The 72,089-nt window shown below is 48.2% G+C and overlaps 1 protein-coding gene across 1 annotated transcript; it reads right to left on the reverse strand.

Annotated features, from left to right (window-relative positions):
* Positions 1-39,921: 39,921 nt before the first annotated feature.
* On the reverse strand, positions 39,922-43,738 carry LOC144775030 (zinc finger BED domain-containing protein 4-like). Its single transcript, XM_078659208.1, has 2 exons — positions 42,376-43,738; positions 39,922-40,113 (listed from the first exon to the last, which is right to left on the reverse strand). The coding sequence occupies exon 1, from the start codon at positions 43,674-43,676 to the stop codon at positions 42,381-42,383; it is 1,296 nt and encodes a 431-aa protein (XP_078515334.1). The 5' UTR covers positions 43,677-43,738; the 3' UTR covers positions 39,922-40,113; positions 42,376-42,380.
* Between the last annotated feature and the right edge of the window lie 28,351 nt (positions 43,739-72,089).

The following is a 72,089-nucleotide window of genomic DNA, read 5'->3' on the forward strand; positions in this document are numbered from 1 at the left end:
GAACCCTCCGGGTGGTAGAGTGGCCACTCAACCAGAAACAAGGAGAGGGGAGTCCCCGGATGCCTGGTTTCGATTGACCTCCGGCCTCCCTGAGCGCTGGCCCCACCCCCTGCTGGTTGTCTGGACACCATCATCCCGGCCCCTCTGACCCCCAGGCGAGAAGGTCCGGACATCAAAGGACTCCAGACCTATATCTGGGCCAGCCCCGGAGTAGGACGGCAGTTGTATCCCGGAGTCGAGAAGCCCTGCTGACGCTGTCGCGGCTGACCCTGAGACGAACTCCCCTTGCTGCTCTACCTGGAACCTGCTGGCGCTGCCGCGGTCCATCTTCGCTGTAACCACCTTGGAGCCTGCTGGCGCTGCCGCGGTCCATCTTTGCTGTAACCATCTTGGAGCCTGCTGGCGCTGCCGCGGTCCACACTCGCTGAACCATCTCGGAACCTGCTGGCGCTGCCGCGGTCCACACTCGCTGAACCATCTTGGAACCTGCTGGCGCTGCCGCGGTCCACACTCGCTGAACCATCTCGGAACCTGCTGGCGCTGCCCCGGTCCACACTCGCTGAATCATCTTGGAACCTGCTGGCGCTGCCGCGGTCCCCACTCGCTGAACCATCTTGGAGCCTGCTGGCGCTGCCGCGGTCCACACTCGCTGAACCATCTTGGAACCTGCTGGCGCTGCCGCGGTCCACACTCGCTGAATCATCTTGGAACCTGCTGGCGCTGCCGCGGTCCACACTCGCTGAACCATCTTGGAGCCTGCTGGCGCTGCCGCGGCCCAACCTTCCGGAACCCCCCAGCTCGAGGATTGAGAGCTGTGCGTAGAGTCTCCTTGCAACCGACCATCTATAAGACTGTCCCGCTACCTTGCCCCTTGCCACGAGACTTTCCAGATCTCGGGATCTGCTGTATATATTGAAACGATACTTATTGCCCGATAAAGGTTGAAAACTCTATCTACGTGTGGTGTATATTTGTGGTGGTGTGGTTACTCTGCTGTATGATTCTAGGAGAGGGCCCTCCCGTCGGAGGCCTCTCGACATCGCTCGGTCCCTTCTCTGAAGGAGGGGTAGACCTAGGGGTGGTCAGTCAGACACCTTCTGCCTTCGCCTTTCTAACATTGGTGGCAGGCGCTGCGATCCGAGCCAACGCAAAATCGTTCAGAGAGTGATCTACCCGCTACGACGGAAAAACACACAGAGACCATGACGACCCAAGGAACCAACCTACCTGCCGAATTCCAGAAAGAGAAGATAGAAGAATACAGCCACAAAGAACTAAAACAATTCTGTAAAGACATGGGTATCGCTACCACTGGCCTGAGCACAAAAGAGGACTTCAAATCGGCCCTACAAGCCTGGGTGGAAACCCGAGACAGACCACCCCAAGAGGAGAATGGCCCGAACGGGCAACAGGAAACAAGCGCACCCCCGACTGGGGAAAGAACCGCAACACTAAACGCGGACCTCATCTATGAAGACGCTCGAGAACGAGAGCGCAACCGGCTACACGAAGTGGAGCTTGCACGACTCCGGCAAGACGGAGAACTCCAGCTAGCGGAGAAAAAGATAGCCCTCGAGCAACTACGGCTGGAGCGGGATCTAGAAGAGAAACGGAGACAACGTGACCTCGAAGAAAAACGACTAGCATATGAACACGAACGAGGCCTGAGAGAACTAGAAATCAAGGCCAAGATCAACGAAGATAGCGCGGCCGGGGCCAAGACCTCGGCCCCTCCCGTGGACACCAAGGTTCACCTACCGAAAGATGTAGTCAAAGAATACTACAAGAACGATGATATCCAACAATGGTTCAAAGCCTACGAGGTGGCCATGACCGCCCATCGGGTGCCCCTGAAGGATTGGGGTGCCGGCCTGTGGGGAAAGTTCGTCAACGAAGGGAGGGACGCCCTGCTGGAACTCCCTGACACCAAAATGACCTCCTATGAACACATGAAAACGGCCCTACTCACGCGCTACGGACTCACCCCCGAAATGTACCGGCAGAGGTTCCGAGACTGTAAAAAAAATCCCCGGTACCACTTGGGTAGAATATGTGAACTTTTTTAGCAGAGCCTTCGAGGGGTGGGTCAAAGGCAGTCAGGTCACTACCTACCAGCAGTTGGTCGACCTTATGTTATGGGAGCACCTCTCCAACAACTGCTTCATTGAACTACGACAGCACCTCCTCGACAGCAAGTTGACCGAGCCGCGAAAGCTAGCGGTCGAAGCAGATCGGTGGGCGAGCAACCACGTCCACCGGAACACCACAGGAGAATACGGACGAGGGTCCCCGGGGAACCACCGGCCGCGAGGCGGCGGGTCTGGCATCAGCCGAGGCCGAGACCTCCCGCGGGGGTCTTCGCCCGCCTCCTCTACACCAGCCTCCAGCCCGAGGGGGGCCCATCCAGCCCGACCGGGGCCACGCCCCAACGTTACGTGCCACAGATGCCAGCGGCTGGGTCACTATGCCAATGATCCTCTCTGCCCCATGAACCAGCGGCCCGGCACCACCGGGCCCCCCGGTCGACAAATCACTGCAGCTGCTCTGAGCGAAGAAAAGGATGAAGAAGAAGAGGTCCCTATGGAACCAGAAGAATGGGAGTCCGCGGCCATGTGCCTCGCCTCCCTGGGCGACAAAGACATGATCCCCCGAGACCAGATTCCGATCAACACCCAGAAGTCCCGCCAGTGGGTCACCATCAACGGACGCCGGGCCGAGGCTCTCCGTGACACGGGGCCAGCATAACCGCCGTCCGCTGCCATCTGGTGACCCAGAACAAATCTTGCCCCACGTTCTGTGCCCTGTCCGGTCAGCGGACAATTCCGAGAGCCTGTGCCAGATGGCTCGCATCCCCTTCGAGTGGGGAGGAGTGTCCGGCATGCTGAAAGTCACCGTCCGAGACGATGCCCCGGCGGACTGCCTCTTAGGGAACGACCTGGAAAGTTCCCCCTGGGCACAGATCGAGTGAAGAGAGCATCTGGGGATGCTAGGCCTTCCTGAATGGGTTTGCGTAACGACCCGATCCATGTCCACCCGGGACGCCGTCCCAACCGAAGACAATCTGCCCGAAGAACCTGAATGGCCGGCACCTCCGCCACCCGCCACTGCCACGGCCGAACCCGAACTGGGGCCGCAGGGCCCCAGCCATGAAGAACTTCCCGAGCTCGGGCCCCTTCCCGAACTAGCCCAGTGGCGCCAAGAAGAGGGCCCCACCCGCGAGCAGTTCCGTCGGGAACAAAAGACATGTCCTTCCCTTGAGGGACTCCGACAACAAGCCGCCACGCAAGCCACAGGAGACTCCTCGGGGTCCCACTGGATCTATTGGGACCAGGACCTCCTGTACAGTGAACAAAAGATTGCCGAGCTGGGGGCCGGCCGAGTGCTAGTCGTCCCCCTCCACTTCAGAGACTTTCTCTTAAACCTGGCACATGATGTGCCCCTCGCCGGGCACCTGGGGCAGGACAAAACCTACAGCCGCCTGGTGACCCACTTTTATTGGCCGAAGATGCGCCGCGATGTGTACAACCACTGCCGAACCTGTCCGACCTGCCAAGCCAGCGGAAAGAGTTGGGGGAAAATCAAGGCCCCACTCCAACCGTTTCCCGTGGTGACCACTCCCTTCGAGCGAGTAGGGATCGACATCGTGGGGCCCCTGGATCCTCCAACCTCTCAGGGGTACCGCTTCATCCTCGTCCTGGTGGACCATACCACCCGCTACCCAGAAGCTATCCCCCTCCGGACTATCACAGCCCCCGTAGTGGGTCGGGCGCTAATGGGGATCTTCTCCAGAGTCGGCTTCCTCCGAGAGGTCATCAGTGATCGGGGCACAAACTTTATATCGAAATATATGCGGTCCCTGTGGCAACAGTGCGGGGTCGCGTATAAGTTCACCACCCCGTATCACCCTCAAGGGAATGGACTAGTGGAGCGATTTAATAGGACCCTGAAAGGAATGATCAAGGGCCTAGAAGAGCCCCTCCTGCGCAAATGGGACGTTCTGCTGCCATGCCTCCTGTTCGCCTACCGGGAGGTACCCCAGAAGTCCCTGGGGTTCAGCCCCTTTGAACTAATATATGGACACCCGGTGCGAGGCCCCCTCAGCCTGGTCAAGGAAGGCTGGGAGCTGGCCGCCTCCGATACTCCGCCCGATGTTTTCCGTTACCTCTTGACTCTCCGCAACCAGACTCGGAAGTTCCGGGAACTGGCCGAGACCAACCTGAAGGCCAGTCAAGAGGAGATGAAGCGCTGGTATGATGAAAATGCCTCGTCCATTGAATTTGAGCCGGGCCAGCAGGTCTGGGTCATGTCCCCGGTCGACCCCGGCGCCCTCCAGGACAAATGGACGGGGCCCTTCAACGTGGTGGAGCGCAAGAGCCCCGCCAACTACCTAGTGGACATGGAGTCCCCCCAGAACCCCCTCTGGGTCCTACACGCCAATCGGCTCAAGCCCCACTTTGTCCGCACCGAACTGAGCCTGTTGTTGGCTACCGATGACGGAGCAGAGGACGACTCCGAGTCTCTACCAGACCTCCTGAGCACCTCTGAGAAAGATGGCTCCGTCGAGGGAGTCTCCCTCTCTCCCGCGCTGACACCCAAACAGCACCAGGACTGCCAGAAACTGCTGGGTCAATTTGCGAACTTATTTTCCCTCACCCCCGGAGCCACCCAGTGGTGTGTTCACGACGTCGACACCGGGGACAGTCCGCCCGTGCGGCACCGAGCCTACCGAGTCCCCGACCGAGTCCGGGCCTGCATCCAAGCCGAAGTTTCCAAGATGCTAGCCCTAGGGGTAGTCGAGCCCTCAGACAGTCCATGGGGCAGTCCCGTCGTCCTGGTCCCTAAGGCCGCCGCCCCCGGGGTGCCCCCGGAGCTGCGGTTCTGTGTCGACTACCGGGGACTGAATGCCGTCACCAGGACCGACGCCCATCCCATTCCCCGAGCGGATGAACTGATCGATCGCCTGGGAGCCGCCAGGTACCTCAGCACCTTCGACCTCACGGCCGGATACTGGCAAATCGGCCTCACGCCAGGGGCACAAGAACGATCCGCTTTCTCGACCCCCGATGGCCACTTCCACTTCAACGTGATGCCCTTCGGCATGAAGAATGCTCCGGCCACCTTTCAGAGACTAGTGAATCGGGTGCTGGCAGGGCTGGAAGAGTTCAGTGCCGCCTATCTGGACGATATTGCGGTGTACAGCCTCTGTTGGGACGAGCACCTGACCCACCTCTGGAAGGTCCTGACGGCCCTCCAACGGGCCGGACTAACAATAAAAGCCAGCAAGTGCCAGATCGGTCAAGGGTCTGTGACCTATCTGGGACACCAAGTGGGGAGCGGCCAAGTGGCTCCCCTTCAACCCAAGATCAACGCCATCCAGGCCTGGGAGCCCCCCGTCACCCAGACCGCCGTCCGAGCCTTCCTGGGGCTCACTGGATACTATCGGCGGTTCATAAAGGACTATGGGAGCATTGTGGGGCCCCTCACAGAACTAACCTCCAAGAGACTACCCCCGAAGGTGCACTGGACCCCCGAGTGCCAAGTAGCCTTTGAGACACTAAAGACTGCCATGTGCACCGCCCCGGTGCTCAGGCCCCCGACTACAGCCGAGAGTTCATCGTCCAAACTGACGCCTCGGAACACGGCATTGGGGCCGTACTGTCCCAAATGAACTCTGACGGAGTTGACCTTCCTGTGGCCTTCATCAGCCGGCGCCTGCTGGCCCAAGAACAATGATGGAGCACCATCGAGAGGGAAGCATTCGCCGTCGTATGGGCCCTAAAGAAGCTCCGGCCCTACCTCTTTGGCACCCTCTTCCGAGTACAGACCGACCACCGGCCCCTGCGGTGGTTGATGCAGATGCGGGGCGAGAACCCGAAGTTGCTACGTTGGTCCATCTCCCTCCAAGGGATGAACTTCACCGTGGAGCATCACCCTGGCAACGACCATGCCAACGCTGACGGCCTCTCCAGATTCTTCCGCCTTGGCGAGGAGAATCCCCAAGAAGATGGGTGACTCTCCCCTGCCTTCAGCTGGAGGGGACGTGTGTTGGACCCGGCCTCGTGGCGTGGTCCTACCTCTCCCGCATGGCAGGCCCCGGACGACATCGGCCCTCCATCCAGCCCGGGTCGGCCTTGGGCACACCTCTGCACGCCCTCCAAACCACCAGATCCGCCACCCGGCGTCCCACAACCACTGACACGGCACACTCGGGCCGCCCCAGCATTACCGGTCCGGTGCCCACCCCGGACCCTCATTCCAGGCCCGACGCCATCTTGGGCCCATCACGTCACAGACACGTGGTCCCGGACCAGCCGCGGCCACGGCCCCAGCGAGCCCGCCATCGAGGCACCAAGAACCCTCCGGGTGGTAGAGTGGCCACTCAACCAGAGACAAGGAGAGGGGAGTTTCGATGGCTCTCCAACCGTCCCCGGATGCCTGGTTTCGATCGACCTCCGGCCTCCCTGAGCGCTGGCCCCACCCCCTGCTGGGTGTCTGGACACCATCATCCCGGCCCCTCTGACCCCCAGGCGAGAGGGTCCGGACATCAAAGGACTCCAGACCTATATCTGGGCCAGCCCCGGAGTAGGACGGCAGTTGTATCCCGGAGACGAGAAGCCCTGCTGACGCTGTCGCGGCTGACCCTGAGACGAACTCCCCTTGCTGCTCTACCTGGAACCTGCTGGCGCTGCCGCGGTCCATCTTCGCTGTAACCACCTTGGAGCCTGCTGGCGCTGCCGCGGTCCATCTTTGCTGTAACCATCTTGGAGCCTGCTGGCGCTGCCGCGGTTCACACTCGCTGAACCATCTCGGAACCTGCTGGCGCTGCCGCGGTCCACACTCGCTGAACCATCTCGGAACCTGCTGGCGCTGCCGCGGTCCACACTCGCTGAACCATCTCGGAACCTGCTGGCGCTGCCGCGGTCCACACTCGCTGAATCATCTTGGAACCTGCTGGCGCTGCCGCGGTCCCCACTCGCTGAACCATCTTGGAGCCTGCTGGCGCTGCCGCGGTCCACACTCGCTGAACCATCCTGGAACCTGCTGGCGCTGCCGCGGTCCACACTCGCTGAATCATCTTGGAACCTGCTGGCGCTGCCGCGGTCCACACTCGCTGAACCATCTTGGGACCTGCCGGCGCTGCCGCGGTCCACACTCGCTGAACCATCTTGGAGCCTGCTGGCGATGCCGCGGCCCAACCTTCCGGAACCCCCCAGATCGAGGATTGAGAGCTGTGCATAGAGTCTCCTTGCAACCGACCATCTATAAGACTGTCCCGCTACCTTGCCCCTTGCCACGAGACTTTCCAGATCTCGGGATCTGCTGTATATATTGAAACGATACTTATTGCCCGATAAAGATTGAAAACTCTATCTACGTGTGGTGTATATTTGTAGTGGTGTGGTTACTCTGCTGTATGATTCTAGGAGAGGACCCTCCCGTCGGAGGCCTCTCGACATCGCTCGGTCCCTTCTCTGAAGGAGGGGTAGACCTAGGGGTGGTCAGTCAGACACCTTCTACCTCCCCCGGGTTCACCTTTCTAACATCCACCTTCAACACAAAAGCAATAACAAGAGAGGCAGACAGTTACTGTAGACTGAGAGCTTGATTTATAATTTGCTGGCACTCCACATCGGCTGCTGTTACACCTACCTCCAAGATAATGATCCAACTGCCAAATGTAAAAGCGGGTGGACCTTTTATTTAACACCGGCAGAGACTACTCCTTCTCTGCTGTGACTAAACCACTCCGACGGCCCTGGGAAGCAAATCCTTTTGAAGGCTGGCCTCTAATTTCGCACACCTAGGGGTCCATTAGGATGGCGGGCTGATTGCCCCCGCCAGGCTGGCGGTAGCCACCGCCAGCCATCCTTCCCTGTATTTCCCCACACCACATTAGAATGGCGGGGGGGCCACGGCGGAGCAAAACACCGCCTGCCACTTTTCCGCCCCGGTCGCATTGCGGCCGGGGCAGAAAATTATTAATATGGTGGCGGTGTCAAGCAGACACCGCCAGCCATATTATGATGGGCTGAGGGTGATGTCTTTCCGCGGCGACAATGCCATCACGGAAAGTCATGCGGGCTTCACACTGGGGGCCCCCTACGGGCCCCCAGAGTGAAGGCGGGGTATTGCAAATGGGGGGGTACCTGTGGTACCCCCCTTCATTTGCATTCACAAAGCGGCAGGCACCGCCCGCCACAATGCTAGAAATGCAGGATGTGCCTGCCACTGTGGCGGGCACATCCTAATGCTGGCGTCGGGACCCCCGCCCTTAAGGGGGGCAGTCCCGTTTACCGATAGGGTGGCGGGCGGGCTTCTAATGGACCCCCTAATGTCTGGTAGAATTAGAGGCCAGTTTTCACTGCCCATCACTACCAGGAAAACCCTGGTAGTAAATGGCAGTGAAACCTGTTAAATGCTCCCACCCCATCGGAAAAAACTGCCACGGTGAGTGGGAAATATTATTTTTCATTTTCAAAAAGAAAATCCGGCTACTCGATTATCTTTTCGAAAATAAAAAAAGAAAACAGCTTGGTGCAGGGCTCAGTCTTCTTGACAGAGCCCTGCACTAAACTGAATAAGGCATTGACAGGAACTGCCTTGATGGTGGTTCCTGCAAATGCTTTAGAAATGACCGCCAGCTTGGCGGGTATTTCCAAACTTGTCAGGGACCATCTCCGTCATGGCGATGGAGTAATTTACTCCGTTTCCCTGATGGAGTAATGGGCCACCTTCCATTAAATAAATTAGGGCCAGATGTAGGTAATTTCCATTTACCGATTCCTAAATACCGAATTTTACCGATTCGGTATTTAAGAATCGGTAAATGGGATGTAACTAATTATTCGGTAAATTTTACCTAATTGGTAGGATTCGGTAATTAAGAATCGGTCTTTACCGATTCGGTAATTCCCATTCATTCCAATGGGCCTGGAGGCCCATAGGAATGAATGGGAATTACCGAATCGGTAAATACTGATTCGGTAAAATGGGGAACACATTCAAGAGTGGCAGAGTGTCACATTGACACCGTGTTGCAACCCTGAATAGTGCATGGGTGCACATGTGGCACACATACATGCCCTAAGGGCATGTATGTCTGCCACATGGCCCTGTTGGAAAAGGAAAAAATTACTTTTCCAAAGTTTTCGTTATTTACCAACAACTTGTAGTTGGTGGTAAATAATGAATCTTTAAATGAGGAATGCACTCACTTGAGTGCTCTCTACATTATGGATTCGGTAATTTACCGAATCGGTATGTTAAGAATTCGGTAATTTTCCGATTCCTGAAGTTACCGATTTGGTAAAATACCGAATCCTACAATCATGCTACCTACATTCCAAATGCCAAATACCGGTCGGTAACAGCCGAAATTCGGTAATTTCGGCCGTTACCGACCGGTATTGGTCGACCTACATCTGGCCCTAAATATTTTTAATAAAATTGTCCAAAATACTGCCCTACTTTGATACACTGAGGACAAATGTTTTACATTGTATAATATGTCTTCCAGAAGGTAGCCTAAATAGTGGCCGAGTAAAAGCTTTTTATCTCTCTTTCACACCGTTTCTAGTAATGTACCGCCATACTTTCCAGACTGCATTATTATTAATATAGTTTACATCCGCTCTCAAATATAAGAAGTCCGAGACTCCAGGGATTCATAGCCAGTGCCTGGCCTCCCTTTTAAGTATCAGTTTGTTATACAAATGCCTTATTTAAGTGGCAAGACTGTGTTTAAACCTAAGGAAGAACAACCTCATTGGGCCAGTGATGCAGTAACTGCAATGTATGCCAGTTGAGCAAACAAAAGGACTTTAAATGTGCTTTTTCAATTCCTTCTAATAAGGTTATACTTCCTGTCTCTACAAATCTTACTCTTTTCACCCTAAGACGCTTTGGGAAGTCAGCCCTTGACTGTTTATGGTTTTAGTTAAGAAATTCAATTTACAATTCTTAATCATCTGCAAGAGTGAATAATCGGCAATGAATGTAGTTGTTCAATGTAACTATAGAACAGTTCTGAATTTGTGCTTCTTTTTAGATTTTGTTGGGATGAAATATTTCTCCGGGCATTTCAGGTACAAGCGGGCAGTAACACACCGTTTACCTTGAAGTTGAATCTTCAGTCTGTCCACCACATCATTCCCCTTTTCATTAGGAGAACAAGGGAATACACTGTTGCTGAATTTAGCCCTGACACTAGAATGTTATTGAGCCACCACCTAATTTAGGACAGCCCTTCCAACGCCATTTCTGCTTTCATATTGCACAGAAAACAGTGAAAATGTATCTGACTGGCTCGGCAAATCCACCAGTATGTGAAAATATAGCATGATGGTGGGTTCAAAGTGAATATAGATTTCTAGGGACCTCAGGAGTGGGTGCTGAGAAAAAAGCCAGATGACAAGATAGTATCAGGAAAGAAGGCCTGCAACAAAAGGCCTCAACTGGACAAGAACCTGTGGGACATATGCATATGCCCCGCACGTCATGGGGAGTGGTAAGTGAGGGAAAGTCTGGAGCGTCAGAATCTGCAACTTTCTTTTTCTCCTAGTGTGGCTCCTGTCCTGATTGTGGGAGCTGGTTTGGAATAAAAAGCTCCAAAGGATATAAGGGTATGAGAGAGGAAGGCTCTGCCTTCACTACACGCGCAGTGTCACATCTTGTCTGCTACACTGTAAATAACCCATAAGTAATTTCATCATGTTGATTATCCTAATGATTCAGTCCAGTGCCATATCTATTTTAGACAAATACCGGTCTTCACATACGTGTACAATTAAAGACTCCAGTGAGAATTTTTACTATATAGATTTAGCTGATGTCCAGCTGGAGAAAGGATGGAATCATGTATTCTTTCCCACCTGATAAAACTATGAGGCTAGGCCATGCATTCGACCTCGACCTAGCTGATCTATTTGTATTTAACATGAATGATTTGAATTCTGCCTTTTTCAAGACTCCAGAATAAAAAGGGGAACCAAAGCCAGTGTTGTTTGCATGCAGTGCTTTACTGGTTTGAACTCAGGGGCTTTCTTCAAATTCTGGATGCTATAATCCAAAATGCTCTTATGGGTATTAGGGGATATTTGTAGAGCATGTGATTATCAGTTTTTCATGTGGTTCAAACATTTCAGCACCTGGTCATATGTTTTTGTGTGTGCTATATATGTTCAGAAATACCAAATCCGAAGGGTAACAGAATATTACTAAGTTCTAATGATATTTTGCTTCTATCTTTGGAAATGCTAGTTTTCGGGGCTTCTGAATAATAATGCTATAGGCCGATGTGTAGGAAAACATACAAGGTGATGAGTGTCTTGCTTGAACTAATCTCAGTCACAGGTATGCACACTGGACAGCATTCCAGCATATTATTTTGTCAGCCATGTTACCTCAGACAGGATCCAGCCCTATGCAAATCATGCTTGGACGTGCTCCACTAGGAACAGTCACGCCCTAACTGCCAGACCTGGTTTCCTCTGAATGGGAGCAAAAGCAACCCCAGCCTGATCCGGCCTTATCAGTAGGGTGCAGCTTCGGTTCTGTGGCACGGGGAGCATGCAACTTACATCCGGTCACATCCATCACTCTTGCGTCATCGCACAAAAAAAAAAAGTAGAGCGAAGGGTAGAATCTATGCAGACATTTATACAGGTGCAGTTTAAACCTGGTGCAACCTAAAATGTTAAAACACCAATACGTTGTTGTGTTTGTCAGTAGTAAACAGTTTGTCTTGTGGCCCATTATTGTATTGGAATAATCATTGTGCTTACCCCCTGTCAGAGACAATTTTTAAGTAGTACACAGTAAATGATATCAAAACTGATCTAACTATCTGAGACATATTTGCCAATTTGCCTCTCCATCAATAACTTATCTTATAAGTAGACCATTTACAGTGGTCACGTTTTTTTCTTCATGGAGGTCATCAATATGGCACAGATGAAGGGACAGCTTCACTGACGTCCAATATTGTTAAACTCTGGATGTGTGTCAAATCATACCTTTAATGGGAGAAACCAACATTCTTTACCGTAAATATTCAGGGATTCTGGTTCCAATGCAGCACCCACAACAGTTTAATTTAAAAACTCCATAACAGGAGTGGTCCACCACTGACCTTCGAAGCCAGATCTATACCAGGTTTCCAGGATAACCCCAGATTATGCAAATAATTTCCATGTAAACGTATTATTTGAAAATTGATCCTGTGTAAAAATCTGGAGATTAGGCATGGCTCTGTCATCATAGTTGGACACCTCTGCGGTAGGATGTAAAGAGTGATCTTACCTCTTCGTCCATTTTAGGATTCAATGAATTTGTATTACTCTTCGTCCATTTTAATCCTTTTTCTAAATTCTCTTCTTGCTATTTTTTGGCTATTTTAAGGTTTTCTGCAGCACATCTCAAAGTAACGCAAAAGCTTTAGCTGCATGGTAAAGAGCAACTTATTTCCAAATAAGGAGTGATTAGGAAAACACTAGAGTCCGTATTGTAGGCTCCTGGGTATTCAAGTGAAGGTTTATTTACTGACCAATGTCATCAATGCCTTCACAGAATATAACTAGAAATCCTTAAATATAAGCTTCAGAGACACTTTTGATTCATGCGTTGTTTTATTATGTGAGAAATGTACTGTGTTAAATTAGAGTTGCTTTGAGATAGCAAAGTTCCTTCAATTTGTCAGCACTTAACACTTCTTGAAGAGGGCAAACCAGCGGCAAGGCAGGCCATGGGACTGCCTTCAATGCAACACATGGTCGTTTTGGAGGACAGAATTTATTTGGCTACTGTGTTATGGCAAGTCATGGCAGTCATCTTGCATTGGATTTGTGTACATAGGCATGAATGACAAATATACTGTAGATTACCGTTGTAGAAGATGGTGTTCTCAGTGTTTATTTGACAATACTTGTGATGCACAGCACATCTAGTTGATCAATGGTAGAGTCCGCTTCTAAAAGCTGACTCTGTTACATTCTAATTGCCTGCCGGTTCGAGTGTCAGTTGCATTTTGGATCAGTCTGTCAGACAACGCTCATTGAGTGGGATGATTTCCATCATCCATCTTCACAGGAAGTGACATTGCTGGATTTCCCATCATCCATCAGAGGATTTCTCAGCATCCATCTGCACAGATGGAGACATCACTTCTCTGCCCTCCCAAGACCCATTTATTGGTTGCCACAGTGTGGGCATGCTTCTGGAGCGCAAAAGGCAAGTCCGTCTGCACCTGGACTGCACCCAGCGCCAGGAACCCAGGTCCTTCACTCACCCGCCACTATTGAGTTGTGACACTCTGTGCCCTCAACCCTCAGTACTGTTCCATATGCTGTGGTCTCTCTTCACTAAACAACATGGACCAAGAATTCTCTTGTGATTCCTGCAAGTTTTCAACCCACTCTCACACTTACACAGTCCTGCAACCCCCAAACACATCACTCCACATTCACATGCATGCTCTTCAACACCCACTCACTCGAATAGGACACTTTACCCCGCACACTGTTACTCCACTTGCCATTACCCCTCAGTTTTTACACCGCAAAATCTTTTACAAGGCAGGACTTTACAACGCAATCCATTACAACGCATTTCCCATTATAACACAATTTACTACTCTAACTCCACGGGCATTACTTTGAGGAATACGTTGTGATAGTTTGCCGTGTGAAGCACTGCGTTAAATTTTGGGGTGTAAAAAATGTGGGGTAATAGCATGCAGAGTAACACATGCGAGGTAAAGGATGTTTCCCCAGTCACTCACCAAACATTCCACAGAGATCTGGGACCTGCTGTACGACACTGCCCCTGACCAGCTTTTCCTCACGGAAACCAGACTGCACCCTGTATCAGCACCCGACATCGCAACAGCCGTCCAGTCCCCCGCAACAAGAATGCCAGACAAGACAGTCTTCACAAGCCCAAAGGCGAAATTGCCATCATCAGCAAGAACGCCATCAGCTGCACCACATCCACTGACATGTCATCCTCAAATATGGAATACCTGTCATTCAAACTCCATGTCACAGCCAACCTCACCCCACCCTAAGTAGCACTCTCATCTACAGACCACCAGGACTGCATGCCAGCTTCACAGTCACCATCACAGACTTGGTTGCACCTCTTCCACTTGACGCTCTGATATCGCAGCAGGACCACGTGGGTACCATTATTTAAGTTCCACTGGACTTGCACTGCCATTGAGGAGCTGAGGAGCAATGACAGTCCCGATGGTTCCCTATTGCAGATCACCACCATGTGAGTGCACTACGGCAGGAAGCTACTCGGTAAGCAAAACAAATGCTTATCAAGTATTCAAATAGTGGCACGTTGAATTGCCTGTAATTCTGTTAGGCAAGTAATACGCTTCAAAAGTCACAGGGACTCTGATAAACCTGAGTCCGTATTATGCGAGATAATTGCTTGCTACATGAAGTGTTTAATCATATCTATTTCCAGGAAGTTCAAAAGCAGTTTTCATCACAGTTAAATACATGAAAACCCCTTTAGGAACCTACACGAAAATTTACTCACAGAACAGTCCACGGCGACCCTGTGACAGCTGCTGTGACCCCCAAAGCTGAGTTAGGGACCCCCAAAGAGTTTAAAGTGCAACTTCTGCCCAGTATTAAAATAGAGGTGTAGACTCAGTGATTGGCTTGTGTGTGCGTGTAATCATCACATCCCTGGTCGTGGAGTTGAATAGTCACGGGTACATAGTGATCCATCGACAGTGTGCAAAAATACATTCTGGGTGTGCACGTGCACCCTAAGTACTGAGGAGCAGAATTGACCTTGGTGTGTGCTGCAATAAACAGTGCACATTGGTGTGACGAGTGACTTGGAAGTGGCATATACCTCAGCTGTGGATTAAAAGTTTGCAAAGGCTTTGCATTACAAATTTCATTATCCATTGCACACATGCGTTAATCCACAGTTTTAGCTGTAAGCACAATAACGTTTGTAATATCTGCATCAACCTTTATGTGTGCATTAACCAATGCTACAATGTGTGCATTAACAACAGCAGCAAATATGCTTCAGTGATTTTGACGTGGACATCAGCCATTACAACGCTGCAACCTTTTGAGCCTCTGCTGTTACACGTGCATTATTCACTGGGACTATCTGCACTTGCCGTGAATTAATATTAACCATTGCCATGAGATCGCATGTCCCTGCAGACGAGGTGTGCACGTGCTCCGGCGAATGAAGCTGCCAGTGTCTGCAGTGACTTTATGGTCAGTTCATCGTCTCTGGTCATTCACGGGCATTAAGGTCCCTTTTGGAGCATTCAAGGGCCACAGTGCATTCTTTGCGGTTCCTGATTCCCAGTTGATCACTTCGGTTTTCTGTGGCCCCATTTAGGAGCAAGGGCAACATGTCTTTACTGTTCTTGGACCGGCGTTATGGCACAGAGGCCAGCTGTCCTAATTTCATAATAGTGACCACGACTTAGGCCTGGTTCAATTTTTTTTCAGCTACAAAATATGTTGTTTTCAAAATGTTGTACGTTTCCTGCAGTTATTTAAAAAATATGTTTGCATAGCTCGGGCCTAATGCAACGTTTTTAGATACAATTGTTCTGTGTCCATAAAGAAACCCCCACTAATAACAAAATTACCGTGTTTTTATATAGAAGTTGCTACAGCAGATTTTGTCATCACATCGAGTCGGGAAGGCTACTGTTTGCCATTGTAATTTTTTTTACATTTGAACGTGCTGTCTTTCCCAAAGAAAATCGAATGTGCGCCTTCACACGATCACAAGAGTAGACGTTTGAATCACAATGTTAACTTATATCTACCTTAGTACATGTTACCATAAAAGCATGGGGCCTCATTTATGAGGCCTTGCGTCAGTTTTGCGCTGCTGATGCGTCACTTTTTGTGACGCATCGGCGGCGTAAAACATGCGCCTTGTTGCGCCATATTTAAAAAGTAACGCATCTAGGTAGATGCGTCACTTTTTAAACCCCTGCGCCACATTATACCTGCGACAGGTATAATGTATGCAGAGGGGGCGTTCCCCCGCAAAAAGCCTCGTAATAGTAACGCAGTGAAATCTATGAGATTTCACTGCATCACTTTTAGGACGCTGTTGAGTCAAAATCTTGCGCCTGCCTCACAGCAGGCATAAGACTGACGCAAGCCCTTTCACATGGGGCTTTCCCCATGTGAAAGGACGCATTGCTGGAGTTGCGTCACTTTTGTGACACACTCCAGCAATGCGTCACTTTTGCGCTTACAGATACGTCAGAAATACTGACGTATCTGTAAGTAAGTAAGTTTATTGGCATAGTTAATTAAAACCATTGCAAAACGTTACACTATAAAATTCATAATCCGTAGTTAAAAACATTTTAAGAATTAGAATAAAATACTACATTGTGATAATACATGGTCAAATTACGGTATTTGGAGCAGTCAATGGATCACGCGTGCTTGGATATCATGGCGAGATTGTCTCTGCTTGTTTCGGCTAAGTTCCCGCCATAGCTCCTTGTCCACTTCCGGTAGCTGTTTCACACACAGTCAGAGAAGAGACTTTAGCCCCGTTTTTTTGTTCGGCCATCCTTAGATATTTTACCAGTCTGCAATTTAATTGGATGTTCGCTGGGTTGAAGCAGGCCAACACTGCTTGCCTTCTGGTGCGGATCCCTTTCTGGTTGAATGAATCTTTTAGAAATTGAGACCGTGCTTGACGCAGTTCTTCACATAGGCAAATTACGTGCAGAATGTCACCATTCTTGTTGTTACACTGTCTGCAGGCAGCTTGGCCTTTGGCCCTCAACCATGGGGGTAAATGTTGAGTACATGGAAGCATCCCCAGTCTGTACCTTAGGAAATTCATTTTTGTCACCCTCGAGTAAGGCTGATTGAAATATGGTTGTAGGGTGAGCGATTTATACGAGCTGAGGGTCATCCAGGCGTGGGATCTTTTCGAGAAGGCTGCCTTGTCGTTAAGTAAGGAGGATAGTTTTATGTTTTTCCAAACCAATTTTTTGAAATTAAGTTGGACGAGTTGCGCCTCCCATAGTCCAGACAATTTGGTGGAGTCTAAGGCTGATTTAAGGTAGTTTCTTGCTTGGGAAAACTCCCTATGTTGTAAGTCTTGCCAAAGCAGATAGTTCAACGTGTCTGGATTGGCCTTGCTTATCTTATGCCAGCATATGATGTAAGCCCCGTATCTAGCCAAGACTTGTTGTTGGAGGCCAAACTCCAGCCTTATTTGTGCTGCTGACGTATAAGATGGAAGACAAAACATAGTTCGATAGGCTTTGACCAACGTCCTATCCAGCTCTTTAGCATCTCTTCCCCTCATTGCCTCACTACCATAAGTTAGTGAGGGAAGAAGTTTAGCCTGAACTGCCTTCAATAGTGGGGTCAATGTCGGTCCCATTAGTTTGTTTGCCAGATTTTTCATCGTTAAGGCAGTTAGCAGACCTTTCCTTTTTATTTCCTCTTTTTGGCTCCAGAATGAGCCTTCTTTGTCGAATACAACCCCTAAATACTTGTACTCGCTTACGTGTTCGATTTTGATGCCACCAAGGAACCAGTGTTTCTGTGAGCTCTTTTTGCTGTTAATTGACATTGTCTTTGTTTTGGACAAGTTTATTTATTTGTTTATTTTTAATACATTTTTTTTAAAAACCTTTATTGTACAGAAGGCGCGCACAAATACGGGCCTACAACCCACCGGGCCGGCCACCACAATAAAGAGACATACGAGGCAATACAGGAGAGACAACAGGATTTCTAAATCGCTCATATGAAAGGCAAAGGCAACAAGTCTTCGAGTCGCCATCACGGACAGGAGAAAAGTAGGTTAATTTTATAATAGAAAGGGGGTGCAACAGGATAATGACAATCTGTAAAGTCCAGAGGGCCGCGGTGGGCCGTGAGCAAGCCGAAATCTCGAATACAGGAAAAGACCAACAAAACAGTACATTTTGACAAAGGCCGAACGTGAGTCCCACATCAAGAACAATCACAATCGCTGCTCAGCACCCACCCACCACTACCAGGGCACAGAATAATAAAACAGCGAAAAATACGCTCACAAAACTAAAAGCCCTCCGTTACAACAACCCAAGAGAAAAAAAAAGGAAAATGGGGTGGGGAAAGGGAAAACAGGGGAGGAAGAGGACGTCAAAAAAAGGGGAGGGGAAAAGTGAGGGCGCAGCGTCAGCGCACGCCCCCCACGGCTAACAAATCACCCAATACTAATTCGGCACATGGAACTAGTGGCAACAGGAGAAATGAATGCGTAGTAAACCGTAACAGAAGACATACCAAAAGGGCCATGCCAGCACAAACACCCCGGGGGGCTACGCGCCGACACCGCGCCACGAAAATAGGGGATACATAAGAGCCATAGAACCAAAAAGAGGAATAAGGAAAGATACAAGAAACAGACCCCCCCACCAACCCGCACAGCCCACCCTGCACCCCTGCAGAAGGCTATGGCCTACCCCCCAGCAGCGTGCCTGTCGCCCTAATTAGAACCCGAAATGTAGAGAAATATAAGAAAGAGAGAATCACGTAGATTAAAAAGGAGGGGAAGGGAAAACAGGGAAAAACAGCGGGAGAGGAGCCACAGAATCAAAACCCCTTCAGCTCCCACTCCCCCGCCCGAAAATACTCAGAGCCCACGGGAAGATAATAAACACACGGACAAGCTCCAGGAACGTAAAGACGTATCAAACATAATCATACCATTATGAACGGATCACCCAACCATACCACAAAATAGCAGTCCACAGAGGCAAGATCAGCTCAACCCTGTCCTCGTTTTTCGCAAACTGTAATCGTCCAGGGCACCTGGAACCAGATCACATAAAACAGGAGGTGAATAACAGGGAGACGAATCAAAAATACACTCAAGTTGTAGCGATCGTGACCCGGATGATCCAGAAAGTACAGTAACCACTTCAGGCAAAGCAGGCAAAGTTCCGATGAGAGTACGGAGAAAGCCGGGCCAACGGCACCATCACAGGATATTCGTACGGCCATGTGAGGCAAAAGAGGAAAAGGAGATCCATCGAGATCGGTCCAGACGGGATCCAGCCGAAGAACCTCCGGAGCAGAAGGAGGCACAGGATGAAGAAGGGCAGCGGACCCCCGCACATCCACACCAACAGCAGCCTCCAGGTCCACGGCCCCAAGGAAAGTTCCAGCAGCACACAACAGAGATGAAGCCGCACAAACCGAGGGGGGTCCGGCAGGCCCAACAAAGGGACCCCCCTCCAGGATAGCGGTCGGTGCGTGCATAGGCGCCCCCCAGGAGCGCAGGGCAGCGAGGATGTCGCGGAGCGTAGGCTCACCTTTACAGTATTCAGCAAACGTGCCGCGCGGCGGACTCGCATCGCCGGTCCCTGCAAGGCCGAGAGTCATGGGGCCGGCCGCCATCTTAGAAGCCCGGCGGGGCCGCCGCGAACGCCGACCCCCGCCCGGATATCAGCGGGGCAAAACAGGACACCGGCAACTACCAGTGGAGGTGCCACCAGGGCAGGAAGGGGAGCCACCAGAAGAAGGCGATGCGCCGGCACCTCACACGCCGCCGGCAACGTTCTCCGAGTCCGGGCGGAGGAACTCAAAATGGCCGGGCCGGAGAACCAAGGGGAGACGAGCCAGATGTACGGTTAACCCCGTCCAAGGAAGACAGCTCCCCAACACCAGGCCGCAGGACCGCCGGACCGGGCCCGGGAGGCCGCAATCGGTTTATTAGCACATCGGCCCCTCCGACCGACTCCACACCACCACCAAGGGCCGGCCACCGCGTCCCGTCCAGCCCGGGCGCCTTCAAGGAGTGCCAGGTCCGGCCGCTCCGGAGGCCCCGAAGCAGACAGGGGCGTAACTCAGGATCCGTGGCACCCAGGAATCACCGGAGCAAACGGTAAGTGTCTGTAAGTTATCGTCGTTCCACTGCACATCGTGGAATACTTCCCGGGGCAGGATAAAGTACAGGATATTTGTTGCAGACAGGAGAGTGATCGGAGCCGAGCTAAAACGCGGCCATCTCGGACGCCGACAAGTTTATTTTTAAGTTGTTTTCTTTTGCGTAGTTTTGCATTTCAGGTAGTAGATGTTGCAGGCCAATGTGAGTATGACTTAGCAAAAACTACGTCGTCAGCGTACATGAGGTTGGTTATAGTTTTCCCTCCCAACCTGGGGGCGTGGGAGTTACAAGCATCCAGCCGATTAGGAAGGTCAGCCATGAATAGATTGAACAAGGTTGGAGCAAGCACACAACCTTGCTTCAATCCCTTCGTGGTTGGTACTTTCGAGGAGAGATGAGTCCCTCCACCTAGTTTTACCTGCACCCAGGTGTCCGTATGTAGGAGCATTAAGATGTTTAGAGTAGACTGCGGAATGCCCCATCTTGTCAATTTCTCCCAAAGTCTGCCTCTCTCGATGTTGTCAAAAGCAGCACTAAAATCAATATAACATAGATGTAATGGTAAATTGGAAGTTTTTGCTGCGTCAATTGCTAGAGAAATTGCGAGGATATTTGTAGCTGTGCTGGTTGCTTTACGGAAACCAGTCTGATTCAGTGGTATCATATGAATCGTCTCTGCCCAAAGTGTAAGCTCCTCTAGAATAGTTCCCGCAAAGTACTTCGCTTCGTTGTCAATTAGCGCAACTAGGCGGTAGTTGTTAGGCTCGGCCTTGTCTCCTTTTTTATGTATTGGAACTATTATTGAGCCCTTCCAGGCTTCTGGTATTCTGTTTTGCAATCTAATTTCCAAAAACAGTGGTTGTAAAATATCTGCCCATTCTTTGCACTTAGCTTTGAACAGGGCTGGTGGTATGCCATTTGGGCCCGGGGCACCTTCTTTCCTCCCTTTAGCAATCTGTTTAGGTTTCGTAACCTGGCGAGGGGCGAAGCCCCTCCCAGATCGAAATCTGTTGTTTTTAATAGTGAGGTTAGGACAGCCTCTGTTTCCAATTGGCTAGCTCCATAAATGGAGGCTAGCCATTGGGAGGCAGAGGCTGTCAATCGCGCTTTCTCTTGAAAACGCGATTCGGGGGCGTTTCTGGTGCTTTTTTTAAGCCCCGCCCCTTTGTCCCGGGCCGCGCTGCGATTGGCTGCCGGCCCGGGACACCCCCGTGACGTCATTCCCGGGCCGCGCTGTGATTGGCTGCCGGCCCGGGACACCCCCGTGACGTCAGCCAATCACAGCGCGGCCCGGGACCTGACTTGTTTGTTTGTTCTCTCCTTTATGAGGTAAGTTGTGCCCCTCCCGCCCGCTGTCCGTGTCTTTGCCCCCTCCCGCCCGCTGTCCGTGTCTTTGCCCCCTCCCGCCCGCTGTCCGTGTGTTTTTCACCCCCCTCCCGCCCGCTGTCCGTGTCTTTGCCCCCTCCCGCCCGCTGTCCGTGTCTTTTTCACCTCCCGCCCGCTGTCCGTGTCTTTGCCCCCTCCCGCCCGCTGTCCGTGTGTTTTTCACCCCCCTCCCGCCCGCTGTCAGTGTCTTTGCCCCCTCCCGCCCGCTGTCCGTGTCTTTGCCCCCTCCCGCCCGCTGTCCGTGTGTTTTTCACCCCCCTCCCGCCCGCTGTCAGTGTCTTTGCCCCCTCCCGCCCGCTGTCCGTGTCTTTTTCACCTCTCGCCCGCTGTCCGTGTCTTTTTCACCTCTCGCCCGCTGTCCGTGTCTTTGCCCCCTCCCGCCCGCTGTCCGTGTCTTTGCCCCCTCCCGCCCGCTGTCCGTGTGTTTTTCACCCCCCTCCCGCCCGCTGTCCGTGTCTTTGCCCCCTCCCGCCCGCTGTCCGTGTCTTTGCCCCCTCCCGCCCGCTGTCCGTGTCTTTTTCACCTCTCGCCCGCTGTCCGTGTCTTTTTCACCTCTCGCCCGCTGTCCGTGTCTTTGCCCCCTCCCGCCCGCTGTCCGTGTCTTTGCCCCCTCCCGCCCGCTGTCCGTGTCTTTTTCACCTCTCGCCCGCTGTCCGTGTCTTTGCCCCCTCCCGCCCGCTGTCCGTGTCTTTGCCCCCTCCCGCCCGCTGTCAGTGTCTTTGCCCCCTCCCGCCCGCTGTCAGTGTCTTTGCCCCCTCCCGCCCGCTGTCCGTGTCTTTGCCCCCTCCCGCCCGCTGTCCGTGTGTTTTTCACCCCCCTCCCGCCCGCTGTCAGTGTCTTTGCCCCCTCCCGCCCGCTGTCCGTGTCTTTTTCACCTCTCGCCCGCTGTCCGTGTCTTTTTCACCTCCCGCCCGCTGTCCGTGTCTTTGCCCCCTCCCGCCCGCTGTCCGTGTCTTTGCCCCCTCCCGCCCGCTGTCCGTGTGTTTTTCACCCCCCTCCCGCCCGCTGTCCGTGTCTTTGCCCCCTCCCGCCCGCTGTCCGTGTCTTTGCCCCCTCCCGCCCGCTGTCCGTGTGTTTTTCACCCCCCTCCCGCCCGCTGTCCGTGTCTTTTTCACCTCTCGCCCGCTGTCCGTGTCTTTTTCACCTCTCGCCCGCTGTCCGTGTCTTTGCCCCCTCCCGCCCGCTGTCCGTGTCTTTGCCCCCTCCCGCCCGCTGTCCGTGTGTTTTTCACCCCCCTCCCGCCCGCTGTCCGTGTCTTTGCCCCCTCCCGCCCGCTGTCCGTGTCTTTGCCCCCTCCCGCCCGCTGTCCGTGTGTTTTTCACCCCCCTCCCGCCCGCTGTCCGTGTGTTTTTCACCCCCCTGCTAAGCCCTGTTCATACACCTTTTTATCCCATTGTCTTTTGGTTTACCCTTAATTTATGAATTCTTTATTCTATTACCTTATTTGCTATTATCCTCCCTTCTTATTTTTATTTTCCTTATCTTTACATGCAATGTCACTGTTACCCACCTATCCATCTCACCACTCTAGCCACTTAGTCCGTCGTATATTTTTACCTCCGCCGCAACTTTTTCTCGTTAGTCCATCTTTCTTTTTTATTGCGCACACCCTAACCTATCACATGCGAGTTTATTAAATATATTACCGGCGATCGGCTCGTCACCTAACCTTCCAGGGGAATCACTCTTCACCTTCACGTACCCCGAATTCTAGCGAACAACGTTTTCTACTTCATGTAAGTGAAACCTCGAGTTAACATTCACGGCTACGCTAAGGAGCTCCGCTCCATTAGTGCACTTTGTTAAAGTCGATCTCCATCCCGTTTTTTTAGAATCACGTTAAAGCTGGCCCGTTTCGAGCCTACACCGTGAGTGTTCATCTAGCAGCTTCTTTATTAAACACCGCTACTATTAACCCACACGTTTGGTTTTTTTGCATGGTAGCTTTGTATTTTCACATGGTAGCTTTATTTTCTGACGCTTTACTTACGTTTCGATTTATGTCTTTGAGCACTTCACTCACCGCCAACTAAAACGGATATCACCCTGTACCCGGTGTTCACTATCCTGTGTTTTTCACCATCACTTCTTAGCACATATCACTCGTTTGCATCGTCCTCACATTTGTTTTGATTTTAGGCACCTCACTGTCAGTAAACCTTGAATGCACATACCCTCCATTTACGTCATAGTAATGGATATCCCATTCTTCTTCATCCCTTGTAGATACCCCTTGATAAAGGGCTCCGCCTGAAATGCATAGGGAGTGGAATTAATTAACCCACATGCAAGACGCTTGTGAACATTAAATGAACCTGATATGATGTGAATATCAAAAAAACTTTTTCTTCATGAAATAAAATGCAAAGAAACTATCATAAACTTGATTGGAGTCTAACTGTTTAGAACCCCACGGTGTGCCTCCATCCAGGGATGCACTCACATTAATGCGTGCACACAACTCCTTTGTACCTCTCAGCGTCATTGGACGGTGACGCCACCTGGGAGAGCACCCCACCCACCTACCAAACTTAAGCCTAAACTACTGATTATCCTAGTAGTGCACCTCCCAACCTTTGATTGATTTGCCCCCCTCCCGCCCGCTGTCCGTGTCTTTCTTTTCGCCCCCTCCAGCCCGCTGTCCGTGTCTTTGTTTTCGCCTGTACCTCTGGTGATGCAAAGGAGGAGTGTACTAACATGGGTAGCACTACACAAGAACATGGGAAATGACAAACTAATGGTAACTTCCAATCTAAGAAATGTGTTTGTAATTGGTGATTCTTGTTAATTAAGACCATCTTTAGTTTGTAGGTTTCGTTTGGGTGGAAGTCTTAAAGCAGCACATGCGGTTTATGTGCGGCGAACTGGTTGCACCTATTCAATGGACAGTTTTTCACCCCTGGACAGTTGTTGCTGGACACTTGCAAAACAGTGGTCTCCAGTCTGATTCACGTTTATGGAGAGAGTTGCTCGGAGCTGTCTAAAACTGCCTTACCTTTTGTGCTTTTTGCTTTCTAATGTAAGAAGTTGATTCGGTGTTCGGATGTGCGGGCAGTGCAAAATGTTTTGTTTGTTCGTTTTTTCCCCTCAAAGCACATTTCTGTAACGGGGAGGCTAGTGTTGGTAGCAGGTTTAAGGGAAATTCTGGTGCTCAGAAAATGCACGACAGGACCTTTTAGTATCAGTTTTCAAACGACTTGAAAACATAGCGTCTGAATTTGTCCTCACTTTTTTTTTACTCCAGAGGCTGCCTCCCCCAGTGGGAGTGTTGCCCGCTTCCCTCGCTGCTGTGCTGTGTTTTCATCCTCCTTTGAAGCAGGTCTCTCTGGGGGTTTCTCGGGTGACTGTCTTTTGGCCAGTCTTAGATGGTAAAGCTATTGGAACTTGTGCATTCTGTTTTTATTCACGTTTAACATGCCTGTTTTTCAGATCTCCTGGTCCCCTCGTTGTTTTCCGAGTCTTACTGAAACGTTATTTTTATGTGCAGCACTTAGATGCGTTTGTAATCAAACCAGACTTTCAAAATTCCCATGCGTGGGCATTTTCTTGCCTTACTTGTATGGAATTGTATATAGAAACGTGCAAGAAACTGGTATGAATTTAAAGGCCCGGTGTCCCTTATTCTGGCGTTTTTGAAGTGTGCACTGCCTATGTTTAATACTATGTGCTGCCCTGTGTTCTCACCGTAGCACGAGCCTCGGGGTGTAAACAGGCGGTCACAGGAGGAAGAAATACTGCTGGGTAGGTGCTCCGGACTCCTTTAAATAGAAATGAATCTCCCCCCAACCCTGGTGTCCGGTGTAAATACGTTCTCTTAAAGTGCCTGGTAGGTTCACGAGATTCATGTGGATGAACCAAAACTTGGGGATACATGTAACATGGTATGAAAAATGTATCGTGATATTCTGTCAATGCAAGTAGGAGGGCGGCGGTGGTACTGTTTATCAAGTAATGAGCATGGGCGGGAGGTTTTTAGGTTTCGGGTGTGTGTGTGTGTGACTGCTCCTGGGTGTGTGTGTGTGTGTGACTGCTCCTGGGGGTGTGTGTGTGTGACTGCTCTTGGGTGTGTGTGTATGTGACTGCTCCAGAGTATGTGCGTGTGTATGTGACTGCTCCAGAGTGTGTGTGTGTGTGTGTGTGTATGTGACTGCTCCAGTGTGTGTGTGTGTGTGACTGCTCCAGTGTGTGTGTGTGTGTGTGTGTGTGTGTGACTGCTCCAGTGTGTGTGTGTGACTGCTCCAGTGTGTGTGTGTGTGTGTGTGTGACTGCTCCAGTGTGTGTGACTGCTCCAGTGTGTGTGACTGCTCCAGTGTGTGTGTGTGACTGCTCCAGTGTGTGTGTGTGTGTGGTAGTAATTGCTGTCTGCTGAGGTCGTCCGTAGGGTACAATAGTTCTCACATTTGGGAGAGGTTAAACTATTGGCAATGTAAACTTCTCCAAAGGCGAAACCGTTGCATTGTAAATGCTTGTTTTGTATTAGGAGTGGTTGCAAATTGTTTATTATTCCCAACGATCTGCTTCCTGTGGCTGGGCATTGCTGCACCTTTAGCTCGGGTGTACTAGCTAGAGGTATACAAACTGCAACTGTTCTCTTTGAGAGCCCTCGATTGGCCGTTCGTTCTCCTGCATTTTCCATACAGTTGTTAAAATGGCTGGTGATATATTCTATCCAGAATCCTTCTGAGATATGTGACCCAATATCCTCAGATTTTGGACGCAATATCCCATTCACAGTTTTCCAAAAGCGGGCGCTATCATTGCTGTTTATGTCGTATAAGAGTTTTGCCCAGCTATCAGTCTCATAGTCTCTCTTGATGTTCCATTTTAATCTTTTTAGGGCTGCCCTCTGTTGATGCAGAGAAGCTTGTGCATTAACATTTCCTGGCGAAGTTCTCAGCCTACGCAGGCTTGAGATTACGGATCTTTTTAGTGACTTGAGCTCTTCTCTGTACTTTTTCTGTATTTTGTTTCTTCCCCCTTTTACTTGGGAATTGACTTTAGTGGGAGTAGTGCCTACAAGCTTTTGTGGCAGTGTTGCTGTGAAGACCTCCCAGTGTGCTATTAAGTCATCTGAACTCAAAGTTTGCTAGTTGTGGAGATTTATTGCAGCTTCCGACAGCAGATTGGCATTGTGCAATGTGCATTTAATTCTTTTTTGATCTTGGGTGTGCATGGGTCCCAGGGGTATGTCTGGCCTTATTGAAGTAGGAACAATAGCTGTTATCTGGATTTCCTGGGGGCGGTGATTGCTATCCCCCTTATCCCCCATTCTAAACCCGAGAATATAAGGGAACAGCTCGAGACTGACAAAAAGTATAGTCCAGAATGGAGCATGCAGAGATGGAATAGAAGGATTCAACTGGGGGGCAGTCTTCTGGGAATCTTCCTCCTTGCGACATGATGCGTCATACGTTAAATATGACGCATCATTGGTGTCGCAAGGAGTGCGCAGTGAAAAGTGACGCATCGCTGTTTTCACGCCCTGGGCAGAAAAGTAATGTGTGGGGCCCTTTTAATTTGCATACAGTGTGAAATCACAGGAAATAACATCACAGGAAGTCCTATCAATTGACTATCCTCGAGTGGCTTTGCAAAAAGCTATTTTCTTGGTGCGCATAACAGTTAAACAATAAATCATAAATATTAAAACTAATAAAACAAGTATACCATTTTTAATTTCTATACATGGAAATACTTTATATTAGTCCTTCGGTACAGGTCCTGCCTCCCAGTTATCATGTTAGGAAATGCTGGCCACCTCTGCATAGTGGTTGTTCCCAGAGTGAGTGCTGTGGCATACCACTGGGATGGGATACCCCAGGCTTCCAAGCTAATCTATTTGTTTTGCACCACCTACTGAGTATCCTACTTGGCTACTTCAATCAAAAGTTGGACAATTGGCATCCAGAAGGAGCTTGCAGTAGGATCCAGGACAAACATCTAAAATGAAGTACAATCCTGCTCCCTGCCACTCTACTTTGGTAGGTCTCAAAGAACTGGACCATGGCTGCGAGGTCCAAGCAAGAGGAGGACTCTCTTGTGCCTCAGAGCACTGGGCCATGGCTGTAAGGTCCAGGCGAGAGGAGGACTCTCTCGGACCTCAGAGCACTGGGTCATGGCTGTGAAGTCGAGGCGAGAGGAGGACTCTCTTGGACCTCAGAGCACTGGGCCATGGCAGGGAGGTCCAGGCGAGAGGAGGACTCTCTTGGCCCTTGCAGAACTGGATCATGTTATGTGGTGCAAGCGAGCGGGAACAGTGGTGTAGCAATGCCATGCACCATCGTGCAAGCAAGGTAAATTGTTCCTTCCCAGTACCCACTGGATGGTAAAATACAGCCATAAGTTGTGTGCATTGGACCCAAACCTCCTCTAGACCATGGTCCCATTGCACTTCCTACACTATTGCTAGGGACAGCCTTGGCATGGAATCCAGGAACTGTCCTGCAGATCCCAGGGCAGCAAACTCCCTCACTTGGGCCTCCCAGCACTAGACTATGGTTGTGAGGCCTAGGAGAGGGTGGGCCTTGTATGAAATCTGCAGCTCTGGATCGTGGCTGTGTGGTGCATGGGAGAAGGAACCAGTGGCATAGTAGTAGTGTAAAACAACAATAAATAGTGGAGGGTCAGAGGGAAATGTTTAACGACCAAACAGGTAGATACCCCCAGTGGAACTACGTAAATAACAAGAAACCTGTAGGTCGAATATAGCTGAGATGTTTGAACTAACACTGGATGAATTGCACATCAAGACTTTCAATACATCAGTGATCAAAAAATCAAACTGGCTTTCAACAAAAGCTGTTCGAGTCCTATCAGCCCACCCAAATGGCGGAGCCTCATCATGTAGGACCCCCAAAACTAGGTCTGTGTACGAAAGCCCAGGTGTATTTTGGCTTCGTGTCACTAGGCCATAGTCTGGTCACCGCAATTGTTCTTACAAAGGTGGAGCTGATGTGTGCAGTGCAAAAAAATTGAATAAAGTGAGGTGTATTAAAATGGCTGTCAAGGCAAACAAAGAACTTTATTAGTGTTCACCTGAACATCAGACTAAAAGATAGTGAAGGGACAGTGTGACAAAATCACTGTCTGGATTGCTTGGTAAAAATTATATATAAGGCCAACATGTTTCTGCCGTAAGGTGGAAGTTCACCGGCATTCATCAGGGCCAAGCTCTTATGTATGCTACTGCAATGACACTATCAATCGTGCTTGATAAGAAAATAGAAAATCTAACAGACCATTATCAGGAACAGATGAGCGGTCATTGGGACCATCCTACCATGTCCTCTCGATTGGCACAGATGTTAGAAGAGATCTTCCCTGTAAAAAAATGAACACAAGAAAAACAATGTACTCTGTTCATCAGAATACTACTAGTTGAAAATAGAAAGTTCAATCAAACTTAGGTGCGCACTTCATAAAGAGTGCTTTCTGTGCAAAACCAGTGATAGTCAAACAAAACTCAGCTATGCCAATCACTATATAATGATGGCTTCTTGAAATGTGCGCTACATTAAGTCGCCAGCAGATAATCTGTATATACTTTCAAAAACTTTGTTAAACACTTACCCAACTCTGCGTGGGAAGATAGCCTCACCTCACCCGGCAACTGCTCGGAAGAATGAGGCCCGCTCTAAACATGTAAGCAAGGACAGTTCTTAGATTAGATACCTGTCACACTTTATGACTCTAATTACAGTTTACAAACCCAACAGTTTTCTGAACTGCCCATCATGGTCACAAAAACCTCGGGACCCAGATGGACGCGCTCGACGACTACAATTCAAAACCCTCCCCTCACATAGCCTAGCTTATAACTGCGTATTGATGGATATCGCAGATTTGTCTCACATCAACCAGCTGAGTGGCGTGTGCTGGTGATGAACATGAGTATGTCCCTCCCAAAAAAGTAATATCAATTACGGAAATCAATTCTTATAAGGGTACAGTTACCCTACATCACAGTGGTTATTTTGGACAAGTTACTCAACTCATGGTCGAGAGGTTGTATATTATAACCAAAGGAGAGGGGTCACCCTTGATAAGAGCTCAGTTACACTGTTATAGTATCAGGACAAGTAGACCTGACTACACAAGATGAACCATAAAGGTGCTAGAGTCCTTATCTAGCGCTCTCGAGGTGCAGCTACACTCCAGCTTATCTAATGCATCTAGCCACCTTGCCCATCCATTCTGCGATAGTATTAAAAAAACCTAACCTGTTTTACAGGAGTTAAACCAACAGGTTGTAATACAAAAATAGTAGAAGACCCAGTCCGCCCTCTGTGCTGCCCTCTTACCTGTCCGTCGGTACCTCTCGGCGTGGTCGCGAGCCGAAGGGGAGGCACCGACGGTCGGGCGAGGACGCGGTTAAATACTGCGGCTCCAGATGTAATCGTCTTCAGGTGGTGAGCAAAACCGTTCGTCTGCTGATGCGCGAAGCTGTCACATTACTCAAACGTAACCGCGCATGCGCAGATTCCAAGTATCAACGGTCGCGCATGCGTGGATTCAAGACACTACACTCTCACTCATGCGTGTGAATGCGGGTGAATGAGACAGCTCCGCGATCCTGCGTCTGAATTGCTGTTTAAAAGCAGCGAAACGCAAACGGATGGTGTGTTAATCAGGATCTTAATGAGACTCATTGGTTTATAAGATCCTAACCCAAAGACTGATCGAGTGAACGCTGTATCCCTTGGATATCTACCCCTACAAATGATTGGCGGTCTAACTATGTCAGTACAATGTATCTGGAGTGGATCAAGAACAGATCCCGAAGAATACCCCAATATTAAATGTAGTGGCTTGAGGAGACTCGCTCCTACTTCAGGGAGTGCCCGGTCACCATATTGGGCACTAAAACAGACCCCAGTGTTCAATCATACAGAACCTTGTTTGCCAACCTACCATATATCAACTGCATAGTTACTTTATCCTTGTCAGTCTCATATCTTACAAAATAAATACCCATACACGGAGTTAGCATCAGTCTCAGGTTGCTGAAGTATATCTGAGTTTAAAATGTGTATTGAAAGACCAACTCCTATGATGATAGTTCATGAAGTTAATGTTATTAAGGAGCTAATAAACCAACAGGGAGTCAGTATTTAGAAAACCTCAATGATCAGTGAGGTCTAACTACTACCATTATAGAGAGATACCAATAGGAATAGACATGTATCGACATGTTCCCCCCTACGCGTTCTTCCCAAATAGTGAAAAACTTGGGTGTTAAGTTGGACACGGGGCTGACAATGAAAGCCCAGATTTTAGGTGTGTCGGGCATGTGCTTTGGCCTCCTCAGGATGCTGCGGAGGTTTCTTCCCTTGTTATCGGAGGAGCACCGGAAGCTGACTGTACAGGCCCTGATTGGCTCCAGGTTGGATTATTCGAACATTTTATACCTGGGCCTGCCAGAGTACCTGTTACAGCGGCTTCAGGTTGTACAGAATGCTGCGGCAAGGGCGGTCTATGGAGTGAACAGGCGTACCAGCGCTGCGGGTTTGCTCCAGACCTTGCACTGGCTCCCAATCCGCAAGCGGATCGCCTTTAAGGCTCTGACATTGGCATTTAAGGCCCTCCATGCGTCGGGAGCGAAGTATGTCCAGAGGAGACTGACTTTCTACCAACCAGCTCGCTCTCTGAGATCAGAATCTTTATTTCTGGCTACTGTTCCACGAGTGAAGAGAGCGCGTCTGGGTGGTCGCTCCTTTGGATTACTGGCGCCCCAATTATGGAATTCCCTGCCACTTTCTCTTCGGGGATCCAGTGGCTTATTAGCCTTTAGAAAGGACCTTAAGACCTGGCTGTTTGTCCAGTAGGCCTCTTTGTGTTCTGTTTTCTTCTTCCACTCTGGTGTCTTTTATTTTTTAATGTGTTATGTTAGTTTACTGCAGCCTGCCTCAATTAAAAGCGCCGGGACACTCTTTTTGAGTAGCCGTGCGCTCTACAAAAAAACTATTTAACATAACATAACATAACATAACATGTAGGTCGATTCAATGGGCTCTAATGGTAAATATAAAAGCCTCAGATTGTGCAGACATTATCTCAACTGAGGTTATCCTTCACTTGAGTCCAGGATGGTAACCTTTATGGTTCATCTTGTGTAGTCAGGTCTACTTGTCCTGATACTATAACAGTGTAACTGAGCTCTTATCAAGGGTGACCCCTCTCCTTTGGTTATAATATACAACCTCTCGACCATGAGTTGAGTAACTTGTCCTAAATAACCACTGTGATGTAGGGTAACTGTACCCTTATAAGAATTGATTTCCGTAATTGATATTACTTTTTTGGGAGGGACATACTCATGTTCATCACCAGCACACGCCACTCAGCTGGTTGATGTGAGACAAATCTGCGATATCCATCAATACGCAGTTATAAGCTAGGCTATGTGAGGGGAGGGTTTTGAATTGTAGTCGTCGAGCGCGTCCATCTGGGTCCCGAGGTTTTTGTGACCATGATGGGCAGTTCAGAAAACTGTTGGGTTTGTAAACTGTAATTAGAGTCATAAAGTGTGACAGGTATCTAATCTAAGAACTGTCCTTGCTTACATGTTTAGAGCGGGGCCTCATTCTTCCGAGCAGTTGCCGGGTGAGGTGAGGCTATCTTCCCACGCAGAGTTGGGTAAGTGTTTAACAAAGTTTTTGAAAGTATATACAGATTATCTGCTGGCGACTTAATATAGCGCACATTTCAAGAAGCCATCATTATATAGTGATTGGCATAGCTGAGTTTTGTTTGACTATCACTGGTTTTGCACAGAAAGCACTCTTTATGAAGTGCGCACCTAAGTTTGATTGAACTTTCTATTTTCAACTAGTAGTATTCTGATGAACAGAGTACATTGTTTTTCTTGTGTTAATTTTTTTACAGGGAAGATCTCTTTTAACATCTGTGCCAATCGAGAGGACATGGTAGGATGGTCCCAATGACCGCTCATCTGTTCCTGATAATGGTCTGTTAGATTTTCTATTTTCTTATCAAGCACGATTGATAGTGTCATTGCAGTAGCATACATAAGAGCTTGGCCCTGATGAATGCCGGTGAACTTCCACCTTACGGCAGAAACATGTTGGCCTTATATATAATTTTTACCAAGCAATCCAGACAGTGATTTTGTCACACTGTCCCTTCACTATCTTTTAGTCTGACGTTCAGGTGAACACTAATAAAGTTCTTTGTTTGCCTTGACAGCCATTTTAATACACCTCACTTTATTCAATTTTTTTGCACTGCACACATCAGCTCCACCTTTGTAAGAACAATTGCGGTGACCAGACTATGGCCTAGTGACAAGAAGCCAAAATACACCTGGGCTTTCGTACACAGACCTAGTTTTGGGGGTCCTACATGATGAGGCTCCGCCATTTGGGTGGGCTGATAGGACTCGAACAGCTTTTGTTGAAAGCCAGTTTGATTTTTTGATCACTGATGTATTGAAAGTCTTGATGTGCAATTCATCCAGTGTTAGTTCAAACATCTCAGCTATATTCGACCTACATAGTAGTAGTGTACCCATCAGCCCTAATGCAAGAAAATGATGCCAGACAGTAAAACACAGACATCATTTGGGTGCATTAGGTCCCTAACATCCTCGGGCCCAGGTTCAACTGCACCTGCTGCACTATTGTTAACTGCACCAGCTGATAGAGGACTCATGGGTCTCACAACCATGGGGTCCACTGCTGCTTAAGCTCATGGGTGGGTGCCTCCTCACCTGAGTGTCCAGCCATGGCTGCGAGGGCCAGGGAAGGGAGGGCCTCTTCCAGGCCTCACAGCTCTGGAACATGGCTGTGAAGTCCATAAAAGCGAGGGACGAATCACAGCAGTGGTTCCATGGTGCAAAGTAAAAGCATCCCATCACTCTCATCTACTGGCTGCCCAGTACAGTAATGCCATAATTGGGGAAGATTTGGACTCTCTATCCCTGAGCCTGGTGCCACTGCACTGATTGCTATGCCCCTTACATAGACCCATACACAGGGCCTGAGTAATTAAGACAAATATAATTGGGCCCACAGGAGGGGTCCCACACAAGCCACCCACCTCTTCTGGGACTATCAGTCATGGTGTAGCATTGAGAGAATTAGTAGAGGGAGCCCATACCTATGGGTCTAACAGCACTGAACCACGGCTGCAAGGACCAGGGAAGAGAGGCCCTCTGCAAAGTCTTTTATTGCTCCACCATGGCTATGAAGTGTAGGGTAGAGGCCTCCAGTCCATCAGGCCTCGAAATCATGGTCTAGTGATGCAAGACCAAGGGGAGGAGACCCAGTATAGGGAAGCCCTCTTACATGTGCCTTGCAGAAATAGTGTAGCACTGTAAGCCCAGGGAATGGGTGTTCCCTCCCCTGAACTACTCTACTATGATCCAGAGTGGTGGGGTGCAGCGGAGGTTGGTCTCATCCCCTTGGCCTCACAGCTGTGGTCTAGTGCTGCAAGGCCCATTGGCTGTGGCTTACTGCTTTGGGCATCCCATCCATGGTCTGGTGCTGCAAGGCCCAGAAGAGGAGAGTCCCCTTTCCTAGGCCTCGCAACTTTGGTCTCCAGACATTGCTGTGAGGGCCAAGTAGGGTGACCAATTTTCCATTTTCACTTCACAGGACAATTTGTGCCTTTGAAGACACACTGCACGTGTAGAGACACATTGCGGGTGCAGAGGCATCAGAAGCTGTGTTTTGGGGATTAGGGGAACTATGAGTCACATAGTGGATTTGGGGGATTATATTCTAAATCCCTCCTTTTAAATCAGGCCATATTAAAAGATAACTGGCTGGAGATTGAGTTAATCAAGCTATATTTAAGTTATAATCCCTTTACCACCTCCTGGAGTAAGCCTTCACTGTTCGCTATTGCAAATTTTGAGCAACAAGTTTAGAAAATGAACTCTGGTACCTAAATGGAATGAGATTATTTTAACCTTTGAAAACACCAGTGGTAAATATCAGTATCTACCATGCATACAGTCCAGTAAGTACCTTCTTCCACTGGATTTGGTCCAGCAGGTACGCTTTAGCCATGGATATTTGACATCTAATGTCAGCTTTATGATGGAAATAAACACTGTGTTTTAAATCTGGGAAGCCCATAACAAAGTGACAATTCCTCAGAGGGGCAGTCTCTTCGTCTTGCCAACAGAATCAGTGACACCCCAGTTTTGGTCTGGTGGACTAGTTGGAAATATGGAACCAGGAGATGGAGTTTTTAATCTTGGCCTCCCATTTGGCCAAATCGTGTGCTCTTCGGCAAACGCTTTTCTAAACTTATTGTTCTTATGTTCCTTTTCTGGCAAGCTTGGAAGTATTTGGATTTAATGTAAAAACTACTAGTCGGTGTGATTTAAAAAAATGGATGAATATTACCTTAGACAATAGAGGGTGCCCTGTCGCATGGTATAGTCACCTACATGCAATATAGTGGTAAATATATAGCCTTTCCCCAAGTAGGAGTGCAATGCACTCCTGGGTGTACTAATGTAACCAACTTATTTATCTTGGGTAAATAATTATTTTCCTGTGCCTCATCCGATGATTTGTACACCAAAAACTTCGCTCAAACCACAATTATTTAGAATAAGTCTTTTAGAGGGTTAGAAACACATTTATTATATCTAACCTCGGCACAACTGTTTAGTGCCAGTGTTTTTTTTGATTTTTCAAATATTTCTCTTAAATTAGCAAAAATCAAGGCACATTGTACAATCAAATATTTACACAACTATACAACACTTTGCACATAAAGACATATAATATCAACAAAATATAGCGACTGACGTGTCTACATCAAACATCCTACAAAAATTGCTACATCACAAAACAGAAATTCCACAAACATATAAAGCATTGACTGAAAAAAAATGTTGACTGAAAAAAGAAGCAGTACTCAACCTAGGTCTAAAATTTGTACCTAGCAAGAATACTGATTACACAAAGCTCAAAATGGAGGCAATAGAGTTCTGCCGTAAGGTTAGACTCAAGGCATTTTTTGCAGCTACACCGTCCAATGAAAGTACAGAAACAGCGGGCTTGAGGAACAAATCTAGGTTTGTTCCTTACAATAACATTCCTAAACAAGTACTAGCATTCGAACAGGTACTTCTTTCTTCCATTGGTAAGATGGAGAAGAATAAAAACTTTACTCAACAGAACATGAGCCAAAAACAACGGGCGACAATACGATCCCTGAAAGAGGACCCTTCAATTGTCATTAAACAAGCGGACAAGGGTGGCGCAGTAGTCATCTGGCCCCGTCCTATGTATCTAGCTGAACTTGAAAAACAAGTCAAAAATACCAGTTGGTATCGTGCATTAACAGAGGATTCAACTAAACACATTCAAGGACAGATTGCCAAAGTTTCAGAATATGGCAAAGACAATGGATTTTTAGGTAATAAAGAACATGATTACCTTCTCAAAAAAATTCCTAGGACTCTAGTCCTCTACCTTTTGCCAAAGATCCATAAGAATCTGCAAGAGCCTCCTAACCGCCCGATTGTTTCGGGGTGCGACTCCTGTTTAGAACCAATCGCACAATACGTGGATTTTTTCTTGAAACCTTTCCTTAGAGAAGTACGATCGTACTTGAGAGACAAGACAGATTTCCTGCTCAAAGTTGAAGGTACGTGCTTTGATGCCCAGTCACAAATAATGGTCACCATGGATATTACATCCCTTTGTAATCAAATCCCACAGGAGGAGGCTCTAGAAGTCATGGAGCTATACCTTGACAAAAGAGAACGACCCCATCGAGTTCCAACTGACTTCATTTTAGAATTGGCTGAAATAGCATTGAGGAAAAACTATTTCACCTTCAATGGTGAGTTCTTCATGCAAGTGAAGGGGACCACCATGGGGTGTCCTTATGCCCCAGAAATGGCGGTTCTCTTCATGGCGCAGTACGAGGAGAAATTTGTGGAAGTCAATAACCCTTTCAAGCAAAACATTATACAGTGGCATCGTTACATTGACGACGTTTGGCTCCTGTGGCAGGGGAACCAGACCGAGTTAATGGCTTTCCATGGTTGGCTCTATACGAGACATAGAGACATCCAATTTTCAATTGAATACAGTACCAGCCACATGTCCTTCCTGGATGTGGAGGTTAGATGCGAACAAGGTCAGTTAAGAACATCGCTCCACAAGAAGGCAACTGATAGGAACACAATCCTCCACCACAGAAGTGCACATCAGAGAAACCTTAAAGCAAATTTGCCTTATGGGCAATTGCTTTGAATTAGAAGAAATTGTTCAGATTTGCAAGACTATAAGACACATGGCCGTGCTTTTTGCTCCAATATCCAAAAAGGAGGTTACCCCAAAAAACTCCTCAAACATTTGCTCAAACGAGCTAGATATACGCCTCGTGAATGTCTATTGGAAGTTAAAAAACGCACACCGCTAAACAAGCTTGTGTGCGTTACAACCTTTTGCCCTGACACACATAAACTTCGGCAAGCTGTCTTGAAGAATTGGCATCTTTTGGAGGGCTTAAATTGCCCTTTCCCTAAACCGATTTTTGCTTTTAGAAAAAAATCGAAGTATCGGACAGCAACTGATCAGGGCCGACATCGCTATACCAAAGTCTTAGAGCGATTTGTTGTCGAAATGGAATTTGAAGCCTATTGAGGGCCACCACAAATGTGGCAATTGTGTTGCTTGCCCTAACACCATTGAAGGCAAAGAATGTATCCATCAAGGAACAAAATGGATACACACAGATTTTTCTAATTGCAAGACAAAAAATGTCGTCTACGGGGTACTGTACCCGTGTATGAAGATTTATATTGGTAAGACCAGCCAACAGGTCAACCTCAGAATCAGCCAACATCGATCTAGAATCGATAAAATGGTCATGTCAGCTCCCATGGTTGAACATTTCTGGGAAAAGGGGCATAATGAACAAGACTTTAAGTGGACAATTCTATTTGTCATGATGTCGAACGTATCTTGTTACAGAAAGAAGCATATCTTATTTTGAAATTTAATAGTACACAAATTGGCCTTAACAGCCTTTCTGAGATAGCACGCCTATAAATACAGCTCTCCGAGCACACTGACAGTCAGCACGGACGTGCCTGGCTACGTCTGTAGGTCGTGTTCCTCTCTTCAGACTTCTCATTTTTGAAAGAACACAATCGTGGCCAGCCTGGGCATGCAATATATGATTAAATATTAACCCTGGGCGTAGTTCGCGTAGCCGCACTCCGCGACGCTACGCGAAGACGCACTTGCACTCCGCGAGCTACACGTAGCTCCGCGGACATGCGTAGTAGCTTGCTAGACCCGTTCGCGCGCCGTTTTTCGTCTTCGGGAGCGCGGTGCGCGTGTTCGGGGCGCTGCCTGCATGCTCGCAATAGCTAGCGCGCTAAGTTACTCAATGAGGTTTGTCCCGCCCGCTTGCGTTCCCTTATTTCCGGTTCCGGGTCACAAGTAACGTGTTCGCGTTGTGTTAGACATGTTCGGGAACTCATCTTCTCGTTCGCACTGCCAAAGTGCGTGATCGCGTCAAATATCGCGCGAACTTACCGCGGCGGTCGCGACGGGCAGAGCCATCTTCGATTTCACACTCTGGCTATGGTTTTGGGCCTACTTTAGCATCTCACTCCTATCTCTTCCATCCTGGTCTTTTCCCTCAGTTTTTCTAACTTTCTTTACTTCTTACCTATTTCTGTCTGTGCCTAGGTTTATATTTCTCATTTTATTTGTACTTTTACCACTTTTTTTGCAACTTTTCTCTTGTTTTATATTACTTCCTTCTTTTATCTTTCTTCTTTCTTCCCCTAACCTTTTTGTCTTCAACTTTCCTTCTCCCCTCCACCCAGAACCATGGTGAAGGGTGCCAGCAGCATCGGCGGCTCAAAGGGCAAGGCGGCTGTGCCTAAAAAAACCCGGCTGCCTTGCGGCAGAATGCGCCCGGCAGGAGTGACGCCCCGCCAACTTTTTGGGGAGGAGGAGGTGGCCGCCCTGGTCTTTTTTTTATCCAACGTCACCTCCCCTTGACTTTGGCAGCAGGCGGCAGGCCCGGCTCCGGCTACCAGCGCATTGAAGAGCGTCTCCGGCGGTGGGCGAAGGTGCGCCGTGCAGTCTTCCGCTGCTCCGGTATCCGGCGTACCCACCATCAGCTGTCCCACCGCTGGGCCGACATTTTGGACCGGGAGCAGGACCTGTTGGACCTGCTTGGTGTGGAGGTTGTGGGTCTTGGTGAGTGGCTACCCCAAAAATAAAGTGTGTATATATATATATATATATATATAGTTATATACATATATATATATATATATATATATATATATATATATATATATATATATATATATATATATAGTTGAATAAATATTGTTATTGTATCTTTGTAAATATTGGCTGAATAAGTAACGCGATGACTGTTGCCCCTAGTTACATTTGCGATGTATTCCGGTATATCTACTGTCATTGTATGACAGTGTTCTTCTTCTTCACTGGCTCTTGCGTGTTGTTTCAACTTGGCGCTAGCTGTTGCTGTTTATTGATGTGAGATTTTCTTTATTGTTGAGAACTGAAGTTAGTTAATGCTATTAATAGAGTCTTGTCCTTCCTTTGTCCGTCAGTGAAATAGCGGTGGATGGATAATTGTACGTTGTTTGCATATTGTAGCATTTTTTTCACGGCCTTCTCTTCTGCATGAATCGAATCCTTTTCTTGCAAAGAATGCTAACGTTACTTTGTTCTTCTTACCTCAGCCAGGGCCGGCTCTAGGGGGCATGTGCAAGCTGTGCAACTGCACAGGGGCACCAAACTTCAGGGGCCACCGCACCAATAGATATCCTTAATTTAATAATACTCTAAGGATGGATACATATTTGCGTTGCGGCCCCTGGCATGGATTTGTTGCCTCCGGCTCTGTTCCACTGTAGCAGTGTTATTTGCAATGATGTCTATGTTTCACAGCACTCAATGTTTTTCTCTTTGTTTATTATTTTAATTTTTACATGAACCACAGAACCCAGGGGCAAGCAGAATACAGGGAGCGAGTCGGCGGGTGAACCACCAGTTACACAGAGCTCCTCTACTGAGGATCCTGCTGCTGTCCCCAGTAAGTCCAACAGTGCTTGTTTTTTCCTCTGTAATGTGTCTGCAGTGCTTTGGCAATTGACAGCAACCAAGTATGCATCCAGAATGATGTTTGTCTAGTATTTTTGTAAACGTTAGTATACCACTACTAGTCTTGTGGGTATTCTTCTATCTCCTATGGAGTTATATACATATTACACAACTATGTAACTATGCACACGAAAATTGGATGTTGTTGGTACTGATAGGCAGGTTGGACCTTACTTACACCTCAGTCACAGAACTCTGAGGAACGCACAATTCACTGAACGTCAGCCTATATGGCCTGAGTCATTGGTCAATTATTCAATTCACACTCCTGAACCCCAATACCAAGATGCCGAATGCTTTTAGGACACAAACCGTTACCTAAGAAACCCCCTTTTGCTCACTCACTCGTGTGAGTCTCTAAGACAACAGACACTGAAAATAAACTTCAGAGTCAAAGTGGTCATTCAAAAGCTTTATTTTGTTAGAAGTAAGTAAGTAACATCAATGTTTTTAAGTTGTTCCGTCAAATACGTTGAAGGGCCCACCAGAAAAAATCCAGAGTTAAAACAGGCATAATAAAGTAATCAACATTTGTACAGCTACTAGTGCACAATAGGGAAATGTGGCAACTATCGGAGACCTCTCACCAACGTATACTGGTCAGATATTCCTCTTTTTTTGTAAGCTATGGAAATGTCCGCTTCGTAGAAGGCAATCTTCTCACCTGCCGAAAAATAATGACAAAAGTGGTGCACGTTAGACAGTATGAAATACATTTATGCCAGTTTTATGCAGCCATGCTAAAAAGAAGTTGTAACCTGTAAGCAAACTCTATTCCACAATCCACTTAGAAAACTTAAATACGGGCCCTTTTACTTTCCCACCTCTTCAGGTGTATGCATTGAACAATGATGTGTTGCCCCAGAGCGTCTTCTCGTACTGCGCAACAAGCTGCGAGTTAACATGCGCAAAACTGGATACATTGATGTACAAAGGTTACATAGTTCACTTCCAATTTCCAAGGACTAGAGTAGCAGGACAGATGAGATGAGCTTGGGTACCATACCATAACAATGAATGCTAATATGTGTAGTGACTCTGCTGTACTATGCAATGTGGACTCATACTGATTACGTACGTTGTACTTAACTGTTTTGAAGAACTCCATTCTTGGTGAACAAGTACAAAGGGGGCTGTGCATCCATCTAAAAAGGTGTACTTATTTTTATAGGTGCAGAACCCTTACCATCGACCAGTGCCGACGGGGACAGCGGCGCAGCTTCAGCGATCCCGGCGGGGACAGGAGGAACAGAGGCACCTACACCAGCAGCAGTGGGGGGGGAGCCAACAGCGGCGGGCGATGGTAAGTTACATTCAATAGTGATCTGCATTACTTGGTGGGAGGGGAAAACTTTCTCACTGTACTCTACTGGAAAATATATGATGTTACCTTTACTTGTCATTAGCATGCTAAGCATTACCACTACAGTAATGCAAGTGGCTGATAGCAGTCGGATGCATGGGTTGTTGTTAAAGCATGTAAAGGGGAAAACACAGCTGCCAGCGTGGTTGGGAGACACACCCAATACCGGTGGTTAGTGGATAGTCTCAGCAGCAGCGGTGTTTTGGGCAAACCCAAAGGCAAGGGAAGGAGGGGACGACTGGGTGCATGGGTCGTTGCTGGTGAAACACAAACCAAATAAGGTTTGTTGCGCGGTATAAAGTATTATAGTCTTTACTAGACATGTGCTACTAGCTGCCCCCTGTTAATTAATGTTACTTTGAGAGTGTTCCCGCCTTCCCGGAATCAGAGTATATAATACAAAAGGAGATATGAAAAAGACAGGTGTTCGTTCTAATGTGTGTGACCGTTGAAGTACACCCATGCTAATAGGGCAGGCATAATGCCGTGCCAAAAAGTCCAAAAAATTAATAGAGGCTGTAGAATGTTCAAGATAGACGCAACACAATTTCTGGTACTCAGCTTGCTTGCTAGTGCTACTGTGCCGCCCACTATGTGTTGAATCAATGTTGTGTTCTTGATTTGCGGGGAGTTTGGATTACAACAATTCTGTTTCTTTCTTTATAGTTACTCCTTCCCAAAAACCAACAAGGAAGGAGTTGGCAGTCCGGGCCCGGCAGCGGAAACTGCAGGCAATTGTAGAGGCCTACCGCCGGCTGGTGGATCAGGCCGAGGAGGAGGAGGAGGAGGCGGCGGCAGCAGCTGCTGCCTCTTCCAATGCCCCGGGCCCCAAGCCTGCAGGACTACGTCGCCGTGGTCAGGCAGCCGCCCGCCACCGCATTGTTACATCTTCGGCGGCCCCCCCACAACAACAACAACATGCATGCAAGTGTAGGTGCCGTGATTTCAAAGCAAAGATTCTCCGCCGGGTAGCGAAGTTGGAGGAGGAGCGGAAGAAGCTGGAGGACGGTCTAGAGGAGCGTGTGAAGATAATGGTGGACAAACACCTGAAAGCCCGCCGGCTTTGAAATGGACCCTGTTTTTTGCCCCTTTTTTAATCCTTTTGTTGGTGGGTGGGATGTGGGAGTTGGGGTGTACATTTGGGTTGAAATTTGGTTGGGGTTAGGGGAGGGTAGGGACAGCTCTGGGTCAGGGGGTTACATTTGTTATATATTTTATTTTTCTATTATCATTATGAAAATATAAAAATAAAACAAAGATATTTTCACAAGAAAACATTTGAAGTTCATTTGTGTTTGTTGGGGGGGTGGAGGGGGGACTGTTTCACCAAATAATGTACGTTGTGCAACATGAACATGAACTACGAACGATAAATTAAGTACTGACTGCACCTGTAGTAGTAGGGTCACAAGTGCATAAATAATTTATATTATTAAATAACATGGGAAAATTGCCCATCACGTGAGTCTGAAGTTACTACTAGTATACTTTAATTCCATGCACATTTGCTCAGAGTCGGCTAAACAATCCTATGCAATGCATTGCATCATTCCTTTAATATACCTGTCCTAGTTGTCAGGGAAGAGGAGCTCGTCCTCAAACTCTGTGCGTTCAGACAGAAGTAGGTCATGTAACCCAGTAGTGAGGACGTCTTCTTCACACTCGCTTTCTTCATCCGGCGGTGATTCACGTACTTGATAGTCTGGTGGTATGAAGCGTTGATTCATTTTTATCATTGTCAGCCGCTCCACGCTTTTGGGGGAGAGACTAGTCCTTTTCGATGTGACAATGGCACCAGCAGCACTGAAAACCCGCTCAGAGGAGACACTGGCTACAGGACAAGCCAGATACTTTATCGCCAGCCTGCTCAGCACTGGCCACTGTCTCCTTCTTTCATACCAATAGACCAATGGGCTTTGCTCCATGAACACCTCTGTTGTGTCATCCAGATAGGCCTGAACCATCCGCTCAATGTTCATTGGTGCTCGGCTTTGCTGGTCCTCTTTTCCCTTTGCAACAGCAACGGACTTACCCATCCCTTTCTGTAGAAAAAAAGCAGTTATGCTTTTGGTTGGGTCTGCTGAATCAGATCGTGTAGGTGCTGCTTTTGGTACTGTTGGTGCCTGCTGGAAAGCAGACGCACTGCTCTCACGCTGTGAAGAACTTGCGTCAGGAGTACTTGGACTGGCCTGGGCTGGCAGTGGCAGGCCTTTAAGTAACAGCCGTTCAGTTTCTAACTCATTAGCTTCCGCAGCTATGGAAGTTTTGTACTTGTCAACATCCTCATCTGAAAATGGAATTACTTCGTTACTGCTGACAAATAATTTGTACCGTGGATCCAAGATTGTTGCAGTTATGTAATGTTCACCTGACACAATATTGTTGAGCCTTACATTTTCACACAAGCGGTTGACTAAGCCCTTGGCTAAGGTATATGCATCAACTTTTTGTTCGTCACCTTCGTATGTTTGACAGACCTCCTTCACCTGTTGCTCAAGCATGTACAACAATGGGATGGCTTGGCCCATAGTACAGTCCTCCCTGCTAACTGCACGTGTGAAGACCTCAAAGGGTTGTAGCATCTCTGTGATGCATTTAATGAGGTCCCACTGCCACATCTCAATGGTCAGGGCTTTAAGATTAACAGTAGGATCCCCTAATCTTCTTGACATGACATAAGCATTCAGTGGGATGTACTGCTCAAAGAGACGCTCAAGCATGAAATAAGTTGAGTTCCAACGTGTTGGGACCTCCTGGATCAGTGCTTTGACTGGCAACCTATGCTCTTGCTGAATGACCCGTAGCAGCTTCCGTCCTTTGAAAGAATGGTTAAAGTGCGTGCATATTCTTCTGCAGATGGCCATTATGTTGCTGACTTTGGCTTCATTTTTCAGAAAGTCTTGCACGACTAAGTTTATGCAGTGTGCCAAACAGGCTACCCTGAAATAATGTCCTTCTCTCATTGCCTTCACTACATTACTGCCATTGTCGGTGGAAACAAAACCAATCTTAAGGCCTCTTGGTTTCAGCCATTCAAAGACCTTGTCGTTAAAGTCAGACAAAATGTTTTCAGCAGTATGACTTTTGTCCATACCAAACATGGCTATAGTTGCATGTCTGCGCGTATCATTAAAAATTCCAGCAACGTCACGGAGGCCTGAAGTTAACTTGTCTTTAACACCTGCAAAAGAGATCCAGTGTGCGGTGATGCACATGAAATCTGTAGCATCGCAACTGCTCCACATGTCTGTTGTCAGGTGGATACAATGGACAACACTCTGTTGTAAGGCTTTCCCAATCAATTCCAGCACATCGTGGTGTAGTGCTGGAACAGCCACTCGGGCAAAATAGTAGCGACTGGGAACGTTCCATTTTGGGCAGAGGGTTGCCACTAATTCCAGAAATCCAACAGCCTCAACAAATGAAAATGGGAGAAGGTCCAGTGCTAACATTTTCGCAAGTTTGGCATTGTATAAACGTGCTACTGGGTGGTTCCGCTCGTACTTTCCCTCCTGCCTTAACATGCTAGGAATGGTAAGCTGCTTTGCATGTCTTTGAGTTGTGCTAGACGGACCACCTTGCATCGCAGACTTTGCACTCCTTGGTGTTTCCAGCTGACTCTGGTGCCACTGAGAAGTTGCAGATGCGGAGGATGTGGACTTTACCACTCCAGTGCTGGCGACAGGGGTCGATTGTGTACCACTCCTAGATAGAAGGTCATCGTCTCCCTCTTCTTCTACCTCCTGGTCAACCATGAGTGGACCTTGTACCACTCTATCCCCACCAACACGAGTGCTAACATTTTTTAAGCTTGCAAGGTGGTTCTCCCACCTGATCACGTGTGTTTTTTTCAAATGGGTCGTTTGGCCTCCAGTCCCATAGTTTGTACCAAGCTTACCACGACTAACATTGACATGACAAATGGTGCATACAGCAATGTTCTCCTGAACTGGGTGAACCGTAAAGAAGTCCCACACTGGGGAGGTAAACTTTTGTCTCCTGCCATAGGAAGAGGAGGACCCACTGCCAATGCCGGATGGACTGGAGGATTGTGGAATTTCACTATGGGACAGCTCAGTCCTAGTACTGCCACTACCTCCTTCTGTTGAAGTGGCGCTTCTGCTGGATGTCAGATGCTGCCGGGCCTTCGCTGTTGAAAAAATTGGAGCTGGTGTTACTGTGGGTGTTGAGTGTGTAGGAGTTATGCGTGGTACCTGCTCATCAGTCATTGCAGCATTTCTGGATAGGGTGAAAATGTTGGTCTCTACATCCTCTGCACCAGGAATAACGCTTGTGATGATGACAGTGTCAGACCCGTCTTTATCACCAGCAGTATCCTGCTCACCTACATCGACCTCCATAAGTTCAAGCCTGCCTGGAAACTTCCTTTTTCCTAGCATGGTCTTCTTGGGATGTCTCTCCTTTGAATGCGCAGATAGTTGTGGCTGCCAATCCGTATCAAGGTCATCGGAAGGGATGCTTTGCGAAGAACTCGATGCACTAACCCTCCTTTCCCTTGGTGAATTCAAAGGAAATAGATCACCTACAGAAGTGGCTTCCTCTTCTTCTTGCTCGGAAGGAGGCTCCACTTCCTGAACTGCCCCGACTTCGGGAGGAACAACTACTACTATTTGGTGCGGAGATGGTGGTTGTTGTTCTTGAGGAAGTACTATTGCGGGCTGGGGTTTTTCAACAACAACTGTTGCGGGCGGTGGTTGTGGTTGTTCAACAACTGTTGCGGGAAGTGGTTGTGGTTGTGGGTGAACAACTCCTATTGCGGGCGGTGGTTGTGGTTGTTGAACATCTACTGCTGGCGGTGGTTGTTGAGCACTTCCATCTTGCGTGGATTGTGTACTACTTTGAGACAGCGATAAGTTTAGTTCTGGCTCAGTATCACTGCTCGCAAGCAGAAGGCTGGCTACCTCTTCGACCCTCATCATGTGCTTGGCCCTGGGATGCTGGCTTGCCCCCACTAATGCAGATGTGCTGGTCCCAGCTTGCACCCCAGACCCCGCTGCTGCAGGCGTACCTTTTGGGGTGCCAAAAAAGGTTTTGGGGTCCATACCAGACTTAAGTGACACTTCCTTCTGCTGTTCCTTCTTCGCAGCAACTTTCTTTGTGGTGGAGGACCTGGTAGCTTTCTTAGGGCCCATCTTCTTCTGATGTCAGTCATCTCACAGCAGCACAAATTGCAGAGATGTCTGGTCAGATGAGTCACACACCACACGTGGCGTACAACTGAAGGACGTCCGTCTGGCAGTAGAACGAGCGATGGATGAAAAAACAACCAGCACCTCCTCAGTCTTTTTTGTGCACCTACAAGTAAAGAAGGCAGAACAACATCAGTCAAACAAGCAGTAAGGCAACATGAACAATTGAAAGACACACAGGTCAATGTATAAAAGACAAAACAGAAGACTAATAATACCAGTCCAGCAGCACCACAGCTCAAAGGCCACATGAAGTCCAGAAAGAACCAATAAAGTCAAGCAGGCCTATAGATACCAATATGGACAGAAAAACGAGGATGCCTGCTGCACATGACAGGTTAATGTGCAAGGAATAAATAGCCCATGGCTAAGACAGAGGTTGTAAACCTAACACCGCAAAAACACATACAAAGAAACCCCTGCCCAGGCTCCCAAAACAACAACCAAATGACAAATTCTGTTTTTTTGGGTGCACAAGAAAGACCTGCAACATTTTTGAGAAACTTTTATGCAACTCGGGACATATTGTCCGCGAGAATGCTAAATCGGCATGTTCGGCAGCGCGAACGGAATAAAAAGTCGTGTTCGCGTTCCCGAGCAAGTACATTGAGTGCGCGAACAAGACAAAAAATGTAAGTTCACGTGCTCACACTGTGCGAAGTTACCAAAACTACCCAAGCTGTATTCCTAGGGTTACCTAATGGCAGAAATTGACAGAGTATTTAAAGTTTAAACACACCCAAAACCAGAAATACCCCACACATAAAAATAAGATTTTCTATATCAATCCAAGACATCCATGATTTTCACATTAAGGGTACACCACAAAAACAGTTGATTAACTTTCATGACCCCACTATGAGTAGTACCTATGGCCTACTGCCAGAGTAGGCCACAAGGTTGGAGGCCTATGCCTATGGCAAAAGCACAAAGGAAGGACACACAAAATGGCCGCCGACATAGGGCCTGGCCACCAACAACAACATGGCAAAATCACAAAGGATGTATACACAAAATGGCCTCCACCACATGGCCTGGCCACCAACAACAACATGGCAAAATAAATCACAAAGGAAGCATACACAAAAAGATCACCACCATAGGGCCTGGCCACCAACAACAACATGGACAACTTTACAAAATGGCCTCCACCACATGGCCTGGCCACCAACAACAACATGGCAAAATAAATCACAAAGGAAGCATACACAAAATGGCCGCCACCACATGGCCTGGCCACCAACAACAACATGGCAAAATCACAAAGGATGTATACACAAAATGGCCTCCACCACATGGCCTGGCCACCAACAACAACATGGCAAAATAAATCACAAAGGAAGCATACACAAAAAGATCACCACCATAGGGCCTGGCCACCAACAACAACATGGACAACTTTACAAAATGGCCTCCACCACATGGCCTGGCCACCAACAACAACATGGCAAAATAAATCACAAAGGAAGCATACACAAAATGGCCGCCACCACATGGCCTGGCCACCAACAACAACATGACAAGAAAGAGAAGACAGACAATAATGCCTATGGCAAAGGGACAATGCTTTGCTTCAGAAAATGGACACACCACACCACCGCCCAAATTGGTCACCCCACCCCAAAAAAAAAAAAAAAATTACATAGAGGACAGAAAATGGAAGTGGTCCATGCTCCAAAAAGAGAAAACTACAACCAAAATGACAACATAACATAAATGAGGACTTTTTAGGTGCACAAGAAACACCTGCAACATTTTTGAGAAACTTTTATGCAACTCGGGACATATTGTCCGCGAGAATGCTAAATCGGCATGTTCGGCAGCGCGAACGGAATAAAAAGTCGTGTTCGCGTTCCCGAGCAAGTACATTGAGTGCGCGAACAAGACAAAAAATGTAAGTTCACGTGCTCACACTGTGCGAAGTTACCAAAACTACCCAAGCTGTATTCCTAGGGTTACCTAATGGCAGAAATTGACAGAGTATTTAAAGTTTAAACACACCCAAAACCAGAAATACCCCACACATAAAAATAAGATTTTCTATATCAATCCAAGCCATCCATGATTTTCACATTAAGGGTACACCACAAAAACAGTTGATTAACTTTCATGACCCTATGAGTAGTACCTATGGCCTACTGCCAGAGTAGGCCACAAGGTTGGAGGCCTATGGCAAGAGCAAAGTGGCTGGAAACATTAAATGGCCGCCAACACATGGCCAGGCCAACCACAGAAAGTTAATACAATGAACTCATGCATGCCTACACACTAACTACATGGGGTACTAGGGTCAGATATTGGCTTAAAAATTAGAAACATTTTAAATTCCACAAAATGCAATGTTAGAAAAAAATTACAATTTGGGACCTCATGAAAGTACAGGCCTCCATCAATAATTTCATTCCAGGATTGAATACTGTAGTTAAAAAAAAATCAAATCAAACAAGCACAAGTCTACATCACTCATACATTACACAAACTTACTTGAAAAAGAGAATTCCAATTCAAAAAGTCCTCATTAAATCCAAGGTAAATCAGTAATGCAGCCAACACAGACAGAAAGTGATCCTTCCAGCTCAAAATCCAAAGGAAAGTGAACACCACATGGACAAAGCACTGGGAGGAGCCTGGTGGACAGGAACAGGAAGTTGTAAACTCAAGAGCCCTTCCTCCTTACTCTGCAAAACAAGAGTAGAAACAAAAAGAGGGGTCCTTCCCCCCTAAAAATAAAGCCAAAGGTACAACTTTAAGGTTTTTTGCTTTTTTTTCCTAACCAAAATGGTAATTTATTATGGTTTTAACATGCTCGCGAGTTATTCTGTGCAAGAATGCAGTTTCTGCGTGTTCGGCAACTCGATCTTACCAAAAAGCATCCTCGCGCATCCTTATGACGCTATCTCGCATCAAAATGACGTTATCGCGTTCGCACAGTCGCACGGGACTGTGCGAGAGTGTTTCCAAACATGGTGGCACAAGCGACCAGGAAAAAACGAACGCAGAACGAAGGTAAGCCATTGCCGCGCACGCGATAATGTTATTCAGCGCGCGAGAACTACGCTACGCACCGGATCGCGGAGTTATCGACAGCTACGCGTTCTCCGCGGAACGCGGAGCTGCCGAAACTCCGCAAGCTCCGCGAACGGAGCGTAGTTCTTCGCCCAGGGTTATTAAATATGTACCCGCTTCCCTTCTTCCCACTCGATTTTAGACGTAAGTCGATATGACTCGCCGAAATATCAAATATTGTGGTAACCTTCCAAACATGAACACACTAACAAGTTTTCAAATTTCCAGCCGCTTCATTATAGTAATGAGTGTGCGAGCAACATCGGATGCTTCATCTTCCATACATGGCCCCCCACACACTCGTAAAGCACTGAGCAGGCGTCATTGCTCACGCTGAGCACTACGAGGCCCATGATGCATTGGAACCACTACGTACTTACAACAGACGTAGCTTCAGGCCGGCCATCTTGATTGAGAACGCAATCAGTTTGGTTGCGGTTGAAAATTGACAGAGAAGGTAATGCTCCACCATAGTGCAGTTTTCCTGCCCGCTTACGTTGTAGCCGTCAGGCTTTATAGTAGCGTTTTTTCGCATTGCAGATTCGTGGATACAGATTTACAAGGCATTCCAAAAAAAGAATACAACAACAAGGTACGTTAAGTACGTCCATCGAGTGGCAAGCAGAGGGTCATTTAAACTAAGTTGAGTTTTCCAAAAAAAAAAACTCCTCTTTTTCTAAAACGCGCTCTCAATACTTTTTTCAGGTGCAAAATTTATGGTCAAACTTTACGAATAATCGTGCCGGTCGACAGCAGACCAAAAGGAGCGAGGTATGTCCAATACACTGCCTGATATACTAGAAAGATATGGCGATTTTCAGTTTGTTTTATTAATACACGATGCAAACAACTTTTTTAGAATTGCCTGCCCAGCCATGAACGCTGATAGATTTCCTTGGATTTGGACATCATGAAGTCTAATCCTTCTCCTTCCTCAAAACAAGTCTGGTATGTAGCGCATTATCTCTGGTGTAGCCCACAACTGAAGCCTCAAGGTTTTTAATGAATCCAACATTAAAACTCTGTGTCTTTGCATCTTCCAGATACAAAGAGTAACAGCCCTGATGAGAAACCAGCAACTTTGAGTCTGGTTTCGAAACGCGTCAGCAGCTTATTTAGGTGAAATAAATTACTACCTTCAAGTCACTAGGACCGGCTGGTCCAGACACTATTATTCCTAGAGCCATTTATTTGCTTATATTCCCCCATTTGTTAAAAAAAATTTCAGTCAATGCTTTATATGTTTGTGGAATTTCTGTTTTGTGATGTAGCAATTTTTGTAGGATGTTTGATGTAGACACGTCAGTCGATATATTTTGTTGATATTATATGTCTTTATGTGCAAAGTGTTGTGTAGTTGTGTAAATATTTGATTGTACATTGTGTCTTGATTTTTGCTAATTTATGAGAAATATTTGAAAAATCAAAAAAACACTGGCACTAAACAGTTGTGCTGAGGTTAGATATAATGAATGTGTTTCTAACCCTCTAAAAGACTTATTCTAAATAATTGTGGTTTGGGCAAAGTTTTTGGTGTATATTTCATAAAAGGTCTAGCCCCTACTATGTTCCTATGGACCCATCCACTGATTTGACATTATAGCAGCACTTTGAAACAGGCTTCATTTATGAAATAGATATTAAGAGCGTACTCCCTGGACAAGTGCTGAGCATGGGTAGAGGAGGGGAGAAGATGGAGCTTGCGGTCAGAGCTGTAGACTTTGGAACTGGGAAATCAGGCTTGAGTCTGGTCTTGGCTCAACGATCATGGGCAAATCACTTAATCTCTCCCTATCTAAAAATGGAATATGTCCTTATGAAATGTAATTGGTACTCATGTAAAGCACTTCAATACCTTTGGGTTGAGTTTGCTCTATATAAAAACTGCCGGAAAAAAATGGGTTTCATTTACTCGTTCAAGGGAAATTTGCATCTAAATATCGGAAGGTGCTTGTGGCTCCACAAGGATTCAGAAAAGGGGGTGGTGATGAACAGAGTGTCTGAATTAAGCAGACCACTCTTACCCAGTCCAAAGATCAGGGCTTGATCCATCACCGTTATTTAGCTCACTGCCCCATCCCAGCTCAGAACCTGGCTATATGCAAATTAGTCTGTCCCTGGCCCAGTGCATCATGAGAACAGGGCAGACCAAACTACCAAGCCAATTCTTCACCAGAAAGGAGACAAGCTTCCGGGGACCGGTTTCTGCCATTTCAGGCATCGTCGGTCCGGCTTGCTTGAATCCTGATGGAGCAGTGAGCAAGGGACTCATGTCTGAGTATACCCTTCCACGCTTATGGTGGACAAAATGATTCAGAAAAGGGGGTGGTGATGAACAGAGTGTCTGAATTAAGCAGACCACTCTTACCCAGTCCAAAGATCAGGGCTTGATCCATCACCGTTATTTAGCTCACTGCCCCATCCCAGCTCAGAACCTGGCTATATGGAAATTAGTCTGTCCCTGGCCCAGTGCATCATGGGAACAGGGCAGACCAAACTACCAAGCCAATTCTTCACCAGAAAGGAGACAAGCTTCCGGGGACCGGTTTCTGCCATTTCAGGCATCGTCGGCCCGGCTTGCTTGAATCCTGATGGAGCAGTGAGCAAGGGACTCATGTCTGAGTATACCCTTCCACGCTTATGGTGGACAAAATGATTCAGAAAAGGGGGTGGTGATGAACAGAGTGTCTGAATTAAGCAGACCACTCTTACCCAGTCCAAAGATCAGGGCTTGATCCATCACCGTTATTTAGCTCACTGCCCCATCCCAGCTCAGAACCTGGCTATATGCAAATTAGTCTGTCCCTGGCCCAGTGCATCATGGGAACAGGGCAGACCAAACTACCAAGCCAATTCTTCACCAGAAAGGAGACAAGCTTCCGGGGACCGGTTTCTGCCATTTCAGGCATCGTCGGCCCGGCTTGCTTGAATCCTGATGGAGCAGTGAGCAAGGGACTCATGTCTGAGTATACCCTTCCACGCTTATGGTGGACAAAATGATTCAGAAAAGGGGGTGGTGATGAACAGAGTGTCTGAATTAAGCAGACCACTCTTACCCAGTCCAAAGATCAGGGCTTGATCCATCACCGTTATTTAGCTCACTGCCCCATCCCAGCTCAGAACCTGGCTATATGCAAATTAGTCCATCACCACCCCCTTTACTGTATCGTTATGACCACCATAAGCGTGGAAGGGTATACTCGGATGCGAGTCCCTTGCTCACTGCACCATCAGGATTCAAGCAAGCCGGGCCGAAGACGGCTGTAATGCCAGAAACCGGTCCCCGGAAGCTTGTTTCCTTTCCAGTGAAAGAATTGGCTTGGTAGTTTGGTCTGCCCTGTTCCCATGATGCACTGGGCCAGGGACAGACTAATTTGCATATAGCCAGGTTCTGAACTGGGATGGTGCAGTGAGCTAAAAAACGGTGATGGATCAAGCCCTGATCTCTTGACTGGGTAGGAGTGTTCTGCATTAATTCGGAATACTCTGTCCATCACCACCCCCTTTACTGTATCGTTTTGGCCACCATAAGCGTGGAAGGGTATACTCGGATGCGAGTCCCTTGCTCACTGCACCATCAGGATTCAAGCAAGCTGGGCCGAAGACGGCTGTAATGCCAGAAACCGGTCCCCGGAAGCTTGTTTCCTTTCCAGTGAAAGAATTGGCTTGGTAGTTTGGTCTGCCCTGTTCCCATGATGCACTGGGCCAGGGACAGACTAATTTGCATATAGCCAGGTTCTGAACTGGGATGGTGCAGTGAGCTAAAAAACGGTGATGGATCAAGCCCTGATCTCTTGACTGGGTAGGAGTGTTCTGCATTAATTCGGAATACTCTGTCCATCACCACCCCCTTTACTGTATCGTTTTGGCCACCATAAGCGTGGAAGGGTATGCTCGGATGCGAGTCCCTTGCTCACTGCACCATCAGGATTCAAGCAAGCCGGGCCGAAGACGGCTGTAATGCCAGAAACCGGTCCCCGGAAGCTTGTTTCCTTTCCAGTGAAAGAATTGGCTTGGTAGTTTGGTCTGCCCTGTTCCCATGATGCACTGGGCCAGGGACAGACTAATTTGCATATAGCCAGGTTCTGAACTGGGATGGTGCAGTGAGCTAAAAAACGGTGATGGATCAAGCCCTGATCTCTTGACTGGGTAGGAGTGTTCTGCATTAATTCGGAATACTCTGTCCATCACCACCCCCTTTACTGTATCGTTGTGGCTCCACAAGGAGCATGACTCGGTCCTGTGCTGCAACGCCTTCCTTTCTGCCACTGCCAAGCATCTCTTTCACAGCTCATCAGTGGCTGAAAGAGAGTTGCTTGTCTTTTTAAATTGTTAAAACTGCTGGCGCCAAAATGCGGGATAATGGGCATCACGTTTTGCCTTTGAGTAGGAAGGGGTCTGGATCTTCATTTCCAGGTCAAACCTGCCAAATGCAGACGGGCCTCACAGCTATGTCAGGGGCTTCAAGGCCCAAAGGAGAAGGGGCCCCTCCTGGGGTTTATCAGCCACAGTGGAAGTGGGCTTCTTTTGCTCTATTGCTCAGAGCGCTACACATGCCTGCGAGGCCCAGGAGAGAGATATCCCTTCCCCTGGCCTCGCAGGGCTGCACCATAGGTGTGAGGCCTAAGACGAGGAAACACTTTTGCGAGGCCCCATGTTGGTGGGCTGAGTGCAGTGCTCTGGGCAGCTGCCCATGCTGCCCATACCTAGCGCCGGCCCTGGGAGGAGGCATACACTTTTTCGCCGAACGGGATCACAAAAAGCTGGTCACCTTTATTATCAGAATTTCACCTGTTGGCTTACCTAAAAAAATATTGTGCTTGTTTGCTGCTGAATCCCTTCTTTGAACAGGTAATCCATTCCGATCTGATCGTCTTTCTTTTTGCTAAACATACCACCCTGCAATGTATGCTCCCAAACTCCAGGGACCGTACTTCATTACGAAAATGCGTGTCAACTGTATTGTAATTTGTCATTGGTGAATTGTAGTGCTAGGTGTGTCAAATTGCACACATCTTGCATTGTTGTTGCTACCATCTTTATTTCTTGAAATAAAGCTTTACACAGCACTTAGCTGCCACACTGCATTTCGATGAAATATTGAGTAACTTTCAACATGCTAGACTGGATAGAGGGAAACAGAGTGCTTGATGGACACTTGAACACTTAGAAATGCTTCTGAAATCCCCAGCGATTCCACTAACATCCAATGTCCTCATTTTAAGTTGGTCACAATAGCGTGGGGTATTTACCAAATGTGCTGGATACATTTTTCCCAGGGGGAGGTATTTACCACATGTAAACAGTTCCTATTCAGAGTTTTCAACAAGAGAATGGGCCACGCTTTATTTTTAACAAGCCCTGGAACAGAATGTGCCAAAGGTGCAGGTTATTTATTCGTGTGGTGCCCTGCGTTACTATTAGATGGGTTAGACATTAGCGGGTTAAGGAGAGGCATGTGAGTTCATTCAAATGTTTGGTGGCGTTTATATATAAGCTAGAGTAGGTTGTGTTGAGTTGCAGGGGTATCACTTTCCAATAAAGGTGAGATTTTTATCTTTAAAGTGTGGGGTGTGGGCATTTGCAGAAAGTCTATGGTGATTAAGGCAAACATAAGCGTATGTTAGGGAAAGTTGTGCTCAGAGTAAAGATGCATGCAGAGGATGGAAAGGAAGGTGATAGTCATTTGGAAGAAAAAAGAAGAGGTGACCCTCAGAAGTGTTTGTTTGTGGGCTGAAAATGGCTTGCAGCCTACGTAAAGTGGTTTGATGAAAACCGGGGCTTTCAAATGCAAGAAATAAAATACAAGTCATGCGTCATGACATAAACAAAAACATCAGGCCTGGTTCGAGATGGTTTAAGGCATTGACAAAGTGGGCTCAGCTCTGGCCCAGGGCCCTAGAATTTCATGGGTCCCCTATAGAGCCAGCATTGCTCTGCAGAGATTCTTGCCCTGATGACATTGAATACTTCTTAAACAAACTGATTTAAATACGATGTTCTGTTAATTTATTTTGAATGTAGGTGGTATTAGAGGCTATTATAGACATTGTTCGGATAAATGCTGTGTTTGTTTCATGCAACATCCATATAAAAAGTTTCTTTTAGATCAAACTAGAACCTCACATGTGAGAAATGTGAGGTCGTCACAGAAATTATTTGCAGTAAAAACTAGAATTTAACAACTGCTTTATTAACCTACTTGGTTTCTCAAATATGCTTGAAAATACACCATATGCCCGCTCATTTTACAAACTTTTCTTGGAGGATGAACCCCCACAAACGCCCCTTGTGGCTGTCAGGCTCGCTAGATATGCTTGCTCGCCACAAGCCACTCATCAAAAACCTTTACACCTCACCACTTTCAAGTTTCACCAGCCGCCACTGGCACTCAATTCTTACCACACCTGAAGGAACTCCACTGGCTTCCCACACACAAACAAACACTTCACACTCCACCACATTTGTAAGGCACTACATAACACTGGACCAGCCTACCTGAACAAGTGCATTTGTTTTCAGACCAGATCTGGCAGTTAAGGCTTCTCCTGCATCATTCCTAAAGCATGGAATGGTCTGCCGCTACAAACAACAGCGTCCTTCTCACTCCTTGAAATCTGCAAGAAGCTGAAGAACTAACTTTTTGAGTATTCCCACTAGGCCCTATCTGTGCCTGGACTCACGCCCAGGACACCCTCCATGTGAACTCAAGAAAGTGGGCTTGCTGAATAGTAGATCGTGTATGAACTTGAGTGCTAATCAATGACATGGCCCTGACGAAGGGCACAGGTGGTTTCTGAGGGGAATTACCTCATCAAATATGGCTGCCTCTCCAACATGGTGATGACTGGACCAGCTTAGAACACTATTCCTTGGGTTTTGCTGGCTGAATCTTTTCAGTTTTCACAACCCCAGCATGCAGCGGACAGGGGCTACTGCATGCTATTGTTGCGCCCTGGTTGAGAGAAGAGCCTAAGATTGTAGGACTAGTGGCTTGTGAAGTGCACTCTCAAATTCCATATTTTCCAGTCTCTTCCATTTCTTTGTATAGCCTGTAAACAAACATTTGGTGTTTGTATGGCTTATCCACCAGTCCAGAACAACTAGATGGTTTAAAGCGCCTCCCACTTTATTATGTGAATTTTATAGCATGTTTCTTAAACAATGGATCTTTTCTTTGCAACTGCACGCTTTTGGGGGAATCCTTCATAGGAGATGTTTGGGAGGAAATTAGGAAAATAAATAATTCACCTTTGAGCTGCCCCTAGCCCATCCATCTGGCTCCAGGCTCTTCTGATCCTGAAGAGATTGCAGTTCACTGTTCATGCCTCATGTCTCCTGATCACTTTTGCAATGGGAGCCAAGCACACTCAATCGATGCCACTGACACTTGTGACATGGGTGGGAGCATCAGCATGGTGAGTTAAAAGGCTCAGTGGGAGCGGCAATGCCTCACTGCCCCATCAGAGAGCTTGACTGGCCATCTTCTTTGAGTGCATGGCCCGTGATCTCCAAAAAGCACGTAGCGTGAGGAAAATGAAACTCTGATGACACACCGGGTGCTGGTTGTTCACCTCCACCCTTCTGAACTGACTGCTTTCCCTCGGGATCTGTGAGCCTTAGCTGTAGTTTGAGTCTTTTGTTGAGATTCCTACTTTTATTCTCAGGGAAATCTTTTCTCCTAAAGTGAACAACATTTTGCTCTTTCTGAAGTTTACTCTATTTCCCGTTTTCAGCGTATTTCCATTGTGGCATGTATGACATATGTCTTCTGTTCCATGTGACTGTCATCTTACTCAGAGCCTTCTTTGTGTGCGCCATAAAGTATTAGCTACTGTTGCTAAGGATTAGTGGGATCCTCAAACAATACTATGAAATCCACCCAAGAGCTACAGAGGTCAGCACCTGGAGGCGTGGTTAAGTGACCAGTCAATAATATACAGCGTTCGCTCAGGATGAACAGCCCCTATCCCAGTAGGCACATCTAGGCAACCTAAGATTAGAATGTAGATTCCACCCAGGAGCGACACAAGTCCAAGCCACTGCATGCAAATCCAAGCAACCAGCGAACACTATATGAAGCCCACTGAGGAGCTGCAACGTAGCAACCACTATATAATAGCCGTGATACAGTTCTAGGAAGTCCACTCAAGAGTGACAGGAACAAATTATAGCAAATGTTTATGTAGTACTCCAGAGGGATATGCCAGGTAGCCCTTTTCTAGCTTCTCAATGTGATGCCACACGTAAGACTAGAACATGGGTCTTCAACCTTTCCTACAGTGAAAGCTACTTCTGATAATTGAGAATTGTTGTGAGCTACTGCCTATTGAGAGAAGGATTAGATAAATGCACACAGAGACCAAATAACTTAAAACTGCTCCTAGAGTATACCAGCCTTCCCACTGAGAGCATCAATATTAATCATACAGGTCTATATGGATCAGTTGTGTTCCTTTTTTCCTCTTGAAACAGCAAAAGGGAGAAATAGAGAAAAACAGAGGCACTTGAATTTTGAGGAAAAAGGGGAGGTGAAGAGAAAGCAAGAAAGAGGCAGAGAAGGAAAAATTATAGAATGAGTGAAAAAAGGCAAGGAAGAAACAGAACAATAATTAAGACAGAAGCAGGGAAAGATAGAGGATGAAAGAGAACAAAATAAAGGAGATACAAAAGTAAGAAAAATAAATTAAGAAGAAAATGAAAGAGGAATCAGCAAAATTAATAAATGATATGAGAGGAAGAAAGAAATAATGACACAGGAAGAAGTTGAAAAATGAAGGTTGAGCATGACAGAATAAAAATAAAGGAATCAGAAAGAAAAAAAGAACAATAAAAGGTTGGAAAGGAAACAATGAGAGAAAATAAAAGAAAGGATAGACGAGAAAAGAAAACAAGAAAGAAAGAGAGAGAGACATGGTAAATGGACAGTTGTGCAGGAAGAAAGAAGAAAAAGAAAAGAAAAAGTGCAAAAGGAAAAACAACAAGAAAAAGAGGAAGACGTGGAAAGAATAACAGAGAAGAGGTAAGATGAAGACAGAGAAAAAATAAGACTGGAAAAAAGTAGGGAAAGCATCAGAATCAATAATCAATCAATAATATGTTTATTTAGACGAATTGTCCATAAAACTATGCAAAATACACAGATTGTAAGAACTGTCCCAACCCAACTGCCACATTGAAGAATCACATATTAGCTAAAAATCTATCTCAGTGATTCACATTAAAACACCATACTTTAAGAATAAAGGTTTCCAAACTCTCAGACACATATTTAAAAGTAGCAGGCAATCAATTAAAATTAAAACGTGAACCATGGTACATTTCCTTTTTAAAGTGCATACACAGTAGCCTTTGTTTCCCCTAATTTTTTACAACCTGACTAGTGAACACCAGTAAGGGATTCTATTCTATTCTACATTTTAACATTTCTTGACGAAGGGAAGTGTCTGACAGAAATAACGGATATGGAAAAAAATCTAAATTTCACAGAGATGTAAGTATCATGTTCATAGAAGGTTTTTGGGCTATATACAATATCTCCTTTTAATTTCAAAAGTGTTTTTATTAAGTTTAAGAGCAAAGAGAATAGGCATTGCAATGCAATAGATATACAATAGGCATATATGACGAGCGAGACAGGCACTTATCTATAAGTAAGTTTCTTACTCATTTCTCAACGGTTGCCACGTTTTTATTACGTTTTCATGCGTGTATTTGAAGGAAATCCAATAATAAAACTGACACGTTTTTTCAGATACTGACGATCGGATTGTACTGATCAACTGTATTTTACCTACGCGCCTTAGATACGGCCACCTTCTGATTAACACGAACCCTTTTTTCTAGGTGAGCTGTGTTTTGGCAACTGTTCTATAATCCATCTAAGTATTTTATATACTGCGTTAATTTCCTTAGAAATTGCCATCGAGTGTTCAACAATTATTGGGCTTAAATTAGATTTACGAGTCATTTTTTGACTCCTCACCTATAGTTCTCTCATGTGACTTTCTATTCTAATTTTGACTACATCGGACAGGCTTGGGGTAAGACTCATTAAGATATAGACTTTGTCGTGTGCCGAAGGATAACCAAGATAGTAATGGAGACAAGTAGCCAACCGCGATCTTCAGGCACCAGATTTTAATTCATAATCTCCATAAAAGTAACAAGCACTAGGTCCACCGGGACATAACGTATTCAACCCACTTCGGTTTTATGGCTAAGTTTTCTTCCATTGCATGAGTATTCATACATTGACTTTTGGAATTTAAATTTTTTTTTTATTTTTCCTTCCCCTTATATCCTTGGGTTATTCTGATACTGTGACTGCGGGTCTGTGTTCATAGTCACTGAAGAAACACTGAATAAGACACATCTATTGAACGTGCAAGATACCCTTACCGGGTTGGAAGTATCACCGGTCAAGTGGTAAGTGTAGTAGTGATCCTTCAACAAACTTATAATAATATGGTCTCATACTTAACTTGCAACCATTTCTCAAAATTTTAAAGCAAATCCCATATATTTCTTAATAGGTTTTACAATATACGCCATCATTTCAAGAAAGGTATGTGCCGGCATCAATATAGGCTTTAATATGCTCAGTTCTCACATACTACTTTATAGGTGGAGGTACTTTCTCTTTACGGCTTCTTTCGGTAATCGCAGTAAATTTCGCACTTATCCAAGGATTTGCACCTTCACTGAGCACTATGTTTATCATTTTTGTTCAACTAATAGCCTAAGGTCATTAGACCGCAAGAACGGTTTGTAGAAATCTCTAATGCGGGTTCGTTCTGCTTTCAATGTATGTACAAAATGAAATCTTGAACATTATTGTAATCTCGATCGAATAGTAGGGCGTTGTTTTCGCAGTCACTTTTCTTTCACTTTCCAAGCATGTGCATGCCACTTACATAAGTGCAGAGTATATGCAGGATTAACTTGTGATACGGAACCATGCGATTAAATGGGGTTCATGTGTATAATGGTCAAAGAGGACCTATTGGTTTCATTCAAACCTCTACTGCTGCAAAAAAATTCTGTTGACATTTAATCACAATTTTGTCTGTATATGATAAGGATATTTTTCTTTGAAGAATTGTTGCCAATTATTTGTTGGTCACTCTGTACAGTGACAAGAATTACAACAAATTGTACATTTTTTGTTTTATTTCCAGCCCTGAAGAGTCAGAGCAATCTGTACTCTGACGAAACACGTGTCGGCTGGCGTAAGGTCTTTTGGGCAATAAATAACAACAATTGCTCAAACAGAGGAAGCGAAATATTATTTTCTAGGACTAAATCTATTTGATGACTGTTCAAAATACGATTGATTTGATATGTTGTGTGCATAGGAATTTGTGTTGGAGACAGGCATAAATGACTTCTATACGAATCGACAGGAATGCAAACAGATCATGCCTATATCGAAAAGCGTTGCCTAGAAATCGGTGAAGGTGCCATGTAAGAGCTGTGATCAGATACAACAATACGAAAAACCCAACCTCCCCCCAACGCCCAACGCCCACCCCCACCCTCCTCCCCGACCAGTATGCCAGTTGTCCAGATTCTCCATTATAGCTTTTACCGCTTGATGTGCATCAAGGCGTACAGAATCTTGTTTAGCCTCGTGGGTGTTCCGTAAGCCGCAGAATGCGGAGGTATTTCGGACACGTGATTTTGTGAAATTCTCTGGACAGAAGTGACAGAAGTGGTTGCCAGGTCTTCTGGAATGAATCAGCTGTGTGTGTGAGCGTGGCCTGTATACGTTCCATGCCCAAGGTAAACCAAAGTTTGTGTAACCATCCAGTGTGAGTGGGTAAGGTGGTCGACCCCCAAAGTGACAGGACGTGTTGTGACGCTGCTTGCATGGCAATGCCCATCTGTTTGCCACGAGGTGATCTCAAGGGGAATGTGAGTGCATTGGGCAGCCCTAGGATTGTGTATGCTGGGAAGCGCGGGATTTCGGTGTCAAATGTGGAGTCTATATCATCCAAAACTGCTTTCCAATACCCCTGCAGAGCGCGGCAGTCCCACAGGAGATGGGTCAGGGTGCCCTTTTCGCCACAGCCCCTCCAACATAGCGCACTTCGAAGAGGGTTACCTTGGTTGAGTCTCGCCGGGGTGAGATGCCAATATATGGCCAGTTTCACCGCAGATTCCCTGGCACTAGTATTGCGGTAGTGTGTGCTGCTCTGTAGTGTATGAAACCCCATTCTTTGGGCGAAAGTGTTCTGCCAAGTTCCGATTCCCAGCGTCTTTGTCCTGCCGTCTTAACCGGTTCGGTCTCAGGGGATAACATCTTGTAGAGGTCTGAGATGAGGTGTTTATCCGAGTCCTTAGACACCAGCCAGCGTTCAAATGGCGTCATTTGCCGACCGACCAAGGGGGCGCAGTCCGGATGCAAGAGCCAGTGGCGGAGTTGGAAGTATTGGAACATGCGGGGTTTAGTCATTTCATAGTCTCGCGCGATATCGGCGAGTTGGAGAAATCCCTCCACATCGAAGAGATGACCGGCTGAACGGCAGGCCGTAGCATGCCATGGTGGAAAAGCGCGAGGGTCGGTGCCTGGTGGGAACGCAGGGTTATCGAAGAGAGGGGTGAGTGGGGAAGGGAAAGTCGTTAGGCCCCTCCTGACCGCAACCGTGTCCCAGGTTCTCATGACGGTGCGTGTAATAGGGGAGCGAAGGAGGTATCGTGGCCTATGCTGGCGGGCTAGGAACGAGACCTTCCACAAAGACGTCTGAGCCATTGCCCTGTCTTGAAATAGCCACCTTTTCTCGGATTCGGGTCTATACCATTCCACCAAGTAGCGGAGTTGGGAGGCCTGAAAATACTGCAGGAGGTTGGGGATCCCGAGGCCACCCTCATTGACACTCCTATATGCCACCCGTTTGTGTAGCCGTGCTCGCTTCTTGTCCCAGATGAACTGGTGGATAGCGTGTTGTAGGTCTGCAAGCGCGCCTTGTGGCGGTAGTACCGGAAGGGTCTGGAAGATGTACAGGATTTTAGGTAAGACGTACATTTTGACTGCCGCTATGCGGCCCTGCAAAGAGAGGGGTTGTTTCGACCAGCGCGTAAGGTCGGTTCGGATTTGGGAGGACAACGATTTATAGTTAAGGGCCACTGTTGAGTCCGTGGAGGAGGTAAGAGTAATCCCCAGATACGGGAGTTGTGCGGAAGTGTGTAGGTCACAACCAAAGTCAGTCGGTGGGGCATTGGGATGGGCGTAACTGCCCAAAGGTAATATCAAGGATTTCTCCCGATTGACTTTGAAGCCGGATACCGCTCCAAAGCTCTCCAGTTCCTCCAGGAAAGCAGGTATCGAGCTTGACGGTCGGTCTAAAGCAGCGATAATATCATCGGCGTAAAGCCCCACAACGTGGGGTTCACGGCCGAAGGAGATGCCCGTGATGCAGGGGTTGTCTCGAATTTTCTGTGCCAAGGGTTCCACGTATAAAGCGAATAGAAGGGGCGAGAGAGGGCACCCCTGGCGTGTGCCCCTCTGTATCTCGAAGGGGTCCAATTTGTGGCCACCTAATATGACCCGAGCCATGGGGCAGTGGTAGCAGCTTGCGATCCAGGCTTGGAACCGATCGCCCAGGTGGTATCGCTGCAGGACAGCATGCAAGTAGGCCCAGTCGACGCGGTTGAAAGCTTTCTCCGCGTCGATGGCCAGTAATGCCGAATCCGAGTTCTGAAAGTGAGTTTTGTCCACAAGGTGTACTAACCGCTTAGTATTGTCGCTGCATTGGCGGTTCGGGACAAAACCCGATTGGTCCGGCTCGAGGATGCCCGGGAGGCAAGGACCCAAGCGGGCCGCTAATACCCCTGTAAATAGTTTCAGGTCTAAGTTAAGTAGGGAAATGGGATGGAACGCAGAGCAATGTGTCGGAGGTTTGCCCGGTTTGGGCAGCACCACTATGCCAGCATGTCCGGCGGTATAGAGCTTGGACCCTCAAAGGAGTTAAACAGCCGTGCTAGCACCGGGGCCAGTATGTGGCCGAAGGTTTTATAAAAACTCGATGAAAAGCCATCCGGGCCTGGAGATTTAAGCGGGCGGAGGCGGGCGATGGCAGTGAGGATCTCGTCAGTACGAATAGGAGTGTCTAGGGCCTCTGTTTTCGCTGAGCACAGTGGTGTGATGTCGGCAGATTGCAAATACATGTCAATCGCAGTCGGCGACACTCTGTCCGCGCTGTACAGGGAAGCATAAAAGGAACGGAAAGCGGAGGCTACCTGTGCGTCTTCGGCAATAGCATTACCGGATTCGTCCAGGAGCGTGGTGATCTTTGAGCGCTGAATCTTGGCTTTTAAGGCGCTGGCCAAGAGTCGTCCGGTGCGGTTGCCTCCCACATAGTACGTGTGGCGGAGACGAAAAGCGGCAAACTCCGCCCTGTCAGTGTCGAGGCCGGCCAGTTGAGCTCTGGCAGCCTTCAACTGGCGCCAGATTCTCGGGGCACATGTGCGGCTATGAACCCTTTCCAACTCCGCCACTTTAGCTGTGAGGTCAGCCCTTTTTTCCTTATGAACCTTGGTATCAGCAGCAGCAATGGCTATCAGTTACCCTCTCACCACGGCTTTTAAGGCCCCCCAAAGGGACGAGATCGAGACTGCAGGGGTGTCATTAGTGGCTAGGTAGTCCGAAATGCATTTGTGAAGTTGTTGGACAACGGCCGGTCTCTGTAAAAGGGGTTCGTTGAGCCTCCACGAGCTAGGGGTGCGCGGTGATTTAGGGACCTTGAGTGTCAGCTCCACCGCATCATGGTCAGAGAGGGCCGCTGGGACAATGGAAATCTCAGTGATGTGAGAGGCTAGCGCCGAGGAGCCTAAGAAGTGATCTAGATGTGCATAAGTGTGGTGTACATGGGAATAGAATGTGTAGCGCGCTGTGTGGGGATGCACCGTCCTCCAGAGATCTAAGAGGTCCCTTTCCTGCAACCAGGCACTACCTGCCTCTGAAAGCGCACCAGTATCGCCATAGCGGTGCCCGGATCTATCCTTATTCGTATCCATGACAAGATTGAGGTCCCCCCCAATAAGTAGCTGAGAGTGAGGTGATTGAAGTGTTTCGGAGAGTGTAGTTTTCAGGAAGGTCTCTTGGTTCGCGTTGGGAGCGTAGACGGAGCCTATCATAAACGCGGTAGCCCCTATCAGGAAGGTGTGGGCCAGAAGGCGTCCCTTAATCTCCCCTGTCTTGGCTCCCACCCGGCCCCGGAAGCGTCGGGATACAAGGATGGCTACCCCTGCTTTCTTGGACGGGAGAGAGGAAAAGTATTGCTGGGGAAAGGCTCGGGAGCGCATCCTGTGTAGGTCCTTAGCTAGGAGGTGGGTTTCTTGCAGCAAGCATATGTCAGCTTCAGAGTTTTCTAAATAGGAGATGACTGCCCTACGCTTGACCGGGTTATTGAGGCCTTTTACATTGAGAGACAATACTTTGAGCGTATCAGTCATCATGTGGGACTGTGGAAGCAACCGAGCATGGCAGCGTCGGGCGCTGTTGCGTGTGGAAGAATATAGGTAGCATTTGAACACTGTAGAAATCCCTTGGCATACTGGTCCCCACCCTCATTCCCCACCCCCCCTTACTCACAACACAGTTCCCCCCCGCAACTCCCATCCCAAACCATTCCCCGGGGGCCACCCTAACCCCAACAGGTTGGTCCTTCTCAGATTGAACAGGATACCCATCCACCCTCTCGTGGTCCCCCCCCCCCCAGAACCCCCCCCAACTAGAACAGTTCAAAGTCTCGGGCCTACTCGTGTAAGACACAGGTCCGTAGTAAGTCAATAGAAAGGGTACCCATGGCAATGGCCGATTCAGCGGCCCCCCGGCCTGTCACCCCAGGGAGACACAGTTAAAAGAGAGAAATCCCCCCAAGATTACATTGTCTTACAGATCAGTTGCCGTGTTGTCCGCCACTTCTTGCACAGCCGCCTCGCGTTCTTGAGCAACTGTCGCCGGGTCCGGTTTCGGGATGTGTCTCAGGGGTCGTCTCCGGCGTACTGTTTGCCAACCATCCCCCGTGTTTTGGGACGGATCATTCTGTGACCTGCGTGGGGAGGTATCTCTAGAGCCAGATCCCTTCGGTAAATCAATGTCCAGCAGAGTGCAGGTGTCACGGAGCGACCTGAGCTGATGAAGGGAGCCCTTCCATTTAAAGATCAAGTGAAATGGGTGACCCCAGGAGTAGGGTATTCCGTTGTCTCTCAAATAGTTCGTAGCAATCCGGAAGGATTTGCGTTTCTGCAAGGTGATATTGGAAAGGTCTTGAAAAAGAGTCACTGGCTGGTCTCGGAAGCGGACAGGTTGTGCTCTCCGGGCTTCCCGGAGAATGCGTTCTTTCAGAGGAAAGTCTGGGAGGAAGGCCAGGATGTCCGGCGGGGGCGCCGGCGCTCGGCGCGCCATGCCAACCCTCGGCGCGCCATGCCAACCCTGTGAGCTCGGTGAATCCGAATCGCAAAGTCTCGGGGTTCACCCAGGATCTCCCGGAACAAGTCCTGTAGGTATTCGACCAGATTGTCCTTCTCGGCTTGCAGTGGGACTCCGCGGACCCGTATGTTGTTCCGCCTGGAACGGTTCTCCAGGTCCTCCGAGTGCGACTGTAGGTCCACTTGCTGATCTTGAAGCTTAAGGATCTCCTGTTGCAGCCTCTCCACCTCCATGCTGCGGGACTGGTCTGCCTCCTCCAATGAAGCCACCCGCTCACCCAGGCCGTCTATGTCGCGGCGCATTTCCCGCTGCTCCCCGGTCAACTCTTGTTTTAGGGCTTGAAAGTCCTCCCTCAGGGTGTTGAAGAGGGAGGCCAAGAAAGCCTTGGTGATAGGGGCGTTTTCGCCTTCCGACGCCTGGGGGCTCGCTGGGGGCTTCGGGGATGACATTGTCTGCGTTTTTTCCCCCTTCGGTGCGTTTTTGTGCAGGAGGTCCACGATATTCCGGGTCCCTTTGCGATTGGAATGAGCCATGGTGTCCGGGCAGGGGGCCGCGGAGCTGGGTCTGGAGAGCTGCAGGGGTCCGGCAGGCGTCCTCTCGGTGGTGGGGAGGTGTAGAGTCTTTGACGACAAGCGGGCGTTCCGGGATCCTCGTGGGGCCGGCGCTGGGGGTGAGATGTGGCGGTCGGGCAGTGGGGCAGCCAGATCACCCCAGGCGCAGGGTCGTGCACGGGTGGAATGTCCGGGGGGGGAACCGTGCAGGGTCCCCCGGGCAGGCGCTTCTTTGAATAAGGGCGGGTCGCCCCGAGCGTCAGGGCCCGGCTTCTGCAGTGCAGCAAGGCGAGAAGAGGAGCGTTAGGTCGCCGGCCTTGGGGTGCATATGCTTGTCAGGGGTCCGGAAATCCCGCCCGGTGGAGCCCCCAGGGCGCAGCAGAGATCGTGAGCGCCAAAAACGTCAGCGTACCTTCAGCTTCCCGGACAGGCCTCAAGTCATGGGGTGGTGCAGTAGGCCGGTCACCCGTCAGGTGCCTTGATCTTGGGTGCAATCAAGCTCCTGAACCGTCGTTGTCGCTGCTCAACGCGGACTGGCAAGTCCGCTCCTGGGCGTGTGTAGGCGCTGTCCCCGTTGACGTGGGCTGCGGGGCCTCCGCGGCGGAGCGGAGCCTCGTGAGGGCCGGGCACCAGCTGCAGGCCTCCGCGGTGGCTAGACTGCGGCAGGACGGGGTCACTGGCGTCGGCGATGAGGGAGGCTCAAGAAGTCTCTGTTGTGGGTGCAGCCCGGGTGCGTCCTTTGCTCGTACCGGGAGCGCCCGGGGCCTCAGATCTGACGCGGCACTGTGGGATAGTAGCAGACCCCGCGCCGGGGCCTCAGGGGTAGCGTCTGTGGGCGGGAGAGCAGGCTGCTGTGGGTCGCGCCCCGGTTTTGGGGCAAAAATCACCGGCTATGCTGCCCCCAGCGAGGAGCTGGGGCGGGGTGTAGGTTGTTGGCGCCCGGTGCGCCGAGCGCCGTCGCGCCGGCCGGGTCCGTTTTCGGCGGGCGGGCCCTCTCCGCCTCCTGTGTAGGCCCACGCCGGGGACTAAAGTAGCGGGAGGCCCTCTGGCGGTGCGCGCAGGGTTCAGGGGTATGTCCGCCCAATGTCCGCCGGCAGGCCTCCGCCGGGAGCTAGGCGCGTCTCACCTCAGTCCGCGCTCAGCGCTGCAGGATCGTAGGCTGCCTCTCTGCCTGGGAGCTCCGTTGGGCAGTATCAGTCCCCCGCCGCCATTACTCCGCCCGCGCCGGCGGCAGGCACAGCGGGCCATAGGCGGTCGCTGCTCCGCAGAAGCCCGGCGGGGGGTGTTCCGCGCCGGCGACCCGCTCCTGGGGGAAATTTGAGCAAGTTGAAGGGGGGGGGGCCAGGCGGGTCTCACCCCCGTCCGCGCTTAGTGCACTGGTTCGCAGGCCGCCCCTCCGCCAGAAAGCTCCGGTGGGCAGTATCAGTCCCCCGCCGCCATTGCTCCGCTCTCGTCGGCGACAGGCACAGCGGGCTGCAGGCGGTCGCTACTCAGTAGGAACACGGCGGGGAGTGCTCCGTGGTGGTGAGTTGCTCCTGGGGGAAATTTGAGCAAATTGAAGGGGGGATTCAGCTTATAATGCAACTCACAAGCAGCCGCACTACATCACAAAGGCTAAAGTTCTAAAGTCTACATAACACAGGATAAAGGATGTAACCAGGAAACAGTCTGCCTCTTTTAAAAGAATCGCAGCAGGAGAGTTTTCAGAAAATGGTGACATCCAACTTGAACTTGTAAATCCATCTTGTAGTTAATTTCGGAGACTTAAAAGGAAAGCACCAGACGGTTATACGGAATTACCTGGCAAGGCGAAAAGATAGGTTTAAGAACCAATACTTAAGACCTAGGGCCAGATGTAGGTCGGTCGGTAACGGCCGAAAATCGGTATTTTCGGCTGTTACTGACCGGTATGTCAGAAATGGTATGTAGGGCCCTGTATTTGACAGAATCGGTAAATTTACCGATCGGTAAATTTACCGATTCTGTAAAATACCGAATCGGTATTTTTATCGATTCGGTAAAATTGATATGTAGGTGGGACTCTTCTGAGTCCCACAAGCATTACAGAATCGGTATTTTACCATCAAATTCAATTTGATGGTAAAATACCGATTCCGGTGTGCATGCACATGTGTGCATGCACACCTGTGCCATATGACAGGCAGACCTGCCCTTAGGGCAGGTATGCCTGCCACATGGCACCCAAACCTGTTTTGGGGGTGCTAGAGGGTGTCAAAGTGACACCCCCTGCACCCTTGTGAAAATCGGTATTTACCGATTCGGTAAATACCGAATCGGTAATGCCCATTCATTCCTATGGGCTTCAAAGCCCATAGGAATGAATGGGCATTACCGGTCGGTATTTACCGAATCGGTAAATACCGAATTTTACCAATTCGGTAAATGCACATCTGGATTTACCTACATCTTGGTACTTCTATTTTACTGATTCATAAATACCGAATCGGTAAAATTCGGTATTTATGAGCTGGTAAAATAGGCTTTTACTGGTCGGTAACGGACGAAAATACCGAGTTTCGGCCGTTACCGACCGGTATTGAGCGATCGGTATGTAGGTGATAGAAAATAGGCCGAATCGGTAATTTTACCGATTCGGTAAACTTACAGATCGGTAAAATACCGAATTGGAAAAATTACCGATCGGTAAACTTACCGATCGGTAAAATACCGAATCGGTAATTAAGAATAGTTAAAATTGAAGATTGAGATGTAGGGAGGCTCAGAAATACCGAATTTGCACCAAAATTGGTATTTAAGAGTCGGTATTTACCATGGATTCAAATCAGGTGGTAACCAGGTGCAGCCTATAAAAATAGACCCAAAATGTAATTCTGTTTGCACAATGGCGGCATTTTATGTCATTGCAAGACGGCTACGGCTACAGGAGGAAGGGGAGAGGGAATGGCTGAGACAGGAGCAGGTTTACAGGCAGAGGGTGACCCTGTTCATGCTCACAGAGGAAGAGATACTGCAAAGGTACAGGTTGGCTCCAGACACCATCTTGGAGCTCATCAGGGACCTAAAACCACTGTTGGAGCACCCCACCCCAAGGGCACATGCAATCCCAACACATGTACAGGTGCTGTGCAGCATCCACCTGCTGGCGTTAGGGAGCTACCAGAGCGTGGTTGCTGCGGTGGGAGGGGTGAGCCAGAGCAGCCTCTCAAGGTTTTTTCACAATTTCCTTGACGCCATGTTGCATAGGATGAAGCATTACATTTCTTTTCCATCCACCCATGCTGAATTGGTTCAAACCAAATCTGACTTCTACCAGATGGCAAGATTTCCCCATATGATTGGATGCATTGATGGCACGCAAATCCCCATTTGTCCCCCTGCTGCCACAGAATACATTTACCGCAATAGGAAGTCAAGCCACACCATCAACGTGCAGGTGATTTGCAATGCAAAGAACGTCATCACAGACCTTGTAGCAAAATTCCCGAGAAGTACTCACGATTCATATATTTTTCAAAACAGTGGCATCTATGCACGCCTGACTGCAGGGGAATTTGGTGAAGGCTACCTCCTAGGTAAGAGACAGTGTGCAACACCTATTACACCTATTGCAATAAGCAGTGCATGTATGCATGTGAGTAAATTATTCCCTTTTCATTTTAGGAGACAGTGCATATGCCCTCCGGTCATTCATACTCACCCCCTACCTCAACCCCTCAACACCCAGCCAAAGGAGATACAACCGGGCACACAAGAGCACACGCAATGTTGTTGAGAGAACATTTGGCATCTGGAAAAGCAGGTTTAGAAGCTTGCACAAGAGCGGAGGTGCAAGGCAGTATACCCCCATCACCTGCTGTAAGATCATTGCTGCCTGTGCTATGTTGCACAATCTGGCTGTTAAGAAGGGGACTGAGGTGGAGTTATCTGACTATGAGGATCATGACGACGACATTGCTGTGCCTGAAAGACAACCTGCTGGAGTGTCAACACCAAGTGATGGCAGATACAGACGTGATGACAAAACACGCAATTATTTCTGAGTAAGTGAAGACACTGAGCTATAGTGAAAGCACATGCTTCTGTTTAATTAGATTATTTAAAGATATGTAAAAAAACAAAAGTGCAACAGCAAGCTTTTGACAGCAATGCTCACAGTGAGCAAACACACTCAGACAGGTGTTGAATCCACCCACCATTGTCACTAGGCAGGTTGAAATGGCACAAATGTGCAAATAAAACTGTTTTTTAACTATGAATCAAATGTCCACTGGCAGTAGGTCATAATTACAACTGTTCATTTTCGGCCACGCTTTGCACTGGCAGGTGTCTGTGGCTCAGCCTGTTCACTGGGCGTTTGGCCTGTAGCCTCACCCTGTCGCCTGCTGCTCCTCCTTGGCTCTACGCCATGGGGGCTAGCTGTGCTGCTCCTACTGGTGCTAGCTTCAGTGTCCGGCACGTCAATAGCAGAACTTTGTGCACTTTGTGCATTGAGTAGGGCCTCCAGCGCACCGGTCATTCCAGCTATGCCCCTTGTCAACTGGTTGCTATTATGAGTCAGGACTTCCTGACTATTGATGCTACGCCTGCATAGGAGGGATGTGGCTGTTGCCAGGCGGTGTATGGATTTCTCTGTCCTCTCTGCGCGCTGCTTGTCCCTGCGCCTTGCAGTAATTTCAGAGTCAAGTTTAGTGCACAGTTGCTGTATGCCTGTTGCCATGCTCTTGTTCACTTCCACCAGCTCTTTTATGCCCTTGCCAATTTCCTGCATGTTGATGTTCAGGTTTCGCATTTGTCTTTGACAGGCCATGATGCCCTTGCCCTGCATCCTCTGAATCCTGACCATGGATCCCTCCAGGCCTTGGAAGACACTGGACCCCTCCCCACGTGCACCTACACCCCTTCCTTGTACTGTGCGCCTTCTAGTTGTACTTGGTACAGGCTCTGTGCTGGGCTCCAGTGTGGCAGTGGTGTCAGCTTGAGACAAGTTCTGTGAGTCTTCACCCACCATTTCATCAGCACCTGTCTCCATTTCCAGCAGTGCGGAAACGACATGCCTGCTGCTAGGGTGTGCAACAGGTGGTACTACTACAAGGGATGCAGGCATTTCTGGTGATGAGACCAATAGTGGTGACTGTGAAGGAATTGGGGAGCCCTGCATTTCTTCACTGATATCAGTTTCTTGGGAGGGTGGCTGCCCACTCAGAACACCTGTGTCCTGGGATGCACTGGGCCCTGGCTCCTGACTGTCATCCCTCTGGGGTGCCGTGCCTTCTGCCTCCTCGGACTGCCTTCTGGATGTGTGACCTGTGGACATATGAGCACATATCAGCTAGGTGCAAATGTGTCACAGCCACTACAATTAAACATATAACATTGCACTTTGTACATGCTGCCTGCCCTTCATTTTGTCTGCATTCATTTAAATAACTTGTTGGTTACAGTGCTGTGTGACATGGTCGTTCAATAACTGACTACGTGTACCATGATGCATTGCTGCAGTTTTGCACAGACACCATGGGACTGGGGTAACTTGGCTGCAAGGGGTGAGGGATGGATGGGGGTGGGAAGGGGATTGCTGTGCATGCATCTTTCTTTTTTTTTTTGCAGATTTCACCGAGCTGTCCACTTCTCCCAGTCCATGGACACTTTCAGCCTCCAGGGTTGTGGCTACCAGCTCCTCCAGGTCGGTGAGGGGGAGTGCTGTGTTCTTTCCTCCACCTGTTTTCTGTGACTGTTTGTGGCGGTCAGCTAATTTTTTCTTTGTGAGGCTCCTTAGGTCATAGTGCCCACACCGCCAGCGCTCGCTCCACATTGTGCACCATAACACTTACATACCAAGGAAACTCACGAGACATATTTGTGGGAAAGCAGTGGTGCAGGTTTATTTCGCACAACAAGTAGCAGATAAGGTGGGTCATCTTACAGGCGATCCAATGCGGCAGCCCCTCGCTGACCCGCATGCCTAACGAGTCATCTTGCACGGCGAGTCGATGCTCTGACGGTGCAGTACATTATCACTTTATTTCGATCTAC

Source organism: Lissotriton helveticus, chromosome 1_1 (assembly GCF_964261635.1).
Source record: "Lissotriton helveticus chromosome 1_1, aLisHel1.1, whole genome shotgun sequence".
NCBI lineage: Eukaryota > Metazoa > Chordata > Amphibia > Caudata > Salamandridae > Lissotriton > Lissotriton helveticus.

Coding starts and splice junctions, on each gene's coding strand:
- LOC144775030 (XM_078659208.1), bottom strand. CDS start 43,676: ATGGCCATCTGCAGAAGAATATGCACGCACTTTAACCATTCTTTCAAA.